This window comes from Schistosoma mansoni, assembly GCF_000237925.1.
Source record: "Schistosoma mansoni, WGS project CABG00000000 data, supercontig 0177, strain Puerto Rico, whole genome shotgun sequence".
Taxonomy (NCBI): domain Eukaryota; kingdom Metazoa; phylum Platyhelminthes; class Trematoda; order Strigeidida; family Schistosomatidae; genus Schistosoma; species Schistosoma mansoni.
The window spans coordinates 210712-271690 of NW_017386061.1; the positions used below are offsets into that span (position 1 = coordinate 210712).

At 33.9% G+C, this 60979-nt stretch overlaps 4 protein-coding genes and 1 non-coding gene across 5 annotated transcripts, besides 1 other annotated feature; 4 read left to right on the forward strand and 1 right to left on the reverse strand.

Annotated features, from left to right (window-relative positions):
- Positions 1–3090: 3090 nt before the first annotated feature.
- Positions 3091–14223, reverse strand: Smp_161260 (hypothetical protein; the record flags this gene model as incomplete). The annotated part of the gene is made up of 9 exons (XM_018795854.1): positions 3091–3273; positions 3431–3778; positions 5469–5705; positions 6710–7162; positions 8288–8402; positions 10299–10665; positions 11553–11610; positions 12245–12610; positions 14131–14223. 9 exons carry the CDS (start codon positions 14221–14223, stop codon positions 3091–3093), a joined length of 2220 nt encoding a protein of 739 aa, XP_018646928.1.
- A 9217-nt stretch (positions 14224–23440) lies between these two features.
- Positions 23441–23458: a sequence feature (Short protein (Smp_139320, CCD60579.1) was converted to a misc_feature.).
- Positions 23459–24860: 1402 nt separating this feature from the next.
- Smp_139310 (hypothetical protein) lies at positions 24861–33033 on the forward strand (the record flags this gene model as incomplete). Its single annotated transcript, XM_018795865.1, has 6 exons — positions 24861–24896; positions 25636–25839; positions 27574–27817; positions 29624–29880; positions 32725–32855; positions 33003–33033. The coding sequence occupies 6 exons, from the start codon at positions 24861–24863 to the stop codon at positions 33031–33033; spliced, it is 903 nt and encodes a 300-aa protein (XP_018646929.1).
- A 3979-nt stretch (positions 33034–37012) lies between these two features.
- On the forward strand, positions 37013–41895 carry Smp_139300 (hypothetical protein; the record flags this gene model as incomplete). The annotated part of the gene is made up of 2 exons (XM_018795876.1): positions 37013–37034; positions 41768–41895. 2 exons carry the CDS (start codon positions 37013–37015, stop codon positions 41893–41895), a joined length of 150 nt encoding a protein of 49 aa, XP_018646930.1.
- On the forward strand, positions 39618–54406 carry Smp_072030 (hypothetical protein; the record flags this gene model as incomplete). The annotated part of the gene is made up of 2 exons (XM_018795887.1): positions 39618–39649; positions 53692–54406. 2 exons carry the CDS (start codon positions 39618–39620, stop codon positions 54404–54406), a joined length of 747 nt encoding a protein of 248 aa, XP_018646931.1.
- On the forward strand, positions 49398–49469 carry Smp_tRNA_01888_Pseudo_TTG.1.1. The gene has a single exon. It is a non-coding gene (tRNA).
- Positions 54407–60979: the final 6573 nt, after the last annotated feature.

The window sequence follows — 60979 nt, forward strand, 5'->3', positions numbered from 1 at the left end:
GACTCCTCAACTGACTCACGATTTCAACTATGAAAATACTGAAATCTCCACAAAACTCCTTCTGATTATAATCATATACTCACTAGTGACTGACTTCAAGAGATATTTCCTGGAGTTCTAGTGAAAAGCAGTAACCAGTGGAGTTCAACCACGTCTCTTGTGAGATAGGAACTCACTGAAGACAATTGTTAAACGGTTGCTCAACTTTCGTGGATTGGTTGAAGTTAGACATTAACACCGTTGGATGCCGGCTCAGTGGTCTGTCGGTTAAGTGCTCTGGCGCGGGACTGGTAGGTCCTGGGTTCGAATCTCGCGAGTGCGGGATCGTGGATGCGCACTACTGGGGAGTCCCACAATAGGACGAAACGGCTGTCCAGTGCTTCCGGGTTTCCCTTGGTGGTCTAGCTTCAATTGACTAATGATTTCAACTGTGAAAATAAGTGATAATAAACAATTTATATCAAAATTAATTTATTAACATGAATAAATAAATGAAATGAAAATAATCATAGTTTTTCAAAGATCTTTTTTTTCATAGTTTAATGCAGAAATATGTACACATTGAATATATTCAAAGAGAAAGAATTAAAGAAAAAGGAAAGAAGGAACATTCATTGTGAAACATTGTGAGGTAACTGTTGAATAAGATAATCAAATAAAGATAAAATGGCTCTTTTAGATTGTTCTTCTGGTATTGATATATTTCGAAAATTGAAACAAGTACCATGATTATTATTATTATTACTTGAAAGTTTTAAATGTTCAGATCTATAATGAAAATAGTTCAATATGGCATTGAATAAATCTTTAGCAGTCCATGAAGCTTTGTATACTAGTGAAACAACTGTTTGAAGCTAATTATGAAGGTAGAAATTAAAAAAAAACAAAATAAAATACATGAAGTATATAGATTTGGTCATAAATATATTTATATATATAAACATAAATATTGGTACAGGGAGGCACCAGATATATAAGTGCCACACAAATCTCATTTGATTTGTGTGAGGGTTGTGATACTACCCAGGTGCCCAAACTGAAGCAGGTATATATATTCATTGAAAATAAAAAAAATACTTAAGCAAAGAAATCATTTAAATAATAACCTAATTGTTACTATGCTTGGTTCATATTTTCAAAAACGGTTTGGATTAGGATTGTGACAATGAGCATTTATGAATATCATAAACTTGTCACTATTTAATTTTAGTATGAATTAAGTGTAGTGTTAATATGAGATCAATCTAAAATAAAAAGGAAGTTTTAGTACAATAGTATTGCAGATGTAAAGGCGAGCAAGGATAGCATTCTTACAATTGAAGAACATATGGGACTCAAAACAACTGTCAACTAATTTCAAAGTCAGAATCTTCAATACGAACGTTGAGACAGTCCTACTATACGGAGAGCTCAAACGTGGAGAACTACTACATCCATCGTTAGGAAGGTACAAGTATTTATAAATAGTTGTTTACGCAAAATACTCAACATTCACTGGCCGGAGACTATCAGCAACAGCGTTTCATGGGAGAGGACGAACCAGCTTCCAGCTGAAGAGGAACTTAGGGAAAGACGTTAGAAGTGGATAGGACATACATTGAGGAAATCAACAAACTGCATCACGAGGCAAGCCCTAACTTGGAATCCGGAAGGGAAGCGGAAACGAGGAAGGCCAAAGAACACGTTATGCCATGAAATAGAAGCAGATATGAAAAGGACGAATATTAACTGGAAAGAATTGGTGAGGACAGGGTTGGATGGAGAATGCTGGTGTGCGGCCTATGCTCCTCCACGACGGGTAACAGACGTAAGTAAGTAAGTTTATATAAGATCAATCTAAAATAAAAATGAAGTTTTGGTATAATAGTATTGCTAATTACGCCTTTGGATTAATTATTCACTGTCATTCCTTTACATTCTTTTAGACATATGATATTATATTACTTGCTAATATGACTTGAAGACATTATTGACTTATTACTTTCACTCAGATATCGACCGATATTCGTCTAATATCTAATATTTTCTTACAAAGTTGATTCTCCCTTATTTTTATTTTCAATTTTTTAAATTTTATTATCCAAGCTTTTCAACTTTGGTTCATGATACAATTTTAACATTCAGGGAAGTGTGAATTATAAAACCGCTGTCCTCAGAGTTAGTGTTAGTTCTATCGAAGTGCCTAACTAAACGATTTAGATTAACGTGTCTAAACATCTGAAAAGAAAGAGGCTTCTCGTGGTTATGACAAAAACATTTATTACAACATATGATAGCATAAATAACAGTCAGTAACTGTATCTAGAGTCAATAATGATTATGAACAATCAGAATGGGGGCTAGAAACTCACAAATATGAAAGTTTTCGCGTCTAAACAAAGATCCAAAGAACACACGAAAACTGAAATCAACTATTACAAGGGCTGACAGAGTGTGATTATTTTGAGAAATAAAGTAAATGTTATTGGTTTATGTAAATACTTGAGAATATTTCACAACGAAAAGCGCACATCACATTATACGTCCTGGGATTATTATAAACGAAACTGGTTACTGAATATTAGCAAGTAATATAAAATAATGAATGAAAAATAAGTTGAATGAGGAGAGGATAAAGGACAAAATGTAAGCGAACTTAATACCACCCCACAAAGGCAGTATGTCTTTCCGTACTCTCATTAATTAGATATTCAGTTTGAAAACACACAGATACAAAAATGGCACATTTTTCTTTTGCTACAGTTGCTTTGGTGAGTCTTTCCGCTCTCGATTCCTGAATCATCCGCTCCTTTCAATAGATGTCTCTACTGATTAATCCTTTCGATGTTATAATGTCTGTTCATCTAACAAGGCCATATTCCTCCTGTTTAGCGCTTACTGCTACCCCTCTAAGCTAGTTAATAAATGGGTAGTTGTCTCCCATAACCAAAAATTAATCACTAGTTTGTAAATCCCGTTTTTCGTAATCACTTTGTTCGTGTTTGCAGGAGTGATAAGTACTCTCTGATCCATCGACTCAAAAACTCCGTCAATAGAAGCTGTGTTTGTTACCATTGACGACAACAACGTCCGCATAAATTTATAACTGGTTTAAAGGAGTAACAATAAGCGTTCAAACTGAATACTCAAGTAGTGAGAGTTTAAGACTTGAAGCATATTAAGTGGATTTTCACAAGATACGGTTGTCATCAAAGCATCAAGTTGATTGTCCACTGTAGTTTCTAAGACTACATCAAAAACTGCCATGATGATGATAACATCAGGCTGTTCAAACTAAAGTGAACGGAACGGAGTTTTTAAGTTGAAACTTTGTAATTAGAACTCAAGCACTATATAACTACTAGGTCATTTTTATAACTGATTATTTAATAAATAATATTTGTAAATAATTTACCTCTTTTAATTTTGAATTACCATTTGTACAACAAACCAAAGGTGAACATGAGTGCTCCATGGAAATTTCATCTTTGAGATTTTTTAATTCCTTGTTTAAATCACTATTATCATTATTTTTATTCTCGTCCGATAATGAATTCATTTTACTACCTAAATAACTCAATTTAGAACAAGGAGAATTATAAACTAGTGTAGCTGATATCCATTGGATTAAAATACGTAGTTGTGGATCTGCGTAATAGTTGGAGGAATATTCTTCTAGCCCACAATCTAATATTAAACCTGGAGGTCGTATGTTAGAATGATTGTATTGATTTAATTTCGATGGATCTTGATTATTGTTGCTCATGATTAAGTCAGGAGTTGTATTCCTTGAAGGACTCTTTGAAAGTATAAAGAAAAGAGTAAAAGATAAACACTTTCGATAAATAAGTAGTGATATTATCCAGTCATCTGAGAAGTCAATAATAAATATAAACTGACGTTAGATTTGATTCATCTTCCAGGCACAGATTCGTTTATTTGGCTTAAGACCATATTCCAAGTATGAGGGCTAGTGATACTATTCAGTTGCCCAAACCGAAGTAGAGAGAAAGAGTGGGACTCAAACCTGTGACTTAGTGACTGGCCACTGATATGGTTAGAAAGGTGATTTGCTGGATTATAACTCAGTAATTTACATGAAGCCCTTCTGATAATAAAGTAGCATACACGAATGCTATGGATAAGCTTTAATGTATATTACATAAAACTGTACATAGCTAATGATCTTCAGTAGAAATTCATCCCACTAAGACATTATGCTGATGACAAAAACAGTAGGCAGCTTAACGGCTCTTTGTAAATTTATACACCCAGTTATATACAATATACGCATCCTTAGTGAGTCCGAGCTACACAATGTAGCTTCCAAGTGTTTTTTCAATAGTTCGAAGTCAAATAGGTAAGTTATAGCATACAGCAACATGCTGCAAATTAGTTAGTTAAGTCGTAATAATAGTAATTATAATGTAAATATATAGCCAATGGACTTCTAATGACAAAATACAACAGTCTTCATAATTATGTATCTGTGTCAAAGTAAGATTTGTTGTATTGATAAAAACATCTGGTTAAGAACCTGAAATCGTTTAGTCCGAATTCGGTTATAATCTAATTTTTCTTTCAACTTCAGTCTTCATATTTATGTATCTGTGTAAAAGTTGGATTCGAAGTTCAAAGAAAACTTAGATTATAACCAAATTCAGACTAGAAGATTTCAGGTTCTCGATCAGAAGTTTTTATTGACAGAGCTATGAAACTTATTTAAAAGTTACAATTTTAACTAATACAAGTTGTATTTACTTAATATTGTAGTACTTTCACACGATGAATAACCAAAAGAAGGTTTAACAGACAGCAACAATATACTTTCATATTTCACTATGACTTGCTAAATAAATGATTTTGTACAAATTAAGTAATAATAACAATACATTCCACTGTATTCATTTGTCAGTTTGATTGATCAAAACATCAACTATTTGTTGGGGATGTCAAATCCCCAGAACTTACTTGGTAAATGGCTTAATTTTGTAATTTTATTTTGAAAATTTGAGTTTCCTTGTTTTCGCGCCGAAGGCGCTCTCTTCACCTTCAAGTTGTATTTCCCATTTGTAAAATATCTTAAATGCTAGTGGTCTGTTGTATCTTTGAGTGTGCTATTTTGTAATGCTGCCCAAGGACAAATTATCCCCTTATGACTTGCTTGTACTCGGCTGCTTACGGAATATATATTCCCCTACTTCGCCTTGGACTTCTTCCTCTAGTTAGCGGGGCCTGGGACAACGGATCTGACTAGCCTATCGTGTCACTGTGTCATTGGCCTTCGTTCGTTACCGAGAAAATCGACTTAGCTTAAGCATATCACTATTGGGCAGCAGTAAAATTAGTGAATGAGTTTAAAATATAGTGGAACATCATTTTTAAATCCTATTGTTAAAAATCATTTAAAAATATAAAAATAACTTTTAATTTTAGATAATTTTTGAAAAAATACATAATACAGAAAATAATCATTCTCAAAAACCCACTTGATTCAAATGATAAGACATTCTTTGGATGTAAATTTCCCCAAATGCTGAAATAAGACATTGTACAGCTATACTATTAGAAAATTCGAAGAGTCTTTCTGAAATGAAAACATGAGGTAGATCAGTCATAATGGAATCAGGTTGTGGAGACAGGAGTTTTTCAGAATTTATACAACTTGATATTAATTGGTTTGAGTATTTAATCGAATGTGTCTTCATGTATTGTTCATTAGTATCCTAAAAGAGTGAAAGGCAGTTAGAATAGTATTATTCAATAAAAATAAAATTTTCATCACTTTACTTTGTCAGGGTTATTCGAAGGAATTTATCGACATGATTTATGTGTATTACGGTAAACCCTATGGTTAAAATTAAAAATTATTTCAGCATACATGAATAACGTTTCGACAGTAGCAGGAATTAGACACCAATAAATAGTTGGAATTTATTTATGTTTTTCACTTAAACACTCATGTTTTAAGGTTGTAGATCAGGTCTGAGAAAACTGACAAACAGCATACTCTCCGACTGACACAATTGATCATGCTTTTGGTGTTACACATAGCACAGTCTGTACCAAGCATACATTTTGTCAGAGATCAATCCGTAATGGTTGATGGGAACTCTAATTAACAAGTAAAACTAACCAACTCCCTACCCAAAACTGAAAACAGTTCTCGACACATCTCTTTACAGTGGTGGTCCTAGGGATCTTTGCGCATGGCCGTAGATCCCAAGGAACAACTACCTGAGGCCGATCACCCAAAGCCTTTTTATGAGAGCTTTTTAGTGTGTTAGCTTCGCACTTCCAAACGCTTTACCACTAGAGGTGGAAGTCTGTGAGGTAAGGTGAGATATGAAATTTTCAGGGTCGATCTATTTTAACTCCCTCTTCCCATTGTGAGAAGACAGCATCGCCGCAGATCCTGGTTGTCCAATGGGAACACCTTACTGCTGTCGCATCCCCCTACAATCAGCAGTAGGACTTCGCCCTCGAGCTTTAAGTTGTTGCTTTCAGTCTTACCGTTCTTCAACCGACCTGGCTGCCATGGTAGGACGTAAAGGAACACGTGTTACGGCCAATATAGCTCGGTTGAGTCATCACGATAGCTAAGCCCGATTTCCATGTCGAGGTATCAGCTACGGTTGGGATACAGTCATAATGGTCTCCAGTTTATAGTTTAACCCATTCAAAACGAAATATATCGGAATTTCAAGTGATTGTTTACAAACGAAATTACCTTGACTAATGAAGAATTATTTGTTTGTGTTGAAAACATATGACACAACTCTGGAGATGGACACTTATTTAAGATTTGATGGGACTGATTTTCATCTAGATCGTCTGTGGGACATTTCTTCTCACACTTGAAAGAACCATTCTGTTGGTTTATCTGATGTTGTGGAGATTTTTCATCTATATGATGATCTTCATGTAACCGGTTACTGGCAACATTAATGGTAGAATTTGTTCTATTAAATTCAACAGCCATATCATCATTCATTGACTTCATCATATTGGAACCATTATTATGATCATGGGACACACATGAATATTTGACTTCACTAAGTATTTGCTTAGACAGTAGATTCGACCAACTCATCAATTTGTTGGCATTTTGGAATGCATTGGAAATTAATTTATCAACATATGTATACAAATGATGAGTATGTAAAGCGGATAGCTGTTGACCCTATTAAAAGAAAATTTAGAAGAAAGTTAAAACCAAGAGATAAAATACGTACTTATATAGGAACTAAGTAAACACTAAATCTTGTTTTAAGAAGTACTACACAATACTGTTTATTGGATTTTGCCTAAACTACCTTCTGATTGAAAGTGTGGTGTGGTCTACTTATATCCATATAAGTAGTATGTGGTGTTGGTTAGACATAGAATGTATTTTCGCAGAAGACCGATGAGGAAAGAACTGAAACGAAGAGCGATCGGAAGGAAAATGGACGAACAATGGAATTAGAGAAGAAACAGTGAAGATCGAGACTATTGGTTGTTAATTTGCAAATTGACTGTTCATTGTATGGTTGTCAGAATTTACTAAGATAGTCTGTAATTTTTGCTTAAATACATTCGATTGTCCCCAACCAGTGTTCTGTTCACTACAAAAGTATAAAGATCTGTAGCTCATTAGGGTATTTAGTTTAATAACTCACATTGCAAATAACAAGTTATAATTTTAAACCTTTCATAACTTATAAGCAAAGATAGATGGTGGCTAACAGTAAAATCTAGGACGCGCATTTCATCCTACGTGGTACTTATCAGTTGGATAAGCCTGGATCTCAGAGTTGATGTTCATTTAGAGACTTAAATCAAGTACCGTTTACTTTAAACACTATCGCATTATCAATTACAATCGTAAATATTAATGGGATGATTTAAACAAACAATACAAATGCATTTTTCGTAACTGTTGATTTTTCTTGATTGAAGAGAGTGATTATACATTTTTCATTCAGTTAGTCGTGATAGTTATGGTTTGTGTGAAATGTAGAAAGATTTCAAAGCGACTAAACTGAAGGTAGTTCTCACTACTCTCCAAGCTATTGAGCAAGATTCCAAATCATAAAACAGTGGAATAACATTAGATAGTGTTATGCCATGGTAGCCAGTGACGAAAGTAGATTTATATGCCATTCAAATCCAATCCACTCGGTAGTAACACGTTTTCTAACTGGAATTAATTCGTGATGAAAATCACTTCAAAAGTATATCTCATGGAACCAATGAAATATAATTATTCTTGTTGATATTAAAAATATACAAGGATTACATAAATAAATAAATAGAAAAGGCGTACATATTCTAAATGTTCTCCTACTAATTCATCAGCATAATGATAAACAACTGTTTTATCAACATCCGGATGTTCAAAACAGTTGGCTTGAGGTGAACAATTGGAGGTGGTCATATTTCTATAAAACGAAAAGCGTAGAAAGGAATGCTTTCTTTATTTAGTAAATAGTTAAAGTTAAATAATAATGATGATTTAGTCACTTTTTAGCGTCAATCAGAAATAATGTGATTTTGTAAGTTTGTAGTACTATGTTTTTTGATGAACGCTTAAGGGTAGTCACTTTCTGAAAAACGACTATTCGTTATTGTATTTTATTTATTTATTTGAACAAATAAATATTGGTACAAGTAGACACCAGACACATATGCGCCGCACAAGTCACTTGATTTGTGTATGGGCTGTGATACCGCCCGGGTGCGTGGACCGAAACAGGTGGTTTTCTTAAGGGGCTACATCCGGAGCCTTTGACCTAAAGGTCTAACTCACAAGGCAGTGAAGCAACGTTAGAAGATACAGTGCTATGGTAGCCGGTGGACTAACAATAGGTTCATACGTCATTCGTTTCCTTAGGTTCCTGGAGCCCATGTGCACCATTAGTTTGAAATCAGGGTTTTCCAACTCCCCTAGGTGGACTTTCCGTGTCTACCAACCCGGTTAAAGCTCCGGCCATTAACTTTTCGTCCTCTCAATTTCGTAAACAACAGTAATGCTACGAGAAGGCAGTGAGTAGGACTTCTCTGGCAGAGGCTGTATACGCGTAGCCGTGTGAGAGCATTTTTAAGAGAGAGGGGGGGTCACCTCACTCTCGGCCGCACCAGGACATTTGGGGGCCTTGAACTTTTATAAATTCATGGTAAAGCGCTGTTTCCAGTCCGTATTTATGGATTATAAGGTAGAAGCTGTGAAGGCTTAGGTATTGCCCAATCTAGGATTATTTCTAATGTATGCCTCATTTCTCTGAGAAACACCTAGATATTTTCTTTTATGTCTCATTATGAATGTATTATTAGGATGAAATTTACTTTAAGCTTTAAGCATCTTATCCGGATAATTTTTCTTGTTACACAAAACGAAAGTGCCATTAGTATACTTAACAAAAAACGGCGTCGTTCGTTCGAGATTCACAAAAAACATACACACAAGGACTGACTCTAAAAGACTTCCCATAACCATTATAACTGAATGTTTCTATGCAGTTTAGGTAACTCACAAGGCAACCAGTCTTCAACTAAGAATACTGGATGTTATGCAGTTAAAATGTCCCATACACACAAAAATGACTTGGAAGCAAAATATACATACATATAAGGTAGTTTTGGTTAGCGACACATGTAGTCTGATGTTGATGATTTGAAAACCCAGTATAAAGGAACTAGAGGTAATTATTAACTTTTAATTCTCAACATCGGATGTAAGCACTATAGATATTAGGACATGGTAAATACAAATAAAAACTAGCGGGAGACGTTTAATGACATTATAACAAAAGGTTTTGTACGTGGACGAAAGTTTACTGCTACCGACACTGAATCGGTTTCGAATTGCTTGAAGACAAAATCGATAACTCAGGTGAATGACAATAAAACTAAAAGAATATTTACATGGGATTATTTACAGATAATATTTTTGAAAATATATAAATAGTAAAATTCTGTCTATACTTTAAGAATCTTTACCACTTGACAGTATAAAGTGCTGTATTAGTGTCGACTTCTTTCCAAATATAAAATAAGAGAATCAATGAAAACGACTGTTCATAAAAAAAACATTAGCATCGTTACACTAAACAATAGTCTATCAGACAATTGATTTATCCTTGAACCTAAAATTACTGTGACATTCTTCCAAACACGAAACTAACAACCTTGAGTTTTGTCAGTTTGACCAATCTTCCTTTCCTGTATAAAAAGTTCATTTTAACTAAGATGGTCTATAATGTTCAACAAAATGCCCAGTTAAACACGATGCATAATTCATGATTTACAAAAAAAAATAATAAAATAATTTAACAAACCCAGAATCGGGACGATTTGTGGTAAATCGACCAAAATTACTGTATAGTCTGTAATCCATTTTGCTTATATTTAATAGAGAGTTTACTACATTTAAAGTGGACTGGACTGATGATTTATGATCATATGTATTTTGAGATTGTTGTGATAATGAATCAGGTTTGTTTGTATTACGAGATGATTTATTGACTTGCATCATTTTTATGGTATTTTGAATATCACACATAATTCCGCAGACGAATTTATCAACAAATTTTAGCATATCACTAGTGATATTGGTTTGTATCCACTTTATTTCGGTGTTACGGAGATAAATTGATGGATTACTTGGTTCGATTGACCTATTCTTTACATATTGGGACTGGACATCTAAAGATGAAAAAAACCACACACATATATATACTCACTAAAGTTTTTTGCAGAGATCAATTCGAAAGATGTTTAATGCAGAAAGTCAATGAAATTATTGCAGAATTCTCTGAAGTGTATAGAAAAAGACTACGCCATTCCTGAGAATAAAAATATTTACCACCCCCTTTAAAATGCTATTAAGGTGCAGTTAAGGTTCATTGCATTAAAAACTTGACGTTCAATTGTAGGTAATCAGCCAGGACATTTCTCCAGGTAGTATTTCTGATAATGATACAAAAGAAGCGATCTATGAGCTAACATTCAAATTTGTACACGATTACTAAACTGTATTAGTTACTATACGATATTGTGATAATAACCCTTTGGAATATTGCCCAACGTCAGCAATCGAAATATGCTAGATTTTTTGTGATAACAGTCAGTTTAATGTATGCTACCATAAGCTGCAACTAATTATCATTACGGATTTACAACAACAAGGAAATCCCTTAACACCAAAAAACAAACAAGACGCTACTTTTTTTAATAGATAGTGTGAACTTACGGTCCTAGAGGAAAGGACTACAAAATCCGGGTTTTCTACAGCAGTTCCTTCATAAATATTTAAATTGTCGCTAATGATGGCGTTACACTAACATAAGTATATGAAAAATATATTGTTTTTAATGACGTGAATCCTTACATTAGAAGTTATTAATAGAGATAATCATTTAGGAATATAAACACCTCAATTAATTACAAACTTGTCTATCAATAAACAATTGGTTGAGTTTTAGGAACCGGAATACTGACAGTTTGATGTAATGTCATATTCTTCATATCGTTCGGGTATATTTTGTGAGAATAAAAAGATAACTTCCAGAAAAAAGGACTAGCTGAGCTACCTGGTTTGGAAGCAAGATAGTCCCACCATAGAGGACTGAAAAGACTGGGGCGAATAAGCTGAAAACAAACAGGAAAAAATAGTGTAATATGCACTGAGATTTTGCAATTAAATTTTAAAGTGAATGGATAATCAAAAGATTAGTTGTCTCCAATCATATCCAAAATGCAACTGTCATTTCGGTGTTGTAGTCGAACTTGACTAATGTAATAACTCAAGCAAAATATGTTAGCTGGGAAACTTATTTCTTGAAATCCTACCAAATGAGATAGGTAATTTGAAGAGTGATATTTTCTCCAACTGAATATATGTCTACAACGAAAAATTATCTGGTAAAGTAATAATTCGTTTTTTTCTATCTCACACTTGACCAAACAACTCTACTAACAGTTCTTGGTAAGTTGTTTTAATAAGTATAGAGACGTATGCGCATTTATAAAGTCCGTGGATTTATGTTATGGAATGAAATACGTATGATACAAGAAGATTAGTTAGAATACCTAACTTCACAAATCAAGAATTTTATCGAAATTTCATACAACTAACAAAAAAGCTACTGACTTATTAGATATCTCGTAATTTCAGCTACTGCAAAAAGTGTAAATATGACTATCAACTTTACTGTACAATTTTTATGCACAGATAAGCACTATCCAGCAACAGTTATACGGTCTCAACTACATAAAGACTTACGTCACTGTTATACTTTAGTTCGTTGGGAAAGAGACCAGAGGAGACTAGAATAATCTCTCTAACCAAACACTGGGCAGAATATTGGACCTCAGACATCCATGCTGGATACTGATTACCGTTTAGCAAAATAAAGCGACTCCAATTAACAGCTTTTTCAAAAGAGTAATCAGTTTTCACAGAAAGCCCAAGAGCTTGAGGTAGGAACGGTCCTCGAACATGATCCACCCAAAGAGTTTCACCATCTACCAAACGAGGACATAAGGGGATAACAGCGATTAGATCTGGGTATTTTGAGAACAAATGCGCAGTTTGTGATATGCCCCCACTCAATAATTCTCCTCCTACACGAGAACCCATAAAATGAACCTGTAATTTAGAAAACAGGATCGTACATTAAAAAATATATTAATCATTCTACTTGGAAACATAGAAATCTTATGAAAACGTAGAACCACAGAAATTACGGTGAGATTACGAAGATAAGGGGAAACTTTTATGACCAATTAGAAATGTTAAGGGAGACTTGGAAATCTTTATTACGTCTAAAAAAAGATTGAGGCATGATTGTTGCTAGGGTTACGTTAGGGAACAAAAAACAATCGGTTGTGATATTTGTGACTCCCTGTAAGGAGTTACAATAGATTAATAATTATTGACTTGAGACAACTTTCTGTCACCTCATATAAACATGTTCTAAATCAACCTCTCGCTTCAACACTTAGGGACCTACTCAATGATTACCAGGCAACGATCGATGTGAAAAATATTGGAGTAAGTTGGATTTATTCCAACCGACAAATCTTATGTGATAAGGTGACGTTATTATGGAAAGATCATAAACAGTATTTAGACGAAGATACTAATACAAATTCTGGATAAACAATGTAAACTGGATACGGAGTCATCGAAGGCTGTCAGCTAGAAGATGCCGGATGTTATAAAAATCAGGACTGATCTTATAGATGCACCATATTACTTAATATTCTATGGGAAGGCAAATTTATAAAACATTGTCTGGCTTCAATAAGCATGCACAACCCTGACTGGTCTGATCTGTTACATTCACCAGGTTTAAGTCTAGTACCAAGGTACATGGAGGTTTCTGAGAATATAGCTGTAGTACTTGATATCTTGAGATGAGGAGCAGGGACGATATTTACTGAAAATAACTATCAGCTGAATAAATGTCATTTCAGTGGCTTGTATTTGGAGGAGTGGTTTAGTGGTTAGACCATGTCTTCAAATATCGGACAATGGGTTGGAACTCAGTTAAACTTATATTGATTTCTAAGGTATTACAAATCATTACACAATATTTAACTCAAAACTAAGCACATAAATGTATACTTGGTTAATAAGTATTACTTTTTTGGTTAATAAAAAATGGCTTTTAGTAGGAAACAGTATAAGTTGTTCTCTTGTATGAGATCAAAATGCATTTCGTTGAGTTTTCAGAATATCAATGATGGAAACGTCAGGAAGAAATGATACAAACCTACCAACTCTATCTAATACTACAAATTATGAAGGATCGGACAAAATGTTACGGATTTACTTAGGAAAAGGCATATATACATGGTGTTCATAGTGTTAATACTTTGTATACATCTGCAGGAATGAATTTACCCAACAAACTATTAGGGGTAAAAAACTATGTTACAGGTATTATACAACCAACAACTAGTACCTGAGATCCTGTTAGTAGGTTTAATATTTACCAAACATCCCCAAATGTGTGGGAAATCTACCTGGTATTCATTGAATTAGCTCGTACATACGAACCCAAAAACGAACCGTTACCACTGTTCGAGTCACGCTTATTATACCATAAAATTCCAGACCTTTTAATCTTCCAGTCCCAAAGCAATAATGATAATTGGACTCACCACTGGAAGATGTGTCTTAAAAGCCATTCCATCACTTGTTAATGTGTTATCAACTAATAAACATGGAAGGTGAGTAGATGATAGGGCGTTCATCAAACGATAGCACATTGACTCGAAGTCATGATTTGTCGTAAGATCTGCTGATATGCATTTTAGTAGATCCAAATGTGACCAGACACGACGTGATATTAGAAGGCCTTTTGAATATAGTAGCTTGGAAGATCGACAGTAATCAAGATAGGAAATTACACACCGCAACTTGTTTGGTTCGGAGGATTGACTACAAAAAAAAACTTGAATAAATCATAAGCATACCTATTTAAAATATTTAAAAACACGTATGTAAAGTTGACATCATCTAACCACTGGTTGGATAAAGGGTTTACAGGCAAAAGACAAAGGAGCGAACTTGCAATAATGGAAGACACGAGGTCATAAGGTAGTAACATACATTCTGAAAAATAACTCAGTGAGTAGAGTGAACAATTATTACTTTGGTTCTGGAGACTTTGTAAAGATCTATATTTAAACGTTAACTGCTCACTAATTACTATACAGTGGATAATAAAAGGGAATACAAGTGACTCGAAGTGTCTCCTCTCTTCTTGATGCATACGAAGGAAAATAAAATTCCCCAGGGCAACGTATGCCCTGTGAATAGGCAAAATATTCGTAAGCTCGTTTTGGTCAGTGGAGCCATGAAACAAGTTTCTAACGACGTCTAACAAAAGCAAAGATTCGGACAAACATAATTTTTCCCGAATTATACGCGTAAGTAGGTGCTTTATATCCTTCCAGTTATTCCCATCACATGGCAGTAGGATAGTTCTCCAAATACACATGTAACCTTCACGTAGCAACGCTAAAGGCGAAGGAACCGCCTGCAGCGTTTGATACTGCTACAAGCATGGTTCAAATGGTTCAAATGGTTGAGGACGGAATAGAAGAAGCTTTCGCTTAACGGGCTTCCGTGTCTAGTAGCAGTGGATCACCAATACCTCCAGGCAAAAACCTAGGTATATGAATGATAATAGAGGAAAAAAAAGAATTTGGTAAATCATAATAAGTTATCCTTAGTCCTTAAGAATAAGTCAAGTTTCCTCTTAAAGGACTCCTGGAAAGTCGCTTGGAATAGCTCAGTCGGCAGCGAATTCCAGCACTTGACTACTCTTACGGAGTAAAAGTTGTGTCTGCAGTCTGTTCTGCTATGTTGGGTCTCCAGTTTCTGGGTGTTACCTCTTAGGTTAGTGTTGTGACTAAGCTTAAGAACATGTTTAAGGGGATGACCAGAAGTGTTAAGGATACTGTAAGTCATAAGAAGGTCACCTCTAAGACGCCTGTACTCTAACGGGTAAAGGTTAAGTGATTTGAGGCGCTCTTCATAAGGTTTGAATTTGAGTCCCCGAACTGATTTCGTGGCTCGACGTTGGGTACGTTCCAGAGTGTCCTTATCCTTTTGGAGGGAGGGAGGAAATACTATGTTTCTGTACTCTAAATGGGGACCAATAAAACTATTAAAGATTATGTGGAAGGTTCTACCGTCAAACTGGCCAAAAATGCGCTTCAATGTTACCAGTGCAAGGTTTGCTTGAAAGGCGTTTTTGTCACAGTGCGCATACGATTTCAGGTCATAGGGTACCAACACACCCAAATCTTTTTCGACTTGGGAAACTTCTAGAGGGTAATTACCTAAGTTATAACTATAGTCTGCAACATGTCTCAGATGGACGACTTTGCACTTTGAAGTGTTGAAGGTAAGTCCGTTGTCGTCTGCCCAACTTTGAAGTCGGGTCAAATCCTCCTGAAGAACTGGTATATCATTATGATTACGTATCTCTCTCCAAAGTTTCACATCATCAGCAAAAAGCAATAAGTCAGATGAAACTTGTTGTGGAAGATCGTTAATGTAAATCAAGAAGAGAAGAGATCCTAGTATTGAGCCCTGGGGGACCCCACTAGGACATTCCATAGCCTGAGAGAGAGTGAAGTTAACCCTGACCTTAAGGTGTCTGTTTTCTAAATATGAAGTGAGCCAGTCAATTAAAGGGGGTCCATCCTAGCATTTGGACAGACTTTAATAACTCATACAGCATATGACTGTTGAGTCATTTTAACCTTCACAATAACTATTTTTCATATGTAAATTGAGACCATCAGCAAGTCTACGTCTTATGTTCTTGTCCTAGTAATTCTACGCTTATGCATCTTGTGTGTACTTGTGTGTCTGCCACTCATTGTTTCATCAAATGGCTATATCTCCGTCACACTAGGCGTTATCTATTTCAAATTATATCGATGCTTGTAATGAGTAGCACGTCTGTCTGAGTAAACAAATGCCCTGAAGTAAATTCATTTTTGTCAATCTGTATCTGCCTTTTTATAGCTACCGTCTATAAAATAGGTTTAGTCATGGTATAGTTTACGGAATCAAACAAGATTTATATTCATGGAATATTGGGGAGTTCATTCAAATGGGAGTCAAATCTCGGGGCACAAAACCCAGGATCTTTGAACTTTGCTAAGAAGGATTTCTCAGCTTTGTTTATTTGGTTCTACATCAGAGTAGAAAGATAGTTTCTTTGGTCACATGGAGGTATATTACTATGAAAACAGGAAAAACACCAATTAATCATGAGGGAGAGTAACCCAGCGGTAATACATGGAGTGATCTACACATGTGATTATGGAACTGAATTAATCTCCTGCCCTTTCTTGAAATTGTCAGCAGGAAATTTCACTACTACCTCTTCTAACGGGAAATCCAGGCGTTTTTATACCCGTTGTTTACGACTTATATTTAGAAACAGGGAGTAATGAGATCCCCAGGATGAGTAGGGTAAACACAAAGACTGGTATAAATTAAGATTTGTTGACTCTCCAAAGAATGAGACAGCATTAAACATAATACAGTCAGCTATATGCCAATTATACAGACATTTAACAATTCGTTTGAAGATACCACAAGTGTTCAGAGTTTAACAACTCCTTAACAAATAGCACCTTTATAATCAAAGGATACTAGACCAGTCAGATCAGAAGTCAGAAATGAAGGGGTTCCGAGACATATTTGGAGGCTATCTGTGTATCTAGAAACATTTGGTCTAATCTGGCTAGTGGTTGGAAGATATGTACAGCACTGAATCCCCACCAGTGATCTCGTTCGGATGTGTGAGTGAGTACCGTCAACTTGAGTGTGTCCATCAAAGCTATTGAGGTTAGCATCAATGTCGAAGACTTGTGAAATTATTTATTTTGGAGATTTACTTAACGCTACATGTTAATAACCATCATATAAATAATTAGATACACTTGCTTACTTCACACAACGTACAAAGTTTACACGGGTCAATTGAAATAGTATAATCGTCAAATTAGATGAAAGTTCACACCTACTACACCATACAAAACGTATGCTTAATGTATATGAAAAACATTGATCTATATTACATTTGAAAATACGAATTAAATACCACACTTACTCGAATGTTGCGTTGAGAACAAAAGTAATGTCAAGATGTCACACTAGGAAGGAGAACTAACATGAAATATGGCGCTGAGTCACATATATACGTAAGCTTGTTTACCTACCACCCACAAGCAAACGGATTGGTAGAGCGCTTTCACCGACAGCTAAAAGCTTCTCTATCAGCTACAAACGTTTCACAGTGGACCGACGCTCTTCCACTCGTCTTACTAGGTATTCGCAATGCAGTGAAAGCTGACATTGGATACGCTGTAGGTCAGCTCGTTTATAGAACGACAATCCAACTTCCGTGAGAGTTCATGAGCCATTCGTCTTTTTCAAAGAATATGGATCTAAACTCCAACATGAGCAGGCTTACAAACGTCATGCGTTCAGTTAAACCTGCTCACACTCGACCGCAGTCAACTGATGTTTTCGTTCAACCTGACTTACGATATAGTACACACGCCTTCTTATGTCGAGACTCACATCGATGACCCCTCGAATCAGCAAACGAAAGACCCTTCAAAGCTCTTCAGCGCAAACCTAAGCACTATACAGTCAATAAGAACCGCACTAAAGGTAGCATCAGAATCGATCGAATCAAAGCAGCGTATTTAGAAGAAATTCCTATCCACATCTATTTTCCTTCGATGAAATCGAAAGACAGGAGTTCTAAACTTACGATAACTCATCCGATAGACAACGCTCACGGTGATACTTTGGCGGTATCTAAAAACATACTCAAAACAACCCGTTATGGAGGCAGGATAAGCTTTCCAGAGCACCTGAACGATCAATGCACGTAAGACACTAATTAACATTTTGTTTCGTCTCGATTCTTATTTGAATTATATATATATATATATATAAGCAACCAATTTTAATATGGCATATAATTCCCATTTAAACATAAAAATTAAAACACGAAGTTCGACGAGGGGATCTCTTTGCAACGAATTTATCATCGAGCTGTACATTCTCATTATTTTATTCATGAATACTCATCATATCACCTTTTTTATTTTTACACCTCTATGACCTTTAATTATTGTAAGCAAAACATTTTATTCATTTTAATAGTCTTATTATATTCACTAAATCTATTGTTACTACTGGTATTACATAGTCTAGTATTATAATCTTGGTTATTAGTGTTCACGTTCCCTCACGGAATTAGTACTTTAACACAACATTTCCATATACATACGATTGTGCAGCTTCATAATAAATTCGTTGAAAAGAGATCACTTCGCTGAACTTTGTGTTTTAATTTTAATATGCTCATATAAATATTTATTCCAAAAATATAAAACAAAATTGTTCTTTTTTTGTTCGCCGATATGCGTGTACTAAAATTTTTTTCAAAAACAATAAACGAAACAAACCATTCTTCGAAAATCGCTTTTACATTATTACGTGTGTATGAGTATATTATATTTTTTCGCCTGCTATGTGTTTTTACGCACATACATGTGTAATTCTACATACACTTACATATCTTTTTTTCTTTTCCAGGACGGCTAAAAAAGATGAGAAAAGAACGACGTCGTTTGAGATGAACCGAAATTTTCAATGTACCTTTTTCTTTAGTACTATATTGTACTACATGGCTCCATATAATAAGGAGAGACGACCAGACGTTGCTAAACATAGCAAACTATTAGAAGAGTGTTTAACAACTTCCTGCTGACCACGTTTTAGGGTCATCATTACCCCACTAGGAAGGGAGTGATCTGTAGCGGTAAGTAAATCCCCAAAATCAATAGCTTTGCGAGTCTTCGACATTTGATGATGACCACATTGTTTTAGTGGACTCACATAGCTGAAGAAACTCGGTCATGCACCCGCACCAGGTCACGAGTGGTAACGCCGTGCTCAACTTCTCCTGCGATCATTAGTCAGTTTAGATTAGTCACTCCTCAATATATTGATAACCTATCAAATATATCTTCGAACCTCCCAGCTTCTGACTTTTGAATTCACTGAATGGGAACGATTCAATTATAGAGGGTGTTGCTGGTTAGGGTGTTGTCAAGCCATAAATATCTGTGGCACCTTCACCTTGAACATGTTCCAAGCGAAATACTTCATTCTTGAGATAAATTAGCATTCTGTTAAATTTTCTTCTGATAAGGTCAATGATGGTCAATAAAAATGATTTTAAGGGGGTCAGGAGTCAGGCTACCTAATGTTCTCGAAGTAAATCCGATGAAAGTGTAGTGTGGTCTACTTATATCCATATAAGTAGTATATGGTGATGGTCAGACATGGAATGTATTTTGTCAAAAGATCGATAAGGAACGAACAGCAGTCGGTACGAAAATGCATGAACAATGAAATCAGAGAAGACGGACTGATATTTTCAGAACGAACAGTTAAGATTGAGACAATTGATTGTTATTTTGCAAATTAACTGTTCATTGTATGGTTATCAGAATTTAGTGAGATAGTTTGTAGTTTTTGCTTAAATACATTCCATTGTCCCCACTTGTGTTCTTGTTCACCACAAAAGTGCGAATGTAAAATGAAGTACCCTGAAAATCCTTCCACACTGTTTTATAAGAAATTGTTATTTTCCTGATCTTTCGTGTCTCAAATTTTAACATTCACCCACGATACGTTTAACCTTAGTTTTATACTTTTCGGTCTTTGAGTGGATATTCATTGGCTGAAATTAACTAGGCTTTACGCTTATCATTAATTTTGTTGTTACATAATTCTGAGGCGTTGACAGTTATGTCATGTTTGACTGCACTCAAGGTAACGGTGTAATTTGGTCGATCACTATCGTTCTTCTGCCGCCTACTGGAAATGTTATTTGCATTCCCACAGATAGATATCTGTCTCCATCTTACTATGAATGCGCTTATTGATTCTCCGGTGCATAATGCACATTTTCTAATCATGTTTCTGATACATATTATGGTATTTTGTGTTAGAAAAGGTTTTAACTATAAAGTACAAGCTATATCATATTAGGTATTTCGTATCTTTGATATAATGTGTTTTCTTTAAATTAGAATCAACTAAATCGAGCACAAAGTTTGTATTTTTATAGAACCTAAACAGTTGACTAATAGAAGCATTGTATGCTATAAAAAAGAAAGTAGTTCTGTAAACTGGAATAAAATTTGGTTCGTTGGATTGTCCCATGCGTTCAGACCAAAAATCGGCATTTTAGTCGTCATAGTTTGTAAATGAATAAGTAAATCTAATGTTTTACATGGGCTGATTCACTGGTTCTTTACTTAGGTGAAGAGGGAATGTACTGGATTTGACAATAAGTAGGGATTGGATACATCATAGTTCACTCACAACACTTTAGATTTACTAGTGCTAAGTGAGAGGAAGTGTTCAGCAGGTCAATAACTTATTCTGCCCAAGTCTCATCAAAGCTGTACACGCACTGGATACTTTATATATTTGTCCAGATTTGAAGATTATCTTTATATCGTAAAGCTCGGGAGTTTAGTGTGTCAGGTATATCGTAAAAGAATAGTCAGACTTGAGTTATCTGTGGTGTTTAACATATGAATTAAAAATTCGCACAAAATAACATTCAGACTATTTATGTGACAACTGGACGCATTTGCTCAATCCTCTTGGTTGACAAGTATGACTGGTTCTAACCAACCATTGTCTATCTATCTGCCTGTCAGCTAATCATCTTTCATTATTTTGATAGCCTGGTTTAATAATGAGGTTATTTCATTACAGTGTCACTCATGAATATTGTAACTCTCACACAGTTGGTGGATATCTCAGTTTTGTCGTAATTTTCATACTAACTCAATAATTAAAGATCACAGTGCCTGGATCCCATGATTCGTGACTACATATTCATGCCGATTACTAAGGCTCATATTCAAACTCGTATTATGCCTTAGTTATTGTTGACTCATATTCAAAATTTGCAGAAGTGATGCTGATGAACAGTCCTATCAGGAACTGATTGGCAAGCAATGAAGGGAATACAATGTATAATACAATGTAGCTGATGATGGAACGCATTTTGCAAAAAGAGTTTAGCATCTGGCTCACTGCAAATGGATACTGTCGTCCATTCACGACTCCACAACATCTTCATTTCAATGGTGTGGCATAAAAACCTGTTCGCACCTTAAAGAGTGCTATCACATTAGAAAAATACGTCGACAACTTCTTTCGGAGCATTCAAGAACCTATATTTTCTGGTCCTATATGTTACTCTTTCGATTTTCTACCATCCGTCTACCAGCTAGACCGTCTGATATGTCTGTATATGGCACTCGTAAAGTTAGCGTTTTCTAACAGGGTGTAAAACATAGAGCTTGGGGGTGAAAGAGATAGCTGCATTCCAAGTGCAACTTCAAAAAAGCCTGGCATCAAAATATGAGGCTGAGTAGAGTTACTGACCAGGGAACATTGATGGTGTAAACGATTATTTCAATTCATTCAGGCTTGTGAGGAGGAACATTTCAGTTGTCTCTAGCTCTTTATGATCGACAAGAAGACAACTTCTCAATGATTATAAGGTTATTCCATTTTTGTTGCTTCTTAGACTCATGTTATCCATTTTATGATGGTCACTAAGTTGTCCTATTACCTGTATTTCCGGACTCAAACTTAGTTCCAACACAAACCTTCGGGGTAACACCCAGAAACTGGAGACACAACATGGTGGAACGGACTTTAGACTCACCTTATATTCCTTAAGAGTAGTCAAATGCTGCAATTCGCCGCCGGTTGAGTTAGTCTAAGCGACTCCTCAGGAGTCCTTTAAGAGAAAACTTGGGATATTCTTAAGGACTAAGGGTAGTATCTTACTATGATTTATCAATCTTTTTTCCCTCTATATTGGTAATATATCTAGGTTCCTGCCTGGAAGTATCCCGTATCCACCTTTTGCTGATACAGAAGCCCGTTAAGCGAAAGCTCTTTCTGTTCCATATCAAACCACTGAAACTTGATCGAGGTCTCATCGTACAGAGCGTCGGAAGATTGGAAAAGTTATGTGACGCCTATTCACCCTTTTATTGGTCGTGTCAAAGTGCCTAGTGCATTTAACTATCAACCGCTTGACTTACCATTGGAGTCATTCCTTTCAAATAGTCCTCGCACATATGATTTCCCGTAAGATGTCTCCTACCCAGCTACGTGTAAGATACGGAGTTAATGACAGTTCTCTTTATTAACAAACAAATTGTACCAATGTATTTTTATGTAGAATCAATCATATCAAAATTTATCATAATGCTAAATATGACATTTCTGTCACATTCTTTAAAAATATCATTCCTTCAGCATTTTATTATAGTGCAATTACATTGGTAAACTAAACGACATAATACTCCCTTAACCAAACTTGAAATTCTCTGTGATCATTGCTAACATGAGGTTGCTACTAATACTGAGACAGGACGTCAGCACACTTAACTATCTAATGTCAGTAGATTTCCAATGACTAACACATATACATAATATAAATAATATATACACTATATAATGTATATATTATATATTATACAACTCGTTTTTTATTCAATCATAATCTTTGATTTCTAGAAACCTTATGTAAACCTTGGAACTAATTTTCAGACAAGTGCATAACATATGTGAGTTAACATGCAAATATATACGTAATCCAATCCATATAAAATAGATTATCGTGGACTTTATATCTTATTTCTCTCCATATAATGTTACGTAAGGCGTATAGTTTATAAATTTTCTTCGGGAACGTCTTACACTGCATCTATAATACAAAAACCTTGTTTGCAATTCCTTCTACATCTTTCACAGCTTAAAATTTACCTTCGTATATCCTATGTAGAGCAGTCCTACATGTAAAATGGGAAACGGATATTACCCACGTTCAGTCATGAAGTTTAAGAATATTTAACATTTCAAATCGAAATACCTCGTTATTGTTCTTATTACTGTTATCAGACACGTCATCCATTACCATATGTTTAGAACTTTATAGAATTCCCGGCACACAATATTTTAACAATCTTCTCTCGCAAACACAAAACCAATCAATAACTGCATACATATATGCACAAAATTAATGGATATACTATCTGCAATCAAAAGAAATATTTTTAAACCAATAATGAAATGGATACACTCTATCTTCTCATGGCAACAAAAAAATATGTATGATATGAAGTCATATCAACCAGCCATACTGATATGTTTAATTCCGATTAAATTAATCTCACTGTACTGAACTGCCGGAACTCATGGAACATTCTGAATGTAAGATTCGTACCATGGTGAGTTAAATAATATACAGCATCTGTATAGTTCCAGAAACCCAAGTGAGTTTCTTTTTCAAGTATAAGTTCTCCTTTTGAGATTAATATGTTGATGGGCCACAACTTTTTGACAGTGATGCATATCGTGATAATTCACGGTAGATTTGAAGGACGTCCTAGGAGAGTGCTATAATGGTTGGGGCTGAAATCACATTAGTCTAAAAAAACAATGAAATTGGGCGAAATCGTGCTATCATTTAACGTGAATATACTGTAGGGTCGGTGAAATGTCACTGAATATCGAACAGATCATCGATCCCTGTCAAGGTCAAGGATAGTCAACGCGCACCAGAATCATACGCCATGGACTGGCCCACGCGACAGTGGTTGTACATTAACTAATATATTCTTGCAATAAAGTCCTTTGTGTTGTACAGTCTCCATAGCGTCCATGATCCTTTGATGCGTCGATGGTTCAAACCACGTAAGGGCCGGTCGCGAGGTGTGACTTCAGCGTTAGTTGGTTCGTCACCATTCTCGTCTAACTATAGTAGGCCCCAAATCATTTCGACATAGAACATCAACGTTGATGTTCTACAATACTTACATAGGAATCATACAGATTAAAAATTTATCACCACTTTAGATTTAGTCATCAAGGGGTTAGTGTGTATAGTCATGGTTAACTGGAGATAAGATTATATAAATACAACTTAAACAGAGTGCAAAAATATTACGGCAGTTGGTTGTTATAATTTTGCCTAAGAGTCCTCAGTGCTGACCGCTGTTTGGGTATATCAATGAATAGTCCTCTCTTCAATAACCGTTTTTCAGTAAGGATTTGTTGACTATCACAGAATGTTCTAACTGAAAGTTGGTACTATTTTCCCAATCTCAGAATATATTTTTTCAAACGCTACGTCCATAAAACTCCTTATCGAGCTTCAGAGCTTTCTTATCACAAAATTGAGCAGAATGTAAAGGTTATGCCTTTATAGCCTATTACTGGGATGAACAGCTCGAACATGCTTGAGAGTATCCATACAATTTCAGAAGCACCAGTAAGTAGTTCATTAGCGATTGAATATTCTGACAGGGCACCATTTAGAGACCTATTTGATATGCCCAAGATAATCCACTCCAGACGTATTTCGTAAATAAATAGAAATATATAACAATTTCACGAACAAAATACGCGAGGTACACGTTATAAATACAGCATCAATAATGAACAGACTTGTATTTCACACCAATAACACGGGCTGAAAAGCCGTTTTGTCTATTTTAAAAGTATCGTTATAGATGTGTTTAAGTCGATCAAGTTCGGCGTCTGTGGATATTGTGAAAGATACTGTTTCTGCGCTCCATATAAATCCTTTATGTCAAGTCCCGAAATTAGTTTTCGTAATAACGCCAATGTGAAAGCCTATCATGATGGTATGTGAATTTATGTGAATTACCAGCTTTCAAATTCATAGATATTTTTCCACGAAAATGTAAAGTGTCTTCAAAGATCCTAATTAAACAGCATTTGAATGCCCATTACAGGAATATTCAGTCCGTAAAAGGTAAATTTTTGCATATAGTACAGCTTTCTAAAGCATACGTCGACAATACGGCACCTTACTCATTCTCACACAATCCAACCAGTGAGTTCACTTTACTTTTCACGTCCCAGCCAAGGGTTATCGGAGGTCATCCAAAGCAGTTGATAAAAGACCACTTCCAACCAGACCAGAAACAAATAGTCGCTGTAATTCGACTGCTGTAATATTTTTTAGTCTTGTCACATATTTTTAGATAAACACGTTTTCAGATAATCCTGAAGTTGATGAGATTGTCAGAGTTGTGCTGGGTAATAGCGATGAACTTATGGAACCACTTGGATTGGGTGAGCATCATTCAGAAGTTGCCGGCAATAAAAATACATGCGAAAAATGTAATTATTCAGATGGAGAGCCTATAATCTTGCGAAAATTGGATGTAGATTGCCTTAGCACTAAAGTTAGTATAAATTTTATTCTCAATGCTAAGACGAACACTTTTGTTTGTCTTATGCCTTTGGTACTTCATAACAAGAATGTATAGGTCCCTAAACCTTTGATCTCAGTTCATTTATTATGTACAGGTTATACTTATTTATGTTTATAGTGCGCTCTCTCGACTTCTTACACAAATTTACTCACAAATAAATTAATGTATAAATACAAGATACTCGTTAATTATTCACTATAGGTCACAAACTGATATGCGTAATTTCTGGAGATCTTTTCTGCCTTTTGTTTTGTATTTAATTGCATAAAGATACTTACCCTTGAAGCAAATGCTTTTGTGACATTTATGTTTCAACAGACATGTTCAAATTCCTTCGGTAGCAAAAATATGCTTTTGATAGACATAGTGGAACTTATGTGGTATTTTGTGACGGTCACTGTCCAATCAACAAGATTGAAATGCAGTAGGGATACGATATTGATAGTCAAGATTTACTATACACAGTACACAGTCTCGAGAATACAAATAGTCTTACTAAGTGTTAACACAAAGGGTTACAGTTTGTAAATCATTTTGTGATAAATCAGAAGTAAACGAATTCAGTACGCTAAGAAGTAATTCCCAGAACCGTTCAATTTGTGCTCTAGTAGTCACGTGTTGGCCAGTATCAAAGTCAAAGAGAACCCAGTAAGCACAATCAGACGTATTTATTTGAAATTTGGACGAGACAAAGAATCATGTGAGAAGAAATTATCGATTGGTGCAAGCGCTATTTTTTTAAAACATTTACTACAAGAGACTATCATGCATGGTATTTCAGGATCAGTAGAATAACAATGATAAAATTTTGTTTGAATAGTTCAGTAAGAAGGCGAAACGATATTATCATTCCAGTACGTTTTGTGCTGTCTGACTGCTTTTGAACTTATCAAGATATCTTAAATCAGAACTATCAGTTGGAACATTGAGAAACAGGACAGAAACTGCAACCACAAGGAAAAAGCAAACTTTATCGCATCACTATTAGTACTGAAACTAAAGCTAATATTGCCAAGATATTCTCATTATATACATATATATTGTTGATTTAAGTTTATATGTTACAAATCTTATTGAGTTTCTGTATGATCGATTTGTTCTAAATACATTGCTCTTGTGAACTTCGTGTTTTGTTCGGACGTTATCTTCTGATTTCTGCATGCAGAAAATTGATGAAGGCTCCCTTAAACTATGCATTGTTTAAGTTATTGGTCATAAGAGTAATCCCAAATTCCATATTTTGAAAGATAATCTTAGTTAAAACGTAGTGATGTCTCACCATAGTTATCCCCATTATCCTCGACTAAACATATACTGTATATGAAGTGTAAAATTAAGCCTGAGTCTTCGATTTTTCTGTGAGGCCAACCATAGCGTTTATCTCCAAAAGACTTTTCCTGGGGAGTTTCTAAAAATCTTTTGATCACTATTTCGGGGTTTTTGGAGGAGGATAAAGAATGAATTTACCACAATCAATGATTTAAAGCTATATCAAATGGCAAGTAAATATATGATATTGGTAGCGTTGAATTGTTACACATATAATTAAGATCCAATTGATATTAGAAGTAGGAAACGTACATAGACATTTTAAATTTTGATTAGTAATGATAATTGTTATTTATATAAAAGTTTAATTTATTACAGAGATAATTGGTTTGAAATTGTTAATCTTCTTTGCAATAAATAAAAATACATTTACAGACTGCTCATCGAAGGCAATCATTGAGCAATGACGTTTTAGATATCTACCGGGATAAGTTTACCAGTCCCAAACTATTTTCTCCAAGAACAATGAAATCAAGTGTCCCGTCTAAACTTATCAGTCTACGATGTTACAATCCACCTAAACGGACTGGTCGTCGTCAGTCTGATTCAAAAGTTCATTTGGATGTTAAAGCTGTAATGCACTCTAAAAAACCAGCCGAAGCCTGTACAACAAATTCAGGTAATTCATTGGACTTTTTCCTTACAAACCTTTATTTATTACACATAGATTTAGTAATGAATTGTTGGTACAAAAGAAAGCTTAATAAAAAACTGATTTCCATTGATTTCCTGCCATATAAATTCAGTTTGTTTATTCTATATTCAATAATATATGCTACTCGTGTTTTTAAAGGTATTCATTGAATACGTTTTCTGAAAATATGACATTAGATAGTAAGTTTTGACAATTAGAGAGTATTGAACAGGTATTTTCTACGAGATTGAAACGTTTCAATAGTGAGTGGCCATACTTCAAACGTTGTTGAGCTCAAAAACTGTGGGTCCTGAAGTGAGTACACCACTATCTATCTACTGAGGGGGTATCAAATGTTTCATATTCTCAACCTAAATTAGTGCTTTAGTATAGTTTGAGCTACCATGTTAATGTTCTTATTGAGATTCAAAAAACGTACCCACCTCTTTAAACTTTATGCTTTAGATTACCGAGTCAGATTAGCCATTAAACTATGGGTTGATTATTTCAGTCCTGAATATCACCAAGGTTAGGATGGAAAGAATTCATTTATATCCATAAATTTACTAATTTGACTAGATAGATTTTAAAACCTCATTGAACTAAATGTCAGCAATCAAAGGCAGTTTTCACGCAAATTTTTTTGAAAATGGTTATATCAGTTGACTGTTTTATTGTTCTACTTTCAACATTATTGTAGACTAAGTCATAACACTTCTAAAAATAGGGAATGACCGTTTCAACGTTTAGTGCCTTCAGAGTAGTTGTTTTCACAAAAGCATATCAGTTTATATTTAAGGCTTGTATTGTTCCGTCAGATTATCTTTAACATATACTTCATAAATAAATGAGCTATTAGAATTTCCCTACACACGAAAAATAACTTTGCATCAACAGTGACAACACTGTTATAGGCAATAACCAATCAAGTTCTATATATATATATGTTCGCGTCGACTGTTTAACATTTTTTAGAATTAATTTACAACACCCACCACCATTAAAATTGCTTAGTGCGTTTTTAATGCCAAAAGTCATATCCTTCAAACTCATGCTGATCTTATAAAGCCCAAGACTAATGCATTATTCAGTATTGTTTTACCGCATGAAAATGTGAAGACTAATGCGTTTCATTGAAATTGTGAACCGATCTAAGTCAGACTACCACTGGGAACCTGGAAGCAGTGAACGGCCATTTTGTCCTAGTATGGGACCCCTCGGTAGTGTGCATCCTCGAACCCACCACCATCAATATTTTAGTTAATCTATTAATGATCAAAGTCTGTCGACTTCATTCACATTGTAATAACTTGATATGACTATCTAATCTACTTAAGCTACTAACTAAGGTTCCTAACGCTTGAGTTGCAAATGGAAAAACTATTTGGAAGGCTCTGTCGCTAAATTATGACTACTTACACTGTTAAGTCAAATAACACGATATTTCTGAGGAGCGGAAAGGTAAATTCTACAGCCCTGTGCCTGTTGCCTGTACCCGTTAAATATGAAGTTGAATTACTCCAAACTCTCAATATTTTGAATATAATGTTAAAAATTCCCTCACTAAATTTGGATTGCAGAAACATTTATGGAAATTTGTTCAAAGCAAATTAATGCTTTTTAAGGTTCAATAATGTACAGTGTATTTTGTTTATTTCAAAGAATCTTTCAATTTATTTCTTCTCCACAGCATATTAGCACTTTGATACTAAAGCTGTTTGAATGAAATTTATGTATTTAGATTGCTTATTGATAAGCTGAAACTCCATTTTGTGCTTTAAAAAATATCAGGTTTGGAAGCGATTGACAATGCTAAACATGAAGAATCGAATACACTTAGAGAAGAAACCACTTTCTCTCATTTAAACAGGAGAATGTCTAATTATTCCCCTAAAAATATCCTACCATCTCATCACAGACGTATTTCACGGAGAAATCGACAAAATCAATCGATGTCTGCTGAGAATATTGGTGGACTGAATAATTTTGGTAAAGTTAAACAGTGGTTAAACACACTACCTGGTAATAGTGCAGTTCATAAACCAGAGGTAATATTTATATATGTCTATACTTGCAATTCTTGTTTATGAAAGGGCTATTTTTTGTTTAAGAATTCTGTTCCTAATATAAAAATAGTTTATATGATGGAGTATTAGACTCAAACAGTTACCGCGCCGTAATTGGATTCATTTCATAAGTTATAATATAATCAGATAGTAGAATAATTGTGAACCAAAGATGATTATCAACAGATATGAAAATGTTTCATATTAAGATGTCTACCTCAGATTTCTATTTTTGCTCATCAGACGTCAATTTTCCTATAGTTTTCCAAACTTATGTTGTGTTATATTGATTTATTTTCTTGTCAAGTTGTATTTTTTATGACAATTAAAAGTGTTACAATTATGCATCAAAGTTTTGATTCCGATTAAATTAGTTGAATCTGGATGGATAACCTCGATAGTGCTATTCACTCATACGAAGAGCTAGAAGGGCAAAATTCATATCCAACAATAAATGTGCTACAACTTTTCATATATATATATATATATATATATATATATATATATCCTATGAAAGTTGATTATTTATACAGGGCAAGTAAATCACTATCCCATATTGTGGAATGTTTTCATTTATCTGTGTACCACTTTATGTTCTGTACTTCCAAAAAACAGTAGATAAAAATCTTAACTGCTGTAGGATATTCTACTTCCATCAGTGACCAATTTCATTTAAAACATTTACTAGTATTCAGATACATCTAGCTTATGGTTATCAATAAGAATTAAAATTTAGATTGACTGACCACTGAATAGTGACCAGTGTCATTGTTTTCTATTCCTTAGTACCGACTGGACCTATTCGACGAAGTTGCGATGTGACCATTAGTCTATGTGACTCGACACGGTGCAGCGTTTCGATGTTATACGGTTGAAGGAAGTTGACAGGAAACTATGCCTTCACATGTTCTTGAATCAAGATTTCTTGCTCGTTGGGACTCATCACCAAGGGGTTTATGCAACCTTGAAGGAAACGATGTTTTCTGATGAATTCGAACTTGAGTTGCCTAGTTTTACAGTCTAAGACATTACCACTAGGCCATAAGGGCCATCTTATATCAAAACTTAGTGCACGCAATGTCGAGTTACTTAGACTAACGGTCACATAGCGAATTGGTCGGACGGATTTAATCGGCACTAGGGTCCGGATAAACATGAGATTGGCCATTATTCAATGATCTGTCAATTTGGAAATAAAATCTTTATCAACTCAATTGAAAAAGCTATTAATTAGTTCAGTATGGTAGATTTTCTACCAAAAACGATAGTAACAATTAAAGTTATAAACGGTTATGTAAGGAAATTGATGTAATGAACTATCAGTGGAACTTTCAAATGTGTCGACCTAATATAAGTTTAATCGCCGAAAAATTCGCATTATATTAAAACATAGATAAATGAACGAAGAATATTCTTTCCATATATTTGTGTTCTAATGTAATTTGTCCTTACATCTAATACATAACATTTATGCTAACTGCATTTGAAAAAAATGCGGTTACGTAAAGAATATAGAAAATAGTTTAAACGAAAATCGAAAACATTTTATGGATACCAAAGAAGCTACACTGTCAAAGTTCCCTGTCTTTCAACAAAATTAATCTGTATTCTAAACAAATCCAAAATAGATTAGTATATATTAATTTTGGCGAATTGATTGTTTGAAAAATTCCTATATTGTAATTTAGAACAATATATGTAAGCGAACAATATTGTTTTCGATTAGATCCTCATTAGCCTTTTTTCTAATATACAGTAGCGACATTAGCGGTTAGTAAGAAACCTCTCTTCCTGAAGCTGCAGTTTAATGGAGGTACTAAGTTATGGACTAATTAAAGCAGTGAAGAGAACATTTAATGCAGTCAACCTCTGTCTATCGTACTCGGCCCGATCTATGGTGATTCCTCAACTTAAGGATAAGTTACCTGGTTATGCCACTTCTATATGTATCTACAAATTCAGCTGCTTCTGTGGAGAAAGCTATCATGGGCACACTACCAGACAACTGAACCAGAGAGTTAGTGAACACCTCCCTTCGTGGTTAGGAAAAGGTACCGTCAAGACAATAAGCAGCTCGGTTCTATCACACTTGATCGATAGCGGTCATGTAGTAGAAAGAAATAAGTTACTTGAAGTTATTTATCGTATTCTTACTAGTTTTCCTTATGGGGTTCGGTCTCGTCTCTTACACATATCGGAAGCTATAGGAATTCGAGTCAACAATCCAAGTCTTTGTGTTCATAAGAAATTTGTAACACTCTTATCTCTCCCTTGGCCTTAATAAATGATTTTATTTATTAGCGTTTTCCATACCCTTTCTTCGTTTACTTTTCTTCACTCCCTCCTACCATTTTTTTCTCAAATATACGGCTCACGGTCCAATTATCTGAACACTTCTTATTGCGTAATCTTATTTCAGTGTCTATATTTTTTAAATTATTGACCTATTTTCCATTATGTAACATTGATTCAAGCCTCTATTATACTTATCACAACTAGTACACCTGTTACCACACTACCAATTTGGACTTTTCACTTATTATGTTTACTTGTGTATTCTATTCCATTGTTATCATTTACTCCTAAACTGCCTTGATTGGTTTAATAATTTCGTATATGCATATAAATATTATTGTATATTCGAGTAAAGCCTGATAAGGATCTAATCGAAAACAATATTGTTCGCTTATATATGCTGTTTTGAATTGATTGTTGGCTTGTTTGTCTTTTTGGAATGATAGTCAGTATGGTTAGTCAAGCGAAATCATACTTGGTTAAATGTTTCAACTCGCCTTCATCTTATTTCTCTGGTCACTTCTTTTTTAGATTGTTACATCTACGCAATGTAATGAAGAGAAAGTGGAGAAGTCGTTTGCAGAGAAAAAGGTTTATATAGATAATACAGATAAACAAATGCTGAGTAAACCGACTGAGAACGAAGCATCGATTGAAAATTTGTAAGTGGTTTGTGCGTTCTGTCCTTTAAAATCATAAGTAGTTGTATTCACTTCTTGTTTTCTGAATATCATCAAAACGTGCGATACCTTCAGGAATCTTCAAATCTGAGGAGTTTTTCTTTTAGTTTGAATTTGTCAACAATACAGAGCTTTGGTGCACTTTGATTATGAACTGTAAATATTCGAAAAATGCGATTATTTATTCATTGTTAGAAATAATTAGGCGAATTTAAATGGACTTAATCCACGAAGCACTTTTAAAACGATTTTTTCTTCTTTCAATGTTTCTGTGAACTTTAATCTGACAGATAAAACTGTTTAAAATTCACATATAAAGGGTTATATAAAGTAAGAAACTAAACATCATTCCGTTCTTTTACAATATTCGGTATCCAATATTTTTAAAACAAAATTTACAATGCATACTTTGCCTACTTGCAGTAGTATAAAGTGATCTACCAAAAATTAATATGTCAAATGTCTGTAATTAATTTTATTGACAAATGTCAATAAGAAGGGGGTTTTGTGGAGATTTTAGTAATTTTATATAGTTGAGATCATGAGTCAATTGAAGCTAGACCACCATGGAAATCCTGAAAGCACTGGACGGCCGTTTCGTCCTATTGTGGGACTCCTTAGCAGTGCGCATCCACGATCCTGCCTTGCGAGATTCTAACCCAGGACCTATCAGTCTCGCGCGCGAGCACTTATCCGATAGACTACTGAGCTGACATCCAACAGTTTTAATGTCTAACTTCAACCAATCTACGAAATTGAGCAACCATTCACCAATGTCTTCAGCGAGTTATTATCTTCCAACAGACATGGTTGAACTCCACTGGTTACTGCTTTTCACTAGAACTCCAGGAAATATCTCTTGAAGTCAGTCACTAGTGAGCATATGATCATTATCAGAAGGGGGTTTTGTGGAGATTTTAGTAATTTTATATAGTTGAGGTCATGTCAATAAATACAATAAACATACTAAGAATGGCGGTGTGTTAAATAATGTCATAAAACTAGATGTAACTTTACCAACATATGTGAAACTATTACATTCAAAGGGAAAGTCACTCAAGATCATACAAATGGAATTAATAAACTGTTTAATTTGTTACTTTTTAGCATAAGAAATAAGTTTTAAATAGCTTTTTACATTAAATTTATTTGGTATTGTTTGCTTGAATTTTCCTATGGATGTTTAGGAATGCAGTTAATTAGTCACTTATTGGCATTTGTGCAACCCATGCTGATTGCCTCAATATTGCCTTAAATCACAAGCATTATAAGCAAAATTGATATCAGAACTCAGTAGCTAAGTGGATGGCATGATGACTTTGAAGCGGGCGGCTGTAGGTTTGAGTCCCGGAACGAACATCAACTCCGGGATGCATGTACATCGAGCTAACGCGCGTCCTGGGTTCCACTGCTAGCCACCATCCATCTTTACTTGTAAAGCTTTTTATATTGTCCAGATGATGCTGATGTGTATAGTTAGGAATAAATATCAGACAGTTGTGTCGATTTTTAATACCCTTATGGACAAAAAGTTTAATAACAGTATGTGTCCGTACTTTAATTGTATCAAACTATGAATGAATTATTAGACAGATGCACTATATTAAACATGAATTAGAAAATGAATGTCGGTGAATCATCATTATATTTTATTCAATAATGAGAATATTTATATGCTGCTAAAATAGGCTATTCTGATGGTACTGGATATAGTCCCGGTCGATTAAAATAATATTACAACTTTCTCATAATGAAAGTTGGAAAGGTACATATTTCAGGATATATACGTTAATTAGTTATCTTTCCACTCAGATTATCTTGTCATGATCGTTTGTTAATCAACAGAGCCATAATTATTAAATAAGCATACAATCCTCAGAGATATTTTGGCCCATTTGACTTTGAACTAACGATCTGATTTTGTTTTTTGTCGATAAAATTTCTAATGTATACTACCGCTTTTAATGATCAAATGTTTTAACGATCCTGTGACATTCATATAATTTTACTAACTTAACATCTTTAGATTCTTTGAGTAGAATCAATTTCCATTTTTGTAAATATTCAATCTTCAGAAAGACAAGATGTTATATTGTTGCCATTGAATGGCAAAGAAAATCGTCTATGCTCAATTTCGATAATGAAATGAGAAAACAAAGGTTATCAAGATTATGTTATATATTTGACTAATACATTTAGAATAGTCTGATCACACATATGCTCAGTTTGTTTGAAATAGTACTATTTCGTTTTGTTAAATATTAGTTTACTTTGTATAATCCTGGATTAAACTTCATAAATTCTCGCTTGTCTTAGTTAAAAAAATGTCACATTATATAACAAATTTCCGAGTTATTTTTTTTTTTTTTACAAAATATGAGTATTTTGCGAGAGTTCAAACTGATACTACTTTTATCGTAGTTTAACTGAACTAAATAGATTTGTTGAAGAGACATTAATTTTCACGTCTCTTTTTAACACAAGAATGTATTGACACAATTGATTCTGTAAAATGTACTAGCGAAAGTCTCTTTTAAATGTATGCTTAACTATTTAATTACTCCCCCTGAAGTTAGTCACTCAGAAGTCTTTATCATTGAGTGCTTGCGAGTACCTAACCCTAACCTTGGTTAGGAACACGAGTCTTCAAGTATATGAATTGCATCGTTCTTTGTTAGTTGATAGACAGTGAACCGAACTAATTTACCAAATGGTGCAATATTACATGTCATCTATCTGGTGAAAGTAATTAGCATCGTGTAACTGAATTCAGACGTGTGCACCCAAAAGAGATACATACTTTGCTTGTTCATTTGTCCTGAACCAACCTATATATAATTAAATTAGTTTCTTTAGCTTCATAAATCATAAAATTTGTCTCCATTTTAATGTAAATTTTGAAGAAATGCAAAAAAGAAATTTTTGTATATTAATTTATGAATGATAATTTATGTCAAGAAAGAGTTTCCGTAGTTCAGAAAACCTGATTAGTTTACTTAGTATTCTGTTCATTTGAACAAAAAAAGAACGTAACTGAATTCATCTTATTTTGTGTTTTCTCTTTAGCTATTTACAACCTTGAATTATTAGTATCAATTACTTACAAACAAGACAGTTTACATACTTGATATCATGATATCAGAAATGTTCTCATCTATTAAGATTAACAAAAAAGCAATATTCACAGTTGATTGATTACTGATTAGTGACTAACGTCATGTATGTCTAGTCCTTCTTAATGCTGGCCTAATTTCACCGATCAAGTCCCAATGTCGTCATCAGTTTAAACGACTTAACTTCGGGCGCACTGTGTTGAGATGTAATGTAGTGGTGGAAGGTAGTCGACAGGAAACCTTACCTAACTTAGGTTTCGTGCAATTTCATATTCCTTCGCAAAGTGTGCCTGTAAACTTGACGATACTGCTGCTTCCTGAAAGATTCAATTTCTTGTTACCCAGCTTCACAGTCAGAGATGTGACTGCTGAGGTATTCAGGCTGCTTAGGCTAGTCGTCTAGGTCAGTGGAAACCTAACCGATGGACTTTGGTTAGCACTAAGAAGGACTAGACATACATGACATTAGTCACTACTCAATGATCAATCGGTTGCGAGTACATCTCAGTTCTACAGATGGTCAGCTAGGGACTTGATGCTTAATTGAAATTTCTCTGGCTATGAAGCTAGGTGATACGGGACCAAACCTGTCGGGAAGAATTGGTTTCCTCAGGGTTATAGGAACACTCTTCTGACGAGTGCCAAACACTATGAAACCTAAGTCAATCAAGGTTTCCTGTCGAACACCTCCAACCACCACCTTGTAAAAAAATAATAAATATGGAAAAGGTAGACGTTTGAGTAGTTGAATATTTTTATGTCTGAAAATTCTAGAAAAAATCTTAAACTGTATGGGACAGATTATTAAAAAAAATATTGAAAGTTACCTAATAATAATAAAGTATTGACTAAAAGATTTAAATAAGTGAAGTTCAAACAGGATGAAAGAATATATGAAGGAAACGACATCACCATTGTAAACACAGAAGTTTATGTTACTATACGTTGAAGACCGAAATCACCAGGGTAATTCAAGAGTGACAATAATTAACCGTTAAAATGCATAAATCCATTTTAAGACTTTCGATGACGATAGCTTCGGCTAAAGGTAATAAGTTTGAAATCATTTGTTCACTAATAATTTTAAGTGATTTTGAAATCTCAACGTCATATCCACTGTCAAATAGATGACAGGTGATAGAACTATTGAAGGGATGTCTACTTCAGTCTCAGTTTTTAAATAATGAGCTTAGAGATGTGAACACTTTTTATTGGTGGAAGAAATAGTTATCATTTACAGTTTATTTAAAATGAAACGGAATAAATCTTTGGTCATGAAAGAGAAAAAAATAAAAAAAAGTTTTCATTATTGCTAAAGGATTCTGTTGGTAAAGTACTTTATTCCTCATCGCTAAATACAAATAAACACATACATTCAACTTCACTTAGTATTGTTTGTTTGAATCTTCCCATTAATGTTTAGGACTGCAACTGGTCAGTCTCTAATTGGCATATGTGCATACTGTGTGTATTGCCTCGATATAGCCTTATTTCACAAACATTGTAAGCAAAGATGGATAGTGGCTAGTAGTGGAATCCAGAACGCTCATTTCGTCCTATTTGGGACTCGTCAGCTGAATGTACCTGTAACTCAGAGTTGATGTTCACTCTGGGACTCGAGGCCAGTACCTTTCACTTCAAACGCCATCACGTTATCCACTCAGCTACTGAGTCGTGATAGCCACTTGCTTGTGTGATGAGGTGAAGTTTAAATTCACTTAGTATTGTTTGTCCCAAATAGGGCTAAACACGCGTCCTGGATCCCACTGCTAGCCGCTATCCATCTTTGCTTACATACATTCAACGTTAAAATAGACATTAATATACTCATGTTAGGTCGTTGTTTTTACAACTTAAAGAATTTAAACAAAAATTCGTCATTATGAATAATCAAAATACGTTGGTTTTCCGTGTTATCTCATAATTACAAATGTTTCATTAAACTAGGGTCTTAATTTCAATCTTTTTACTAAAGTTTCTCATTTATTGCATGCCCAGTTATTTTGAGTTACAAATGATAGAGTCAATTCTGAAATGTAAATGATAATTAATGATGTCAAATAAATGAATGAATTGGTTATTCGATCCATACTTTTATTCAAGTTTACTTGGGACCAAAATCGTGAATTCTCATAAGTTAAATGGAAATATCTGACGTGATACCAGGAAAGTAGCTCTTTATTTTCTGACTTTATTATGACAGTCAGTAATCCACGAAGATTAGAAATTTCTTCATCACAACTACTTTAATCAGAAGTCTCAGAGATAAAAACTTGGATGATTTGCCGTTTAAAATGTAATATCCGACGGATAAATAAGTTCATAGTCCCTCCCCCCGCATAAATTAGTTCAAACTCTATGACAAAAAAATGTATAGACTGAATGTCTTGCGAATTGAACATTTTGAGTCAAGAACTCATCAGGCAATTCGATAACCTATTGTTCAGTTTTTCACTTTACTAATATGTGTTATATTCGGAAAAAATCTTTGGTATTAAACTGATACGAATAAAATAATCATACTTATCACCAATATTCTCACAACATTTCTACAAAAAATAGATTCATGGGGATTGTCCAATTACTAAAGGTCCATTAACACGGATTAACATTAACAGCCATTACCTGAAGAGTTAAACACTGTCGGAAGTAAGATAGTAATTCACAGATCTCAAATAACAACCAAATAAAATAGGGAATTCGGTAAAGTTTGAAATATAAACCAGTAGATCTGTTGTATCATCCATTATTACTAGACTTGGGGAGTGGGTCACGGATAGATACTGTTGATGAGTTCTAAACTAGAACAAAGCAGTTGTTCATAGCTCCATTGCTGTATATTCGACTTAGTATCGTTTTTCTTTGAAAAATGAAGGTTTTATCTAGTTAGTAAGTTTTGGCATGAACTTTGACAAATTTCTATCGTATAATTAAGTGGATTCTCATTTTGAATTTTTTGTAAGAACAAAATCTTTCTTTAAAATTAATATTCATTTTCATAATGGACAACATTGCAGGTTAATAAGAAATAAACTTCAGTAAAACTTATTATTATTAGCTTTATTCAATATTATATCTTTGCTACAATATAGAATTCTCAGCACAAAGTATTTCAAAAAGTTACCGTTTCTTATTTCTTGATCGATCCTGATGATAAATATTGAGTGACCGCCAGTTCGAAGTTGGCAGTCCAGTCAGTCGACATCCTTTTCACTGCATATTGCCAGCAACTACGATATCTCTGATTGGGCCTTTTGTAACTTGTACAACGAAAATTTGTACAGTTTTCATAGATGCACCAAATTAGATAACTTGTTAAAATATCTAGATGATAGGAACAAGTAGCCCAGATATTCTAGAAGGTCGCCATTGATTATTTCACTTAATGTTTGAGTTATATGATAATCAGTTCCCAAGTTTAATTAACATTAAGACATTATTATTTTTGTCTTTGATTCTGTCTTTAAAAAAAAATAACACAAACAGAAAGAATGAAGTCAACTATTTGAAGTTTATATCTTCTGTTACGGACGATGTATTAACACGTGGCGTTCTTACTGATAAGTAAGTTTGTTGTAAAAATGACAAATGGTTTCTGTATTTAGAAATGTCAATACTATTCTACATGAACATGAAACTAAAAATGAATATGGACTGTCAAAAGTAAGTTAAAATTATTTTGCAAATGATTAACTGTTTATTTGTAATTTACTGTCATATGAGTACTCACGGAATATGCGGGTGGTTAGTTATTTAGTCAGTTATACGCAAAGTAGATACAATGTGCATTGGTTCAAGTTGCCACACTTTATTAGCATAACTATATATCAGAACAGTATGAGTAGTAGTAGAAAAAATTAGACATCGGAAATATGGCTAGAGAGAAAAAGATGGATTGATAGAATTCTCTTTTAGTGCAAATATTATTAAGAAACTTAGAATCTAAAGGGCCATGGCAATAGATTTTCATCCATCACCTAAAGTCTTTAGCCATTGGTTAATATAATCGTGTAGAACCCAACATTTTATCTGCATGTACGTAAATAGCTCAGTCCAAGAAGGAGTTAGATTCGAGAGAGATGCTGCTGTAATCTGGTCACGAAGAAGAAAATGCCCCGCACGAGCAGGAATTTGAACTGATGCTGTCCAAAGAAGTACTTAAAGCACTTGTAGGATGGGAATCTCATGGATCCAGAATCGTCAAATCATCGTTCAAAACAAAGAAGGAGGAGATCAAAATGAATTTTATCCAATGCTATGCACCCACCAATGGTAGCAATGACGACGATAAAGATCAGTTTTATGGGGGATGCAGTCGATCGTGGCGAAGTACCCAGGAAAGGACATGATCGTTCTGGTAGGGGAACTAAACGCTAAGGTCGGAATAAAAAACACTGAGTATGAATATATCATGGGATGACATAGAATTGAAGAAAGGAACGAGAATGACAAGAGATTTGTAAAGTTATGTGCGTTCAACAAAATGGTTATAGGTGGCCTTAGATTCTCCTACAAATACGCACACGTGGGTACATGGATTTCACCGGATCACACTACAGAAAACCACCAATAAATTCAGATAAAGACAGCCAGTGTAGCACCAGCTTCTGAAGCAGTAGGCCCTAACATACACAAGGGAAAAAGCAAGATCCTTAAATAAAACACGAAAAACACCAGCCTAATCACACTTGATGTAGAAACTCTGGAAGATGTGGAAACCTTCACCTACCTGGGTAGCATCTTCTATAAACAAAGAGGATCTAATGCACATGTAAAGGCAATGATTGGTAATGAAGGGGCAGCATCCCTATAATTTGAGAACATATAGAACCCAAAACAACCGTCAATCAAACATCTAAGTTAGAATCTCCAATACAAATATCGATAAAGTTACATTGTACGCAGCTGAAACTTCGAGAAAAACTACAACCATCATCATGAGCAAAGTACAAGTATTTATAAAAAATTTTCTATGCAGGATACTGAATGTCCGTTGGCCGGATATCATCATCAACAACCTACTGTGGTAGAAAACAAACCAGCTTCCAGTTGAAGAGGAAATCAGGAAAAGATGCTGTAATTTGTTAGGACACACATTAAGGGAATCACCAAACTGCATCGCGAGGGAAGCATTAACTTGGAAAAAGAATAGTAGGAGATCAAGGATCATACTGAGCCGGCAATGGGAAACAGATATCAAAAGGATGAATAGCATCTGGGAAGGATTACCCAAGACAGAGTTGTATGTAGAATACTGGTATGAGACCTATGCTCCTCCACGGGGGATAACAGACGTAAGTAGTAGCTTTGGAAGACATGGTGTTTGACTGGATAAAAAATGTTCAGATTAATTCATTTGTGATCTTCCCTTAGATCCTCAGTTTCAAGATTGTTTTATAGATTTTATTCCGCGAATTCATTCTTCATTATTGGATCTTAGCCTTTATGCCTAATCTCTTTCACTATCCTTGATGCTTTTACTACTTCTGGTATTATAGTATTTATCTTGATAATTTCACCCCACTCTGCTGATCTGTTGTGGGAACTTGAGTTAACACAGACATATGTGTGTTCTGTGTTAATTATGACTGATAACTAACTGACTAGAGTCGGATAATATTCATTTCCTCAAATAATGGGTTCTGAGTAGAGCAGCACATAATTAATTATCTTGCTGGTTATTTTCAAACACTAATGAAATAAACTCGCTTATAAGATTAATTTCGTTGTAGACTGCTAATATCAGACGATAACTCATTATTTTTTAGTTATTTTCTTTAGGGATTCTATCATTTGATCAACTAAATCTTGCTTCACCTTCATTCCATTTATCAGACTCTGTCGAGATTTTTGATATCTGTCGTTCAAATCGTGTAATCGATCAAGACATCTGGAATGACGAAGCTTGATTACATAAAAACATGGAAACTTTATAGTTCACAAACTTATAAAATCAAAACTTATTTCCCCTCAGTTACTCAGTGATATTTTTATGATCCTAAACAATAATTTTTAATCAAATCAACACATTATTGCTTGTGTTTTCAGTATGGTTTTTAAATTTCATTTGTGTGTATAAGTTCATCAATTTATTTGTAACTAGTTTTTATGATGTACTGAAGATGGTAACAGAGAACGGTTGTTTACTCTAAGGTAAAATAGTCTGATTTTGTTGTACTGAAAGTTCAAAGTTCCGTTTCATTATTTTGAAAACTAAATGAAACTATCAGAAGGGGTTTTGTGGAGATTTAGTATTTTCATAGTTGAGACTACTTAGTATTTTCAGCATCATGGTGAAACATAGATTGAGTCTTGTGAAATATAGAACATTAATCTGACTATTTAACTTGAGTAAGTTTTAGTAATTAGTTCGAATGAAAATATAAGAAAATATAAGAAAATACTAAATACCAGACTTTGAATATATCTGATTCAACATTATTTGTTGAATATGATAAGCATTTGTTTTAGTATAATCTTAAGGATCTGTAACCAATAATTCTATGAAGTGAGCTATAACTGGCAACTGCATACTTCCCACTATTAAACTGATTACTTGTATCAGTATGGCATTGTAAAGATAGTTGAGTTTTTGATTGGGATCTTGAATCAATCAATGTTAGGTCACCATTGAAAACCTGGAAGCACTAGACTGCAGTTTCGTCCTAGTGTGGAACTCCTCAGCATTGCGCACCCACGATTTCGTGCGCAGGATTCGATCTCAGGACTTGCAGTCCAGCGCACAAACGCGTGACCTCTAGACCACTGAGCTGGTATACAATGGTGTTAAGGTCTGACTTCAACCAGTCGTGGATTGATTACCTATTGTTAATGTCGTGTTTGTATGGTGAATTATTTATATATTTCTTAGTTTAATTGGCCATCTAAATCCATTTTCTGTTGTGAAAGGTAATGAATATCTTTATACTTTAATTTTATATATTCTATTGGCCGGTTAAGGTAATAGTTTATTTCGAAATATATTTTCGCAAAATATTATGAAGAATACTACTGAAAGTAGTATGAATAGAACCCATCTCATTAAATAGTGAACCTATAAATAGATTATTCTAATTTGAATATCTTTTATTTTTCTATAAAAATTATTTGTTCTTATATCTTTTATGTATAATCATTATATTGTAAAGGATCAAATCAAAAAAGCACTTCAACATATTAGAACACAATTAAATGTAACGAATGAAGTGACAACTACTACCCCACTTACTACTGATATCAGTCATTTACTGAATTCCAGTTCTTCAGGATTATTGTCCCATGGTAATGAGACGATGATATATAATGTTGGAAATGAAAAGAGTTATGTACAACAACAACGACAACATCAAAACCAACCAACTGTCAGTTATAAGACCATATTAGATATTAAACCGTTATGTCGATCTACTTCGTCGTTATTGTCGGTACCTTGCAATCAAAGTCATCAGTTAACAACACCGACAACAACGACAACTTCGATAACTATTAGACCAAATCAAAGCATCAACATACCAAAAGATGCTCAGGAAGTATTCCAACGTTTAATGAATACAAATGATACTGATGCAGTGGATGGAATAAATAATAATATATTATTTCAACATGATTATGAATTACAAAAAGATAAATATTCAGTTAATCAATACCAAAATGTTAATGTAGAAAAATTGGTTGATAAACAGAATCTATCATTAAACAGGCAAGATATTTCATTTGATTCGTATATATTGTTATCACTATTATTCATCATTGTTCTTGATATAATAATAAGAATATGTGGTTTATTGGTTAAATGGACTTGTTTTATCACCAGTGAAATGAAGGTTTTTAACACACTTACCACTCCAACTCATGTTTACGTCAGTTTAGCCACCAGATTACTGTCATCAGAATTTGTTTACGAAGTTTTTTAAACCTGAGTATACAAGGAAAAACTATTATGCTGCCAAGTGAATTATAATCAATGTTGGGGATTTCAGGTCTTTGGTGGAAATTAAAGCATTTAATGCATGATGGCTTAGGAGTAATATAACCAAGTGTATTGTACTATACTAAAAAGAAAATAATATGATGTGACAGCAAAATTGAACGAAACACATACTCCTTATGACTCAACCTCGGTAAAAGTATACTTTGTTGATAAACTAGTCAGATTAATCAAAAGTGGCTTTTAAATTTCTGGGCAAAATTCAAATCGTAGATTTTATCTTTCCACTCCTCGCTGTCCAACGATCGTGCATTGTGCGGTATTTTCGTTCATTCAGTGGATGAGTGCTGTATCTAAGAGCACAATTGTCACTGGAGATTGTATTACAAGCATCTGGAGGTATTCATATCTATCTTCTATGAACGCGACTGTGTAGCGCATCTCAACACAGTGGACAAAAAACACAAATATTGTGAAAGCTAGGGCATTAAATGAAATCTTCAATGCACGTTACATATTTATAGGCAGCACATGCTCGAAAAGTACTCGAAAACGCAGACTGCATACTTAGTGAATGTTAGAAGGCGGATGGATAAAATTACAGCTTATTTATAGCTAAGTAGTACCTACTAATATTCGGTTAATAAGACTCGTAAAATTGATAAAAATCGGGGAACTAATGCAATATAGACCATAGTTTATGAAGTCTTGAAGATAACTAAGGTTCTTGATATTTCTAGTCATTGATATACCTAGAAGTATGTTGTCACTTTATTCTTAACCATTACTCATAACCTCAAATCTTAGTACTAACTCAATGTCCCTAACCTTAACACTAAATGACAAAATGTTATAGTTTTTTGCTTTATTTTTGTATGAATCAAATCCTCAAATAAATCGCTTTATTACTAGTTCGAGTGTGTCATACAGATTACTTGCACAAGTCACGAATTTCATTTAAGTGGTTCTTAGACCATTGATTCAATATCATTTCGTCAACAATTCAGCAAGTGTGCACAAATATTGTTAAAACTATGAGGAGCTGTTTGCAAAATTATTTATTGTGTGATAAATAACCTAAATATACACACCTTGAAAAACTCATAAGCTAAGTAAAACCACTACATGTATGTTATTTTCATTACTTTATTTCTTATCTGTAGTCCTTATTTTGACTGTCTGTAAACTTATTGGCTGATAATATCAGAATCACTTTCGATGTGAATCAAGGTCAATGGTATAGTATTCACAGTTCAACAAACATGTACTTAGTTACACTAAGTTGAAATTTAGTGAAGAATTTATTAGTGGTACCCATAAACCAACTCAGATGATTAAAAAGTGTCATAAGTATTAGCTAAGTATTTTATATTTCTTGTACCCAACTTTTTCTTACATTTGTTAACTCCCTATCTACCTACAGTTTCGTGCTCGTCATGAGACCTGCAGGTCCTGAGTTCATTACCATTTGAAAGAGTGGGAATCGCTGATGAGTTCGAGATGCAGTAGGAATATACCAATTCATTTAAGATATATAATGGTGAGGATTGAAAGTGAGATTACTTAGAAATTTAAGGTGTTCATTATATTCATTCGCATTTAGTTGAAAGCATGACAAACCATTGATGTTTTGCCTCAAAAAGTTCAATTGTCAATTTTAAAATAGTTCGACATATCTATTTTGAGATGTACTTTATACGAAGTAGGATAGTTGCAATTTACATTTTGCCCCCGAATTCCTAAACACTTTTCTCTTACTAACGATTAAGTGAGTCAACTGGTCTCTTTGTCTGTTACATCATAAATGTCGGTAACACATAATGATTGACATTTTATGCTGTTATTATGTTTTACTCTTATTTTTGTCATTTCGCATGAACTCGTGTTACTAATGAGAGTATTTACCATTTTAAGTTGATATTCATAACGTCTATCATGAGTAACATAAAGAACAATTTATTTAACGCCAAAGAAAAGAAATCTATTCCATATCCTAAAATAATTAATTCATACTGTGAGTTATTCTTATAACAACTGTTATTAAATTTGACACACTGAACGGTTAGAATCTTGACTTTCTATTTGGTCTATATTACTTTTATCACTCTTCAACCATTATGTAATTTCAAATTTTTATTATTATTCTGATAGAATAATTAATTAAATTAGACTAATGAAATGACCACAGTTGTAGAACTTTCCAAAATCGCTCACAAAACAAACACCTAAACCTATCCCCTTCTCCTAGCTATCCACTGAACAGCTTTTAAAGGATAGACATTGTCATTCGACTAAAAATATTGTCCCAAGGGGGTTGAGGTTAGACATTAACACCGCTGGGTGCCGCCTCAGTGGTCTAGAGGTTAAGTGCTCTGGCGCGAGACTGGTAGGTCCTGGGTTCGAATCTCGTGAGGCGGGATCGTGGATGCGCACTGCTGAGGAGCCCCACAATAGGACGAAACGGCCGTCTAGTGCTTCCAGGTTTTCGATGGTGGTCTAGCTTCAATTGACTCATGATCTTAACTATATAAAAATATTGTATTCAAATAAAGTTGTATACAAATCTGTTCAATCAACGTAGAATAGGTAAACTATTTATCTGATGATAAACACAAAACAACCACTAATGATCCTTTAATTTTGCAAATCCATATATCAATTAGGAGAAAAAAGAGAGCAAATATTGACCAATGATTAAGTTGTTATCATCAATGTATAAATGTTATTCGAAGTTTCTATCTAAAACATGTCAGTTATCTGAGTAATTGTAGTTGGCTGTAAATTGTAGTTTACTATATTAACTTGTATGATTCTCATTGCATGTAATTGCAAATGTTTAATAAATAATTTTTATTGCCAATCAATAAATTCATTGGATAAACAAAATTTTATTTTGTTTATTCAATAAGTTCTTGGATTATTTATAAACTTAGAACAAAGAGCTTTATTTGGCTATTCTATCTCTTCTATGTTTTTATTACAAATTGTACAATCAAATTCAGTTGGTATTGTTTGTTTGAATCTTCCCATTGATGTTTAGGACTGCAATTCATCAGTCTCTTATGGGCATGTGTGCATAATGTGTGTATTGCCTCGATATAGCCTTATTTCACAAGTATTATAAGCAAAGATGGACAGTGGCTAGCAGTGGAATCCAGGACTCACTTTTCGTCCTATTTTGGGGCTCGTCAGCTGAATGTACCTGTAACTCAGAGTTAATGTTCACTCTGGAACTGGAACCCAGTAATTTTCTTTTCAAACACCATCGTGTTATCCACTCAGCTACTGAATAACAATTAAGAAAATAGAGCCACGTAGGTTAACAAAGCAATGAAAGACAATTGGACCATATCGCTGATTTACTAAGGATGGAGATATAGACCATTAGATGCCAAATAAGTAGTATAAAGGTAATATTATCTTCATAAGACTTGAAGTTTCTGACTAGGATTACTGGTCGAGCTTGAATTGTTGGTAATGGGAGCTACATAATTGTCAATGGAAAACATTTTCAACAATTACTGGAAAATGATTTATTATCATAGTTTCATTCAGAATATACTTTTACTCGGATGTTGTTTGAAAGCGTTTTTAACTGCGTGAGGAAATTTCAAAATACTAGATTTAAGAACTACTAATCCCTATTCATCTTTCACTTTATTTTTCATCAGTAACAGTGGTTAATTAGCTAGTTCAGCGTTTATTCGTCCTTTCAAATTTTAACAACTAGAATAAACGTACAACTTGAGAAAGAATTAATCTGATGTTACAGTTTCTATGCCTACTCATTATCTAGGTGTTTTTATATCTCTTTAGTTGTTCACTAAGTGGCAATCAATTGTTGTATTAAAACATTTTTCCTATCATTCTTCAGATATTTCTTAATGGGTAAGGTGACTTGTAAAGATTTATGCATTTCCCAGCAAAGTAGAGGTTAACACATGTTTGTATCACAAATGCTGTCAGAGAATCTCAATAATTCACGGGTCATTGGGTGAAGAATTCGACCTCAGAAAACACAGCGACCTCAGAAAACACAGATATTTGGTTCTTCTATATATATATATATATATATATATATATATATATATATAATTCTAATTATTAACTGAGTCATGATAGATGAACATCGAAGAAACATGGTGATGCAAGAGAAAAGTTACAATCCTAGATTGTGTAGTGTAAATAACGATAATAAAAGATTCCATGTATGAGAATAAAACACCTTATCAAGTTAATACGTTAACAATGGATCATAATGTTAACGGAGTAAGGTAATTATGTTTTTTTACAATAATTAAACATTGTGTAAGGTGAAATAAAATAGTTATTCGATTCGTCAGTCATAAATAACAGATCTACTTACCTACTTACTCCTGTTGCTCCTCCCGAAGCATGGTTCACCTCTCAGGATCCCCCAACCTACTCCTTCCTGGACTCTCCTTTTCAGTTATTGCCAGGTCCTATTCATTCTTTTGATGTCTGCCTCTTTTTCATTCGCCTTCAGGATTCCAAGTTAGAGCTTATCTCGTAATGCAGTTTGTTGATTTTCGCAATGTGTGTCCTATCCACCTTCAGCGTCTTCTAGTTCCTCCCTTAGGTGAAAGATGGTTTGTTCTCTTCCACAGTAGGTTGTTGATGATGATGTTTGGTCAACAGACATTGATTACCTTGTGTAGACAACTGTTTACAAATACCTATATCTTGTTGATGATGGTTTTGGTATTTTCCCAAAATAGAACTTGGAATATATATGCATCAGCTTAAGTTACCACTTTATATTAGCACAATTAGATGAAATTTTCAGGAAAAGTTTTGGAGTATTAGATTTGTTAACAGTATCAGAGGTACTATGAAACATCAGACGTAAGCGCTATTGTTCGAGAAGATAGAATGAATTCTCAGAATAGAAAAATATAAGATAATTTAAAACTTGACATATAAGGGATGATAAAAAATAAGTTCATCTACGCCATTGTGATTAATTTTGAGTAGTCTCATCTAACATTTCCAAAGATTAGTTATGATAATCGCGCCGACCCGATCCAGGTTGTCTTTGCACTTCATAACATGACTCAGTTCTACTGTCAAAAAGCCTTAAAGACTGATACCACGTCTCTGTTCGATCTCCCCCTGTCTTCCAACTTACATCAGCTAACATCGCACTTCCACGTGATATTACTTGATAAACATAACCATCTCGATTGATAAACAAGGATAGTGGTATTTACTCATTTATTTATTCATTCATTCATTTTGTTTGATATTTTCTTACCACTAAGATCTCTCATTTTCACCTAATTACTCAGTTTCTCTGTGATGAATATTTGAATCAACATTTAGAATTACAAATGGGATGTTTAGTTAGTTAAAAAAAGAAAACATTTAGCACATAGTATTGTTTGTTTGAATCTTCCCATTGATGTTTCGGACTGCAACTTGTCAGTCTCTAATTGGCATATGTGCATAAGCAAGTGGTTATCAGTCTCAGTGGCCGAGTGGATAACGCGATGGCATTTGAAGCGAAAGGTACTGGGTTCGAGTCCCTGAGTGAACATCAACTCAGATGCAGATACATCCAGCTGACGAGTCCGAAACAGGACGAAACGCGCGTCCTGGATTCCACTGCTAACCACTATCCATCTTTACTTACAATTTAGCACATATTTTTCAACTGGAAACTAAACATATTAGTAATTTCGGTTGAATGATTATTAGTAAGTTAGATTAAAGAATAATATCCTATAATCTAAAGTATAGTAATCACTCAATGTGTAGAGCATGTTTTGAAACATAGAAATTCTTATTTCAGGACAAGTTATATATATTCATTAGTTTATTATTATTATTATTTTATTGGCGTGGCTTTCATTTTGTTTTTATTCACTCTTACTAGGATTATTTGCGTTCCATCTTTATTACGGTGAATATATTAAATGCGAAGTAAATACTTTTAAACTTGAGTTTAGTACGGTTCATAACATTTTATTCTATCATAATTTGAATTAATCCCATTGGTATTGTGAACAAAAATTCAAAGGGCATTAAAATCAGATTATACTTTGTAAAATATATTCCTCTAATTAGTACTTTCAAACACACTCAGATAATAATAGCTAATAATGACATTACTTTATACAAACTCAACTGCTATGAAAACCAATTTTCAAGGCACATAAATTGATGGATTTAAGATCACTCTAGAATTACCCAAACCCTGCCTGTAGCTCTTCTAGAGTTACTGCCGGTTCCAAGCCCATACAAAGGAGGAGGGTTGGGCATCGGGTTAGCGACCCCATCCCGTAGAAAATCTAACTCGCCACAAAAAACGCTAACCAGAAAAAAATAATTCAAACGATTTAAACTCTGCCCTCTCAGTTCAAGGAAGAATTATGACGCCTCATGATGAAAGCTGAGATTTTTCGGTAGTAACGAAGCCGATTCTCCCTCTAACAACCAGAGCAACACTCTTTATAGGTGCATGGGACGTCTGAACAATGTAGGAGACCGGGAAGACCAGTCAAATAGCAATGGAAATGAGGAGATTCAAATTGGCAGTACTCGGAATCAGCGAAACCCATTGGATACAAACTGGACAACAAAGGCTAGGTACGGGAGAGATGCTGCTGTACTCCAGTCACGAAGGGGAAAATGCTCCACACACTCAGGGAGTTGCTCTAATGCTATCCAGAGAAGCACAAAAAGCACTTGTAGGATGAGAATCTCATGGATCCAGGATAATCAAAGCATCATTCAAAACAAAGAAGAAGGGGATCACAACTAATGTTATCCAATGTTATGCTTAAGAGATTGTCAGATTTATTTAATCATATATCTATTCTATAAATAAATATTAGCTGTGCGAATATTTCACTTCTGTTTCTTATTTGAAATAGAAAGACAAAAGCAAACATTGGACAAGGTATACTTTCTACATTCAACATTGTCATTGTCCTACTATTCATTTACGTCACAAATATAATTTTTCTCCCGATGATAATTTTCTAATATAGACTTGTCTTCTCAGCAGATATTTTTAAAGACCTGGTAGTTCTATATATGTATATACTTAAATGAGTGAATGATTCTATTGTTCTAATGTGTAGTTGTTCATTGTTAAATGCTTATTTGTTTGATGCTTATCACGTTTCTACATGTCCCCTACACGTATAAATACACTTATAAGTATGCCGACATTTTTTAGAAAAATCAAAATAACAACTTGTTATCAGTTGTTTTTCACAATGAAGCTACGAAAATGATTTTTGACTGACCAAAAAACACACTTCAATGTTTTGACAACCATGAATTTGATATGTTAAACAGTTATAGTCTAGTCAGAGACCATCTGTCTTTAAAGTCGACTTGCATAGAATATCATGTGATGACAACTTTTTTCCCTATAAGTTAAACAGTTAAAGGAAAAACTAAATGAACATAGGTTTTTTTATTTATTTTATTTACTTAGATTAGGCTTAAAGATGTTGTAGATTAAACAGCATTAAGGCCTGAATATTATAACATTTTATTATTAACGCATAGTCAATATAGAATTTTACTAGTATCGGTACAAATGCACTGATCATGAATCTACTTATTAAGGAGATAAATAGCTGTTTAAAATGTTTACAAGATCCAGTGTTTACTGAACGCCTTTAGCAAAAATTAAAGTTTTTTGCACCTACTGAATGTAAGATGATTCTTTAAAACTGATTTGAGTCAAAACTACATGATGATTAGTCATGTGAACTAGTTTGTTGAGCCCTAAGGAAAATTGATTGTTTGGTGACGAAATCTCTTTACAAACTCAGAAGGTTTGTTCAACATTTAGCAACATACATTATCTGTAACACCGTAGGGATAACTTGTTTCCTGTTAAAGTATGCAATGCTTATTATTGGTGGAAGATATCAACAGGTAGCAGGTATTACGGAACCATAAAATGGACGACACTAGGGTTAGATGAAAGACTATTAAGTCTGCCGATGAAATCTCAAACGTTTGCCAACGTAAATGAATAGATGTATTACACATGTCACGAAACTGTCTAACACATTGTGTTCCTTATGAAGTAATATTAAGTTGGGAGAAAACAGTCTAAACGTGATGAAATTAGATAAGAAAGTCACTGTCTGTATATCTGGATTTTGTGAATAAATTTAAATCTGGTTCCGGAGTTTTTGATAAGCTGGGTCAACCGACTACACCATTGAGAGGCCAAATGATAAGTAAATGTTATTGGCTAATGTTTGGCCTGAACTTCTGACTAAACATTTATTTATGAGAAGGTGTTTTGTGGAGATTTAGTATGTTTCATAGTTGAAAGCATGAGTCAATTGAAGCCAGACCACCATCGAAAACCTGGAAGCACTGGACGGCCGTTTCGTCCTATTATGGGACTCAGTTCGTTTTGGGTTAGCTAATTAAAGCTTGCTACTCATTACTTGTTTTTACACTCAAATATCAGAACTTGGACAGCTACTCGATACAACAATTTGTGTGAAAAAAAACCAAAGTTATTTAAAACCACATGAGATATAATTCAAAATCGATCACAATATTGTACAAACATTCCCTTTATGCTCTTTAGTAATTAAACATTTATTCATTTTAGTGTCCGATAGTTTCATGAATGTTTTTAATTACTTGCTTAAGTATTCAATTTGATGTTTCATTCTCCGTTCGTGATTAACGTCTCTCATGCTATTTAGTTAAGTTTTCAAATGAGAATATTGAACATGTAAAGTTGAATCATTTTAAATATTCAAACTTATTCATCTCGTTGTTTATCAGAAGAATCAATAGGAAATGGATAAATTGTATAGTAATAATAATATGTATGCATATATATTCTGAAAATAATAATTACAGAATTCATGCCAGTTTACAGGCATGGTCAGCTTGATATTGATAGTAATATTAAATATGGAGAACCGATATGTAATAAGCAAACTTATCACCAGTAGATCGGTCAATTGACTAATCTAAGATCGAACTGTTAACCGTGTTAATGCTATCTCTTGAGAATCAAGCTAGAAAATACTCTGGTGTATGTGCTGAAAGTTAGGGTTAGCTACAGACTGTATAATTTAGTTTACAAGAGCAGGTGAATCGATGGATACACTAAGAATCTGCTAAACGTAGAAGCTCAAATTCCATGCAATATGGCATATAGAGTCTACTACTTGTAACTGTCATTTTGAGTTTAATTCCATAAAATTTCATTGCAGTTTCCCTTAAATGACAGTTACTTTGATGTCTTTTTATAAGACATTAATTATAGATTCATTTAGATTCATTAATTACCATATCTATTATTGTTAATAAATTAATGTCAGTCAACTATAAATTTATCGTTCAGCTTTGTAGTAAAAAAAATGTTTTGGTTATTTGTCCATTTAGATTTAACAATTCTGATCGATTATCGTCCTGTATTTCAGACACTTTATTACGTGATGATAAGGATTATAAATATGTGAGCTGATGAATTGGGTGAGAAGTTCCCAATAAAGTTACTCATGAACAGAGTACAAAATACTAATAAGCCTATTCATTTAATTAGAATGTTATGTGTCTAGCTTCATGGTGGTGTTAATCCATTTTTTTTCAGCCAACTGAAGCACTCATTTTAACCATCTTCAAATTTGCACGGTATACTCCAGTGTAGTTGTGTAAATGAATCACTTACCCCATGGATGAAACATTTGATCCAATTATTTCTTAACTGAGTTCTTCTTTTTGAATTAATTCTTTGCAATTTCCTTTATTTATTCCGTAGATATGGCACTAATGATGAACATCACTTAGAAGACGAGATTAATGGAGACACAAAATATTATGAAAATACTTTAAATAACCAATTTAACGCCTTATTGGTTTCTAATACTACCACCAATTCAACTGTTACAACAAATAGTAATTCTGTCAATAATTCAACACTGTCTAATTCACTGAAGATAATACAACAAACAAAATCTAATGAAGCGTTTAATGATTTGCAGATTCAATATAATCCTGTAGATGCAAAACATCACTTGATCATTAATCATGATCCTAGCAATGGTAATGATGACGATAACAATGATGAAAATGATGAAGAAAAGCGTAATTCACGTCAGAATCGTGTGAAATTTGCATCAGAAGCTGAATTTTTCTCACCTTCATACTGTAGTGAACAGGCGACTTCAATAAGTAGTTTCACTGATTTATCTCATCTATCTAACTTCACTACTACTAGTACTACTATTGTTATCACAACAACAACAACGACAACAACAACTACTACTGTCAATATTAGTCCTAGTATAACTGATACTACTGAGTTTGATCTATACAATTCACCTGAAACAATTACTAAAATTTCAAAAAAGTCGTCTTCACAAATTTCTGACAAAGACATAGATAACATTGATAATCTTGAAATCTATAAGGATCTTTTAAAAACCCCAGTAACAGTTGATTTAGAAACCAAAGAGGATAAAAACAAAGAATAAGAAACATTATATAATAGATGATTATTTATTTTCATTCTGTTTTTGTTTGTTTGTTAAATGTTGGGGCGATACTATAATTTATAGACAAATCAATCAGATTTAGGATAACAGGTTTTGAATTTTGGCAGGATATCCATTCATCTGTTTGGCTAAATAGCTTTTTGGCATTATAACTGATGTCAGTTTGTGAGGAAAACTCTAAATCTAATTCCTAACCCTAACCATCAACTGTGAATCATAATTCTAATTTCTCATACTAGTTTATAACCATCATTTAGTTCTGGTTAGTAGGTGGACATTCTGAAGGTCAATTTAGCGCCGCTCAAAGGTTGTCCACAAAAATTATAGTCTCACTAATGTTAGTTAAAATGGATTACAAATAACAGCACAATGAAGAATCGAAGCATTCTAAGCATTAAAAAAACGGTTGAATTTATTTTCTAAAATCTTCCATTTCTAGTTTAAGAATATATGCGTGTATATATCCAAATACTGAATCAAACTTTTAATTATTCAGCTAACTGAAGTGTTATTTTCTCTTAATTAAAGCAGTGCCAACTGACCACAATAGTCAAAAAATACATCCACACTTCATAGTTGAAAGCGTGATTCAATTGAAGCTAGACCACCAGGGAAAACTTCAATTGACTCACGCTTTCAACTATGAAAATACTAAATCTCCACAAAAAACCCCTTCTGAAATCCACACTTGCCTGCACGTACATGCACGTACGAAATAAACATTTTTCACTAATATGAACATAACCAAATTGTCAATGTAAATGATTCTTAATCAACTGGACAGCTGACTGGTTAAAATGATAACATACTTGTTAGTATTATCTAATTATTTCAGTTGAGTGAATCTATTTGGAAGTAAATTAATTAAGTAAATAAATTTCGAACACTCTTCAGATAAATAAACAATAAAATACATAAGAGATTTAATATTGTTTCGTTTAATGGACGTTGAACATAAAATGTGCACAAGATTAGCTTCCACTATAGTACATAGTATTTCAAGGAAACTTCCAAGTTGTGCGGCTATTTACGTGGAATGATCACTGAGTAATAACCAATGCCATGCTTATCTATTTTGTATTGATGATGGAATTATATCAATCAAGTTGTAGTGTAATAACTAATTTTAATGACTAGATTGGTGGGCACTATGGTTTGATGTTAATTAATTGGAGGGCAGTTGTCAGGATACACTGAACCTAGGTTTCGAGTCGGTTGGCTGTTTCCACTAAGAGATACTAGCCAGCTTGATGGCCAACTGATAGTCTTTCAGAGTGGAATACTGGGTTATTAGGGTTAGAATTCCACAGATAGTACCATTTCCTCTGAATAACGCAACATTTACGTTCAAAATTTCCTAACGATTGTCATCAAATAAACTAATATTAAAATACGATCTATCCGTGTTCCAATTACTAAGCACAACAATGAAATCACTAATTAAAATCTTCCAAACAAGCTTATGAAAATAATTACGTGATTATATCTTTCATAACTTCTGTCCATCACTGAATTGCGATAAAGCGTTTCTTTTCCTATACAACAAATTACATTCGTGTAAATATGTATCCTAACAATTAACATCTTTACTTCTATTCTCACGATTGTCAGCATTAATTTAATTTTATAATTTGACATTTTTCTCACACTATTTGCATATCTGATTGGTGATTAATTTTTTCTTATTATTTACTTAGTATTGTTTGTTTGGATCTTCCCATTGATATTTTTAGGACTGCAGCTGAGCAGTCTCTAATTGGCATATGTGCATACTTTGCGCATTGCCTCGATATAGCCTAAATTCACAGGCATGGTAAGCAAAGGTGGATAGTGGGAAGATCCAAACAAACAATACAAGTAAATTTCAACTTCACTCCATTGCACAAGCAAGTGGCTATCAGGAATCAATAACTGAGTGGATAACGCGATGGCGTTTGAAGCGAAAGGTTACTGGGTTCGAGTCCCAGAGTGAACATCAACTCTGAGATGCAGGTACATCCAGCTGACGAGTCCCAAATAGGACGAAAAGTGCATTCTGTATTCCACTGCTAGCCACCATCCATCTTTGCTTACCATGCTTTTTTATTATTGTTTAAATGACAACACTTGTCCTGATTTTATACACACTCACAATCTACTGATGACCATATGCAACCAATTACATAATTTTCAATCATTGTCAATTATTAATACAGTAAATTTAAACACCAAATTAGATCATTCTTTTCTCTTTCTTTTCTATTATTCATAACATGTCGCTTGTTCTAATTATTTTCTAATGGTAATTTGCAAAACGTGATTTAGAAATCACCACAAATAAATATACACTTGTTTAAATTCCTGCAATGAATAACTGGTTCAATTGTTGTACAGTTTTAATATACCATTAATATTTATTTCTGAGACATATTTCTGAGGCGGCAGTATAGATGAGGATGATAATAAGTTATATATCGAAAGAGAAAACACTAATGAAAATGTGGATTGGTTGAAGTTAGACATTAACACGGTTGGATGCCTACCGGCTCAGTGTTCTAGAGATTAAGTGCTCGAGCGTGAGACCGAAGTCCCTCGGTTCGAATCCCGCGGGCGAGGTCGTGGGTGCGCACTACTGAGCGGTCCCACACTAGAACGAAACGACCATCCAGTGCTTCCAGGCTTTCCATGGTGGTCTAGGTTTAGTTGACTGATGAACTTGGCTATCAAATAATCGAAATGTGTATGACAAGGTTGTGAATAAATTTATGCATTGATAGAAATGCAGAAAAATGTTTCCCATCCAAATATCTCCCGTTTTACTAAATATGAAGTACTTACTTATTCACATAACGGTTGTGGTTACAGGTTAAGTAAATAGAAAATAAATTAATCTTATATTTATCCTAATTTTACTGTAAACTATTTTATTGGTGAAGTAAGTAATAAGCAATTTTGTGCCAAGCAGATGTTTAAACAGTTTGGGATGCTTTCGTTAAAATAGTTTTCCAACTAACAGGTATATTATATAAAAGTCAACATGGAGTATGTGCGAAATCATCAAAATATCTGTAAAGAATTCGAGGGTAATATATAAAAATGATATTTTCCACAAATATTATTGTTAACATATCTATGCCAGTCAGCAGAATATATACTGCTGCTTGGCATAAACTAATAGAATGGTCATAATGCAGTGGTTATTTTCATAGTATTCTGTGAATAGAATTGTTAGCCAAACAGTTCAAACCTGATGTAACTAAGCATTGTAATATTTTATCCAAATAAAATAATTCATAAAATCCAACTTCCTAGGTTTTATTTTGATACTGTAATGAACAGGACATGAGTGGGGACAATCGAATTACAAATTACAAATTACAGACTATCTCAGTAAATTCTGATAACCATACAATGAACAGTTAATTTGCAAAATAACAATCAATTGTCTCAATCAAATATCAGTCCATCTTCTCTGATTTCATTGTTCATGCATTTCGGTACCGACTGCGCTTCATTCGTGTTCGTTCCTTATCGATCTTTTGCCAAAATACATTCTATGTCTGACCATCACCATATACTACTTATATGGATATAAGTAGACCACACCACAATATCACAGATTAATTAAGTTGACATTTATGAGAAATAGACAATCTATTTCATCACTGAAAAAAAGTTAACTGAATCATCTAAACGAAATCTAACTACAGTTATTGATTATCTCTGAGAATATAATGATGATCAAGTTGAATAAATCAAAATGTAAAATTGAGCAGTTTTTGGTTATTTGTAAATAAAAATTGATATGTCAGGTTTATGTAAGATTTGTGCATGAGCTGATGTGACACATCAACGACAAATATCAATTATTGACCCGTAAAGTATCAGTCTCATTGTTCTAGATTTTCTTTATTAGTTAGTTACCTGGACTATGAGAACTGTTAAGATTCTATCGATCCCTGAATCAAATGCTTTATGCTTAATCTTTTCCACTACAACTAATATTACTACTACTCATACTACACTGGTGTTAATCTTGATGATTTCATTTAGCTGTGCTAGTGTGATGTGCCAACCTGAGACTGTGTACCTGTGCCACTTTGTACGTTTCTTATGAACTACTGATAGTTAGGACTTAAAATTGATGATAATGGTTATCCTCATGCAGTTGTGTATTGCACTTTTTACAAGACGTTAGAACGAAATCTATCGTTCATATCTGAAATCTGCCCCATTCAATTCTTGCTATCCTTGTTTCATTACTAATTTATTGATTAACATATCTTCTCTCTTTTGTTCGTTTACGACACTTTCATTTTGTTTGTATCTCAATGTAACTACGATGTAGGTACGAAAATGACTGATTCCTAAATCTTAATTGTAATTTAAAAGTTACACTTCAGTCGGAGAGCAAAGGCATTGTAAAATTAAAAATGCTTTTAATAAGAATAATGAAATCTGTATCATTATCTTTATTTCAGAGAGTTCATTAACTTTTAAAGGTTTTCGATCAATTTTCGAAATTTATTATTGTGAAAGCATCGTTACATAATCTCATTTATTTGAGTGCAAATAATATTCACACCAAAATCTTCTTTCTGAACTTTTTTTCATAAGTAGTTTCATAAGAAAGTTTATTATCATCTATCAAATCTTTATTAACAAATGAGCTGATAAGTTAAGGATCGTGTCTATAATTCAGTAAACTAGTAAAGTGTTTTATTTCATATAGTTCAGATCATGAGTCAATTGAAGCTAGATCAACATGGAAAACCTGGAAGCACTGGACGGCAGTTTCTTCCTATTATAGGACTCCTAAGCAGTGTGCATCCACGATCCCGTCTCGCGAAATTCGAACACAGAACCTATTAGTTTCGCGCCAGAGCACTTAACTTCTAGAACACTGAGCTGACATCCAACGGTGTTAATGTCTAACTTCAACCAATCCACGATGTTTGAGCAACCGTTCACCAATGTCTTCAGTGAGTTGATATCTCACAACAGACCTGATTGAACTCCACTGGTTACTGCTTCTCACTAGAATTCCAGGAAATATCTCTTGAAGCTAGTCACTAGTGAGCATATGATTATTATCAGAATGGGGTTTGTGGAGATTTTAGTAATTTGATAGTTGAAGTCATGAGTCGATTGGAGCTAGACCACGGTTGCTCGATTTCGTGCATTGGTTGAAGTTAGACATCAACACGGTTGGATGCCAGCTCAGTGGTGGTTTAGCTTCAATTGACTCATGATCTCAACTACATAAAATTACTAAAATCTCCACAAAACCCCCTTCCGTTTTATTTCAGTTTGTCAAGAAATAATGAAGTCAAAACAAGCCTGTCCTTATCATTATAATGACTGAGAGTTATCTAATAATTTTAAACATCCTGAAAGCTATACAAAGGTATTTCTAATACATTCTTATGTGATGTAAGATTATACTCATTCATTACTTAACTTCACTCAAATGCTTAAAAAAATAGTTTTCTAGATTATGATTGGTTATGTTCTATCTCATAGATTAACTCTCCATTTCTTTGTGGCTTATTATATTAAAATTATTTCAGTATTATAAATAAAAAAACTAATATCCATTTCTCATTGACACAATCTGTAGGCTATTATTTTGAGAAAAATATAACATATGCTTAATAAATGGTAATTTTCATTTCTTGTTGACATTGAAAATCACTTGAAGTATACTTATTAGTGACTGTTCAGTGATCAATTACTTGTATATGTCTCAGTTCTTCATGAGGTCAGTCGCTGCTTTATTAGCTCAGGGTTAACGTCTTAAACTATGAAACTGGTTAATACGGTCTCGAACATCAGTCCCTTTACGATTATAGGTATGTAGGGTTGACTAGACACACAATATATTTGCCACTACATGGTGATCAATCAGTAGTAAATATTTATGTATTGTAGGTTTTGTAAAAATCGTATGGGCCATCATCATATATGTTATCAAAACAGTATACATGCTTCAATAAAAGTGAAGGGGAAATAAAAATTTTTTCTACTTTTCAAGCATTAAATTTATATACGAAATATTTCTACTGGTTGGTCACATTTGTATCGACCAAAATAACTTTATTTTGTTACATATTAAAATTATTCATTATATGAGTCTTCAACTATTTGCCTACAATTCATTGGAGATAGTTTTCATGAAAAACACTTCCAATGTCCTGCTTTTAGAATAAACATTGTCTAGCTGTTAACTAATAGAAATGTTTATGTTTACTTTCATCCTCTTGTGGTTTTGGAAAACATCTTAGTTTTTTAAGCAAAGATTAATAGTGGCTAGCAGTGGAATACAGGATGCACTTTTCGTCTTATTTGGGAACTCGTCGGCTGGATGTACCTGCATCTCAGAGTTGATGTTCACTCTGAGACTCGAACCCAGTAACCTTTCGCTTCAAACGCCATCGCGTTATCCACTCAGTTATTGATTCCTGATAGCCACTTGCTTGTGCAATGGGGTGAAGTTTAAATTCATTTAGTATTGTTTGTTTGAATCTTCTCATTGATGTTTAGGACTGCAAATGGTCAGTCTCTAATTGGCAT